General features: G+C 33.3%; 2 protein-coding genes and 1 long non-coding RNA gene across 3 annotated transcripts in view; 2 read left to right on the top strand and 1 right to left on the bottom strand.

Moving 5' to 3' along the window:
* The window catches only part of LOC133323627 (trafficking kinesin-binding protein milt), a 25476-nt gene extending 18038 nt beyond the window's left edge, over positions 1–7438 (bottom strand). Inside the window, exons 1-2 of the mRNA XM_061532541.1 lie at positions 7282–7438; positions 6997–7206 (exon numbers count right to left, since the gene is read on the bottom strand). Of these exons, the coding sequence (XP_061388525.1) occupies positions 6997–7206; positions 7282–7438 (367 nt within the window). The remainder of the gene's footprint in view (positions 1–6996; positions 7207–7281) is intronic.
* A 25324-nt stretch (positions 7439–32762) lies between these two features.
* LOC133323622 (uncharacterized) lies at positions 32763–40404 on the top strand. The gene is made up of 3 exons (XR_009754093.1): positions 32763–32820; positions 40038–40116; positions 40279–40404. It is a non-coding gene; the product is annotated as an uncharacterized LOC133323622 (long non-coding RNA).
* A 35-nt stretch (positions 40405–40439) lies between these two features.
* LOC133323625 (RNA-binding protein 39) lies at positions 40440–55250 on the top strand. The gene is made up of 5 exons (XM_061532540.1): positions 40440–40451; positions 40857–40987; positions 52433–52807; positions 52863–53415; positions 54578–55250. Exons 1-5 carry the CDS (start codon positions 40440–40442, stop codon positions 55211–55213), a joined length of 1707 nt encoding a protein of 568 aa, XP_061388524.1. The 3' UTR covers positions 55214–55250.
* The last annotated feature ends 16839 nt before the right edge of the window (positions 55251–72089 follow it).

Here is a 72089-nt window from a genome sequence, read left to right as displayed (position 1 = left end):
TACATGCCGACTATTGGAACTTGACATGCCGACAATTGGAAACTGGTGCCGACTATTGGCAAAAAAAGCACAATTTTACCTAATTGTCACTTTCCTCAATTATCAAAAAAATTAGTTTATGCTACCGGGAAGTAAACAAAATTTCGAAACAAATGAGCCGTAATACATTAGAATGGAAAAACTGCACCCAGAATGGCGGAAAATTTAAAATACTTAAAACCTTAAAGAGCCGGCGATTGGTACACTTACCCTATACGATGGAGCACATAATATTCAGGATGAAGACTCAAGACTCAAGGATGAAGACTCATAATAAGAAGATGAAGACTTTTATTCACACCAATCAAACATGTACGTTCGATCGGTGTGAATAAAAGAAATGGTTTACGGCTGTGGCCTAGTGTATGGATATTTTCTCATTTGTTGTGCAATTTTGTGAAGTGCGGAATAGCGGACAATTTCAAGCGCATGCCAAAAAATGTTTTCCCGAAGAATTTATTGACGTTTTTACACACAAACTGCAATGTGGGAAACAAAAATTGTTTTCCCGAAAAAAATAAAAATTAATAAAGTATTTTTTTTTTTTTTTTTTGTTTGGTTTGTTCCAGAACCTGCAAATTTTCCTTAATTATATCGACAAAAATAGTAAAAATTTGTACATTCTTGCAGTACGTTAAAAGACCATTTATGTATTTCCGCTCTTAGCCACACGATGTATACACTATTCACATATGTAAAGTTTGACAATACATGTGTAAAATGTTAAATTTGACATACAAATTCTGTAAAATTTAACATTAGCATTTAACTAAAGGATATTTATAACAATTTGTAACAAGATTATTAAAATGACAAATTCAGCATGATTACGAATATGAACCTTGATTGAGATTATAAAATTTATTTTTAAACCTGCTTTATATGCGCTTTTACTGTTTATTATTATAAGATGACCTAACGAATACTAGGTGTAGAACGTATTCCACTAAAGGGCTAAGCAGAATGCTCTCGTTGAGCCATCCGTCGCGTTATATGTTATCGAAAATACAACAACCACAAGGAAACGATATGCGTTTGTGTTATCGTTTCCTTGTGTTTCTTGTATTTTCGATAACATAGAACGCGACGGATGGCTCAACGCGAGCATTCTGCTTAGCCCTTAAAATACACACAATATCTTTTTACATGTGTACTGTCACTTTATTTACATATGAAAATTGAACCCATCCTGTGCAGCATACGAACATTTCTATTCGTCAAAACGATATGTAATACCTTTTTTCGAATAGAACAAACAATGGCAAATGGCGTCTATGCCAAAGAATTAAAGGCAATAACTAAAAGTCGTGCGTACTATGACAAATAATGACACACATAAGGAATATGCAAAAACTATAATGTAATAATGTAAAACTATATATATGTAATTGCATATGGTTTTGACACATTGAAATTTCCGTATGTTTCACATGACGAGTTCGAGTTGCATATGTAAATAAAGTGACAGCACGTATGTAAAATACATATAAGTGTAAAAACATCATTAACAGTTTTTATATACATTAAAAAATGAGGATTTCTTCGATGTAAATAAATCATAAGAAATTCATCTTATGACCTATATGACTATAACACAATTATAGGTTCCGATAAGACCAGATGACTTTAGCCGAGCTGTCAAAATGCTTTCAGTTTTGAATGAAAACGTAAACAAAAAAATGTTACAACCAAAATAGCCGATAAGACTGTTTCTACAGTGTAGAATCTACACGATCTATTTAATGAGGCTTTAATACTTATCAAAAGGCAAACGTCAGCTGAAGAGAAATTACAAAACGCACATCGATTAGGAGCCACTGAATAAAAAATTTTCAAAATATCAAAAACATCTGGCAACAACACACACTGATTACTTTCCTATTCACAATTACCAACACAAGTGTCGAGTTCACTGACAATTTATTCCATACATTTGGTAATTACCAATCACAAGAATATGACAGATAAAATTACACCACATATCGCATTTTGTCCCTACCTTATCATGCAAAAATATTAAATAAAACATTGCAAACAAAGGTTGTTACCAAATAAATTTCACACACGTCCGCATATCAAACACAAGGTACCTACGCACACATATAGATCCATACGTACATATTTATATCTGTCATATGGCAATTCTTATCAAATATAAGTTTATGAAGCTTCCGAATATTTATATAATACCGATAGTTATAAAAATAACATTAAATCTTTAGAATTAGCAATTAGAGCAGATATTTATTTATTTTAGACGATTGTTTCTCTTTTTCCAAATATAGACAATGATTTCACACTCGCCCAAAACACGGGTGCACAACACATTTACTCGGTCGATGGAATTATTGGATTCACTATTTTATAATCTGCGTACACAACACGTTCGGACAAATTTATAAAATATATTATGTTTTGTTTCGTATTTCCATTTAATATCGAAAAGTACAAAAAAATACACGGCCAACAAAATACGAAGATATTAGTTTAATTAATACGACGGTGCTAGCAAAATGGGCAATAATATTTTCACACAGTTCCAGCGCTGTAATTGACAGTTGAGTAAATAGCGTTGCCAGACTTTTCTACATTGTACAAAAAGTACTTGGTTGGAGAGCCATAATTTCTTGTCAGTATTGTCAACTATGTGACTTTTTTCTAAATATGATTTTTTGCAGACAGATTTCAACTCAGTGCTGAAAACAGCGTATGCAATTAAAGTGTGGGTCAGCAAATTGTATAAAATATTATAGTATAAATTTATCATATGAGAAAAGTATATAGTTTTTAATACGAAAAAATTGGTTGTTTACTCATATTTTCTTCAAATTATTATTTAATCAGCAGATTTATTCTGCAAATGTTCCCTTAAAATTTATTAAGAAGAAATCGAAATAAATTTCAATTAATAGAAGATTATTGTTGGCAAAGACATAGAAACCGTAAAGACTCGACAAAATGCATTTTGACAAAATAGTTATTAAAAAAATATCCAGGGGGAATCAGGTATAACAGAGGCATGTTAACAATAAAAACGCCAATACGCGATAATGTGTTTATAAAATGTAAATAAAATCAGAGATGTGCACTCAAAATATATTTTTTTATTTAATAAACTTAAGATATAGCATTAAAAACGTTTAATACTGTTCTCTCTGTTATGATATCGTAACAACAGAGGAAAAGCCATCTGTTGGAAATTGTTTACGTATCAATTTCGTATCTTTATACTTTCATGTCTTTGTTTGTTGTTGAACAGACCACTACCACTTCAGACACAACCAAAATATTTCAATATGGATCCTTGTTTTGTTTTTTACTTTTATAATAAAGCATTATTAAAACAAACTATATGTATTTATATGTTTTTGACAATATGTTCTAAAGGTATTTAGATTAGACATTTTCCCAGGCTTCTGGGGCATTTTTATGTACTATGATCAATAACCGTGTACATTTGTACCTATTTCACCTATAATTTATGAAAAGAGAATATAAATATTTTCCTTATACATATATAATTTTTCCTCAACTCAACTGGTCAGATTTCCAGAACGTGCAACAGTCTACTATTTATAGAAGTCTTTTTTTTTCAATTTTTCTTTGTAAAGGTTTTTTCAAACTTTGGTTTTGCCGTTATTTGTAAACGGGAGCAGACACATTGTCTGTGTTCCAGAACCTGTAAGAATCTTCTGTTAACCGAAAATTTTCTATATTTTTTCTGTTATAAATTTGAAAACTTGTACTACTTTTTGCCAATGTATGCAAATAGAAAATTGCGTGCTTATATTTGTCGTTTTACGAGAATGCCTAATATGTAGCTCGACGTTGGTCGACATTAAGGGAACCCCACCCATTCTCGATTTTACTTTTTCAAGATTTTCAATGGGCTGGTAAATCAATACCAATGCTTGTTAAGGTTTGTAACTTTGCACATATATATTTGAGTATTTAAAAGAGAAGAAAAATAATTTACAAACAAATTTTGTTATTGCTTTGTTGTTGTTTTTTGTAATTAAAGAAAATACCTTATTTTTGATGGCGGGCATGATAACTCCTCACTGGAACATCGGAATCCGAAAATTCCAACGGTGTTATATAGAGTACATGTATGGCTCTCGTATGAACTAGGATTATTGACTTTGCTCTAAAATTAACAAAATGGCGGACCATTGACAAAATATTTTTGGAAAATCGCCGATTTTTGACCAAAAACCAAGTTAAAAAATAAGGAAGATCTTCACCGATTGGCCTTATCCTAGTTCATACGATAGCTATACACTCACAGAATCGATTGGGTTATTAGTTTTTGAGTTATCGTGCCCGCCATTCGCAAAAGAGAAAAACGCGTTTAAAGTTTGAGAAGCCCTTTAGCCGTCACTTGATGCTGACACAATAAATCGGCTATATCTTCAAGAGTTCTTGAGATTTTCACTTGAAATTTTGTAGAGACATTCTTGAATTAGTGTAGAATCGAATTAAATCAAAAAAAATTTTTGACCCCGAAAATGGGGGGTCCCCTTAAACATTTTCACTTAGGTACAGATTTTTCTGAGAGGTAGCATACAAGGAAAGATAAGCCAGTGTGTTGGTTGCGTGGAATCGTGGAATTTCGAAATAATAAAACAATCATTTCTGTTTCCTTAGTTAGTAATTAGAACTTCTCGTGCAAATTGTATTTTCTTGCCTTAAGATTTACATTCACATTACCATAACATTGGGCAATTTTAATTGCCTCAATTAAAAAAAAAGAATTCAGTAATATGTTGGCGAGAGAGTTGATTGGTATGACAATCATTCACCAATCTCGCCAACAAACTGGCAATTGCCGCAAGTAAAATTGCCTAATGTAATAAACTTGACTAAATCATTGACTAAAGGATTTCGGGATCCTTTTTATCCTTTTGCTTGTTTATTTGGTTTTGTAAATTATAAAAGAATAAGGGAGAACGGCGAAAAATCTCAAATATGATAATGCTCTTACTTTATATTTTAATTGCAATTAATAATAGCAAACCTTAAAATTATTTCTTTTCATTTTCAATAAGCCAAATTTCACCCCTTTAAAACTAGGAAATTATTAATGTATACGAGAAAAATTTAATAGTTTTGGACTAATTGATCTGTTGTCTCAAACTTTTCATGATATTGACCTCCACAGTTTATTTGCGTGAAAGCTGTGTTTTCCTTAATGTAAAAAATGGGTAAAAACAAGTTGAGGCAAACCAGTCTTTTGTTTTTTGAAAGTCCAGCTAGTTTCTATACGCAATAAGGAATTTAAAAAAAAAAATCAATTGTATGATTTTGACTAAACTACTCATTTCACGGCCTTCGTAAAACTTTCGAAAATGTATCTGCATCTATCTTAAATTATTCTGACATTTTGAAGCTTGATTTTGAGTGTTTTTTGAAAGTCCATCTAGTTTTAATACGCAATAAGGAAAATCAATTGTAGGATCGATGTATTCGCGTATCTGATTAATTTCACAGCTTCAGATCAATATTTATCCAAACCTATTTGAACCTATTTTTTCGTCAAAATTTGTATATCTGTCATTTGATTGATATGGAGACCAGCAATCAGAGAGCTTTTTTACGTTCAGGATAAAGTAAAATCTTTGCGATTTTTGTGGATCATTTGAACATACAATTTATGATGTATATTTTATAATATAGTTTTAGATTGTAATTATTTCACATATATAGAACCCCTCGATTTATTTGAATGGTTTTGCTATTAGGGTGGTGTTTAGATCAGGCAGATATTTTTAAATTAACTTTTAGTTTGATATATGTTGCAAATATAATAAAAATGAAAATGGAATATTATATACAAAAGGGCTCAGAGGGGCGGAATTAGATTAGGGGAGGAATTAGATTAGATCTGAAAACGATATGTAATTATATATAGGACAACTAAATACTTCGTTATATTTAAATTCATTTTATAATGCATTTTTTATTTTGCCGTTGTCCACAGATATAACGTAACTACAACAAATAACGCAAATTTCTGTGGTCTAATGCAGCAAATGGAATAAAGTCAAAAAACGCATATGAATCGTATATGTTAGTGTTTAAATCCAAATGCGCGTTTAAACGCTATAGTTCTTAACGTGCATTTTCTGATTTAATTACCAAATCGACTCAATATGTTGATATATGTTGCAAATATAATAAAAATGAAAATGGAATATTATATACAAAATTGGCATTATTGCCCCGTATATTTCTTTGGATATCAATAGGGATGAGCCGTGGGAAAACACTCATTGGGGGTGCTTACCCGGTAAATTGGGAATATACAGGGTAAATTCCAATTTGTGTGTATTTATTTGGCTATATATAGTAAGTATCAAATGAATGGATACTAGAACATCTTACTCTCTATTTATGAGTTTCTGTCCTCAAATCGTTACAAAATGGCTAGTTTTATAATACTTTAAGTACGTGGGTATTTACACAAATATTGCCAAAATTTGGCTTCAATATTTTTTAAGACACAACTGGTATGGAAAATGGGTTTGATTTGCTTTGATATATCCCCATATAACCTTTAAGGTATTTTAATATACTACTCACATGTTTCAATCAAATTGGCTATAATTTGGCACAGTGTATTCCTATTTATAACTAAGGTCCACGTTCTTCGAGACCACATATAACGGTATCCGATTTCGGGTATTTACCAAAATGTTGGGTAAAATGTATTTAACTGCCGAACTACTTGACGTAGATACCAAAATTTTTCATACTACGTCAACTTAGTTACATAAGCCCATGTTTTGATATAGCCCCCATCAAAGCAATGGTACCACTTTGGATGGTTTACAATTATCTATACACATATGTATACATATTTGACATACTTCAGGATAATATAAAGGCTAATAAATTCTATTATTAGCGCGACCTACAGAAACAGGTTGTAATTTTTATATTGTAAAATGTACTTACGGAAATAATTGAGTGTCTCACGTGTTTGCTCTTTAGATAACCCGAGGCCCTCAGTTGGAATTTGAAGTGCTGGAGCTGGGACATACCAATCCTGATTTGAATACCCTGCAAAATCTGTCAGAAAATCTGAACGAACTTTATATTTGGGTATCTGTTCCTCTAGTAATGAAAATATTTCCACCTCTGGTATACAGTCGTTGCTACATAAATCTAAATTAGAAAAATATTTATTGGTTAAACAATTTTTTCTAAGTAATTAAATATTTTTGGATTGAAAATACATACCTGTTAGACATGCAGCATCAGCTGTTTGCACTTGGGTCTTTGTATTCGGATGATACTGTGCTAAACGTTTACTCGAAAACTTTGGTAGGTGTTTATTCAATGTAGCTTGAGCTAGAGGGCTCAGAGGGGCGGAAGCCCCTATGGATGAGGGCAACATTGGTTCCGATTAGATCTGAAAACGATATGTAATTATATATATGACAACTATTTTTTATTTTGCCGTTGTCCACATATATAATGGATGAGGGCAACATTGGTTCCGATTAGATCTGAAAACGATATGTAATTATATATATGACAACTAAATACTTCGTTATATTTAAATTCATTTTATAATGCATTTTTTATTTTGCCGTTGTCCACATATATAACGTAACTACAACAAATAACGCAAATTTCTGCGGTATAATGCAGCAAATTGAACAAAGTCAAAAAACGCATATGAATCATATATGTTAGTGTTTAAATCCAAATGCGCGTTTAAACGCTATAGCTCTTAACGTGCATTTTCTGATTTAATTACCAAATCGACTCAATATCTCGATTTACTCGAAATTCTTTGCTAAATAGTGTTAATGTAAATGTATTTAAATTTTATTGTATAAGCCTGAGTTTACCAAAGACATAGAAACCGTAAAGACTCGACAAAATGCATTTTAACAAAATAGTTTATGAAAAAATATCCAGGGGGAGTCAGGCATAACAAAGGCATGTTAACAATAAAAACGCAAATACGCGATAATGTGTGTATAAAATGTAAATAAAATTTGAGATCTGTACTCAAAAAATATGTTTTTATTTTATAAGCTTGCAATATAGCGTTTAAAACGTTTAATATTGTTTGCTCTGTTGTTATGATATCGTAACAACAGAGGAAAAGCCATCTGTTGGAAATTGTTTACGTATCAATTGTCGTCTCTTTATACTTTTATGTCTTTGAGTTTACAAAAGGCAGGGCGGTAAAGTTCATGCATTAATTGTGACGAAGACGTTACAAAGTTTTGCTAGGAAAATCTGCAAAATCAACTTTGAAAATGTCGGGTATATGATCGAATTTTCTTGGAATTGATTGTTCACATATACATGCTTGTATAAACCTATTCGTGAATCCGCAAAAAAAATATCACGATATTCAGCGATACGAGAATAATATAGATAATGGTGGCACATACCCGGTTCGTATGGAATCGTTTTATTCACAGGAAATTACTAAAATCGTCTGCGCATAAAAATCTTATGCACCTTATGTAATTTTTAGCCATTTTTACGGCTTTAGTTTTTTGAATTCCCATTGCTTTTAATTTAAGTTAAGTTAACGATCAACATAAAGTTAAGACCTACCGAAAAGTATACATAATTGAAATAAATATTATTTTTTTACATGAAAAATATATGTTTAAATTTTCCTGATATTTGTCGGTACCCAGTTGTTCAAAAAATATCAATTATCTTCTATTACATAGTTATATAGCTAGTTACTTAGTGATCTAGTTACTTTATATCCAAAAAATGGAACATAAAATATACAATTGACTTCATTTGTTGATTGAAAAAGCTATCTAATTCTGTAGTTACTGGTAATGTAAAAAGTAGTGAATCGACAAACAAGACAAAAAAAAGGAATTGTCATTTTCTTCAGGTTTTTTTTATAATTTTCAGAATTCTGAAAGCAAATTAAAAAAAAAAATATGTTTTTAAACAACATGTCGTATAAGACATATACATATATCCACGATATACAAGATGAAATGATGTTGAATTAAAAATCCGGGAAAAATTCATAAGATAAATCTGGGGTAAGTTTTATTATTGCAACACAATAAATATATATATATATATATATATATATATACGTAATATTTCAACATTATTATCTAACAGATTTTCAATAGATGTCACTTCAGAAGCATCTTACAGATTGAGAAATCAACTTTAATTTTTGAATAGGTAAATATTCTCCAAAATGACCCATATCTTTATTTATATTTTGTAATTTTCTGTTTCAGATGCTTTAATATTTCGTAGAGAACGGATGTTAAAACGGTCAAGAGACAAAAGAAATGCAAATGTCAATATGGCGGCGTAAAAATTCTGATAGAATGAAACATCAATTTTGAAATAAATAAAAAATACACATTCCGTATAACATTTATATATTTAATTTTCCAAACTGTTATTATAGCCAATTTGCTACATATTTGTAACTAGTAATAATAATTAACAATGGTATCAACCCAAATGACTGGTTACTTGTAATGCAGGCAGGGGACAATTGACTTCCCCAATGACATACACATGTTAAATTCACCAGTCTAGGGTATGATGTGGTAACTAGTGGTAGTTACAGGTAATTAGTAAAATTAGTTCATAACCAGTTACTCGAACTACTGGGTAACACAAATAAATAGTTACAGAATTACACTACTGAATTCATTATGTCTGTATTTTTCCATTAAAGGATATCAATAAAACTTTTTTTTTCATAAAAAATTATCATATTAAAAAATGTGCCTATAGAGGCTTGCTTAGGTTTTGGCCGATACTGAATATATGTAAATGTAGTAATTAAATTAAATAAAAATAGTTATTAAAAAAACAGTGAATTGTATAAAATTAAAAGACTACACCAAAACTTAATTTATACTTATTTTATTTATTAATAAAATATTTAAAATTCAACATTTTGAAGCAAACACTTTTTGTTTCATCTGGGTTAATACAATTGTCAAAATAAGAAACATTTACTTAACCCTTTGAGCCCCGAACACAGATTTAATGCAACTTTCTTAAATAGGATATGCACAAAATTTGGCATCGCTACATCCTTGCATTCGGGAGATACAGTACATTCTTCCGGAAAAATTAAAGTCCCATATTAAGAAAACATTAAATTATTCTCTTTATTCATTTTTACAAGGTTAAAAAAAAAATCAGATGACAGAATTCGTACAATTTGAATATGAAGCGGTTTAAAAATTTGGACTGTATACACAAATTAGTACTGTACACACATTTGCCTTCTTCTTTATATATTATAACTTTACCAAAATTTTTATTTTTTTATTTTATTTTTGATATGTGTCGTCCATAATCAGCTCTTGACATATGAAATCCAAATAATATATATCTACTAGCTGCCTATTAAATATAAACTCTAAAACATTTTGTTGCTTGTGGGCAACATTGGGCCACAAATGGTTAAAGGTGAGCACACTCTCTAATATAAGACTGTCAGCTTTTTATCTATTACTGACTGTCCAACAATTACCCTACACATCTTAAATGTAAATAAATGAAATATAAAATAATGATTAATAGCAATTCCCTAAAATACAGTCGATTTCGGATAAGCGAATACCGGTTTATCGAAAAAATCTGTTAATTGAAACAAAAAATTTTAAACTAATATTTCGGATGAATTTTCAAAAACTTTAGGTCGCTTAAAAGAAATACCGGTTAATTGAAAATCTGTATAAGAGAAAGACTTTTTTGTTTTGCAACAACACAAATATATATGAAACGAGCACCCTTTAAGAGTAAAATAAAATTTTTGTAAGGGCGACGAAATCCATTAAAATTTTTATGTGCAACCCAAAAATGATGTTGCACATTTTTCCAACCATCCAAGCAAATGTCTACGAAAAAAGAAGTTCTCACATAATTCCTTTTTTTAATATGATTTATAAGTTCCACGATTTTTCAGATATTGATTGAAAACTTCGTTTAAGCGCAACGAGTTTCGCTTATGCGAAGTTCTTTTAATTGAAAATCCTGCTTAAAAGAAAAAGATTTTCTGAAATTAGGCGTTTTCGCTTAACCGAATTCGACTGTAATCGAAATGATTTTCGAATAGTAGTAATTCGAATTCTAATCAGATTTGGTTTCTGTAACAAATACCCTATCGTTTGATACGAGTTACGCATATTATTGATTGTTTCATACCGGAATGCCATATTACAGAAACTAAAATAGAAAAATAAGCCTAAAATCTTCAAATAAATAAAAAACCGCAAATGGGTTGATGCCGTTATATGGGAGGTACACCAACACCGGGTACATTTTTCAATAATACGTGAGTAATTTTAGCACTTTTTTTTATTTATTAATTAAATCTTTATTGCATGACTTTTTTCCTTTTTTGATGAAAAATCTCAAGGTAATAGATTTCGTGCTCAGATTGAAGGATAAAATATTTTAAAACAATTTTAGTACAGATTTATACAATAAATAACAGAACATACATCAGAAATGTTTCTTACACTTGACCCGCCTATAAAAAATGTAATGCCGGCATATACGAATAGTCGGCATCTGTTGTATATAACTTTAAATAAGTAAAAAATGTTATAGCCAAATATGAAATAAACCTTGAATAATCTTCAATGATATTGCAACCTATCTCTGTGTGAAATATCGTCGAGCTAAGTACATTTATTTAGCCAAAATGTTGCATTCTGCCAACAAATTTTCAACATTAGCGATAATTCATGTTTCTTAAGAAAAAAAATTAGTGGGCATGTCGATTTTAAAAGGCTTGTAACTATATTAAATATATATTTTTCACAAGGATCTTTTTTGTAATTGTAAAGAACATACAGGATAACTCTTTAGAATTTAAAAGGATACAAAAATGTTAATGTTTCCAATAGTCGGCATATAAGTGAAAAATATGCACCTTTTCGATCATTTTGGCTCAAAATTGGGGAAAAAATTTTAGATAAGTGCTGTAATCGATTAATTTTGAAAAAATCATATTTCAGTGGTTTTGCATAATATAAGACATGGTTTTAATCTTAAATTATTTTAACCTCTGAAATGCCTAATTTAGCCATACTGAGAATTGGATAACAGTTCGTCAATATCGGAACCATGTTTTATAATTGAATATTTAAATAAATAAAATTATTTTATATTAGGTTGGGGAAAAATAAATACATTTTTTTGTGTAATCTTTATGGTCAATTGTTATCTCCTGGGTGATGTTCCGACTGCTAAGATGTCGATCAACTTTGACAATTTTATATTAGGTTGGGGAAAAATAAATACATTTTTTTGTGTAATCTTTATGGTCAATTGTTATCTCCTGGGTGATGTTCCGACTGCTAAGATGTCGATCAACTTTGACAATTTCTCCGATTTTATCGACATTTTCGATGACCGGGCTACCTGTGCGAGGTGCATCTTTAACATTAAAAATTCCGGAACGGAATCTACGAAACCAAAATTGCACATAATTGGCTGTTACAGTATCGGAACCATAAACTCCATTCACAATTTTAGCCGTTTGGCTTGCATTTTCGCCTTTGTCAAAGAGAAACTGTACCGAATTTTCTCTATGTTCACTTTCATTTTTAACACCCTGTAGTGGAAGTGATGCAAATGTGGTATAGGTTGGTAATGTGGTATAGTCACTTTTTTTGTAAACTGAAAATTTTAGAATAACTGAAACATGTTCTATAGTTTGCTGTTCTCAAAAAAATAAGATAGCAATGACCTGTTTAATTTATTTAAATCACGTTGAGAATCAGTACCAAAAATAAAATTTTTCATGAAATTTACTTTTTTTCGGTTGAAGTTTAAAAATAATTTTTTGTTTTACGGATGTACTTTAATCGTTATTACTAAAGCATTAAAATAATCAGTATAAACTAAAAATCAAATAATATGCGCGATTGCACCACATAATCACCAATTTGGAAAAAAACTAGACATTTCTTCAGTAAACACAAGTGTAGGTAATGTGGTATACCTTGGTTCTGCATGAAAAAAGGCCAGCACTAGACAAAATCTCATTACTATGTGAAACATTTGTACTCTACGAGAGTCTACCATGAATCACAAGGATGAAAAACAAAGGCTATGAGTTTTAACAACTTCTCCATACAAAAATTAAATATTGACATGTGTAGACATTATTATATAATAAAAATTTAAGTTCCACTCAACGTATCCGTTAAAAATCTTAACAGACATAAATCTCGAGCTAATTCGCATTCATTAAAAACAATAAATTATATAAGATATCAATTGGAAGTGAAAATTATACTATACCACATTAACATCATGTGGTATACAACATTACCTGCACTTTTTTTAAAATCACTTTTTATGGGATTTCAAATATTTTCTCAAATATCTCTTAAATTGTTAGAATAATATTATTTTCAAATTGATACGTGGAAAGACAACACATGTAGCATGTTAAGTGCAAAATTTCAATTTAATCGGATAAAAAATAAAAATTTGGCAATCTAAAAACAAATGGGTATACCACATTTGCATCACCTCCTATAATTTTCTACAGCAACAAGAGTCGGCCGTACACATAAAATTGTAGATATTCAGTACTGTAATGTTGTTACTCTATGTGTTCTTTGATTTGGAGCAAAGTGTTTCAAACGATCTATTATCGACATTCTGTTCCATTAGATAACGGTAATCTATTAAAGTAAGTCCATGTCCGTTAAATAAAGCTCATGAAAGGTTATTTAATTTATTTTTTATTCCAAAAAATGCTATTTGAAGTCATTAAGGCCGATTTCAATTATATTGCAAAATAAACTACTCCAGGTAACAAAGAATTCATAGTGATTTTGTCTTTTATAAAATTCTTATCAAAGCGGTTTCTCACCCAGGGTGCTTACTACAACTTATTTTCGCCGTACCAAACTTTCGATATAACGATCAAAATGGGTATGTGGGACGATGTATAAGGTTTATCCATATCAACAATTTTCATGGATCTTTCTTAGGCTTAAGTGCAATTTATGGCCCCCCTCGAGGATCGTTTTGACATTTTTACCACATCTAGTCCTTGGGATCCTGATTACAGCGGTATACTTTTTTCCTGCGGAAATCGGTATTTCCGGAGATATGGGCTCCAAAGTTCCGTAGGGACCCTTATATTTTCTCACGGTTTTTAAAATTTACTGAGGCAATTTTGGTATCAATTTAAAGTCCTTATTACAAAATACTATTCAATTAAAAGGAGATGCGATCGCGTAACCGGAGCTGTCTAATTAAAAGGAGATTCGGTCGCGTAGCCGTAGTTACCATCCGTCCATACGAAAAAGCCTTAAATCCCCGGGCAAAGGCCGGCTACACACAAAAACCCATACTGTTTTTCAAAATTACAGAAGGGTCCCGCGGAATTTTGAAGACCCATATCTCAGAAAGTATAAACTTTTTCATAAAAGTATTATATTTTTGTAATTAGGGCTTCCAACGGCCATATCCCCGGAAATACCAATTACCGCAAGAAAAAAATATACCATTGTAATCAGGGTCCCAAGGACTACATTTGGTAAAAACGATCCGCGAGGGGGCCCTAAATTAGACTTGTTCCCTTTCTTATCTACAAAAATTGTTTTTACAAGCATAATTAGAAATTCAAAAACAAATCTAAAATGTCGAAAATTATTCCCTAACAATATTGCTAGGCAAGACAACGTTTGCCGGGTCAGCTAGTACAATTTAATAGAACTAATAATGGACTTTCCCAAGGAACCATATAAAAACCTTTGTATTATACCTTTGTATTATACATTGGTTTGCACAATACATTTCATACGCACGAACGATGTAAAGATGAATAATTGTTATTGCACTATCTGAAATTACTTTGAGGATTTCATAGAAGTACAGACATAATAAACGTAGATGAGTACGAAGGAGATAATTGTTGACAAATCAAAAATTCGGTGCTTGTACACTTAAGTACACTGATAATTTCAAGTCAAACAAAAAATATGCTCTTCGCATTCTTAGTAGGGATTTCAAATATGTCAATTTGTTTTTTTGTCGACAACACACATAAACAAACACCTATTTTTCTGCACATAAAAACAATGCAAATATGTTTTACAAATAAATTTGTCACCAATCATGTGATAAAATAATGGAAAATCTATATAAAAAATATATTGAGGAAAATAGTAATAACGCAAAATTGAAGCAAGTGTTCGCATCAATTTGTTAAGCAATTCTACTAAAAATAAGTCAAAGCAAGCAGAATGGCATCGAATTGCGTAATGTTTATTGCCGATTTTGCTATCGCAAATAAAAGACAATGGATGTGGGAAATTTGGAGTAATCAGAATGTTAGTAACATGCCGATGTGCACGTATGCAGGTTTGTTATTGACTATCATATGTTTATTATCTCCAAATAACTATAAGCTATTGCGAGTTCAATTGGGTAGAATGCTCTATTTTCTACATGCTGACAGAACTCACATTTATGTTATGTTCAAAGCAACGGAATCTGAATGTCGAGCTAGATCGGCATAAAAATATGGAGCTGGCAGCTTAAAAAGTAAATATGCAATTATTATAGATCTTATATAAGCATCAAATACACTTTTTACACACTGTATATGTACCATGTTTTTGATCCGCTATTTAGTATGTCAAATATAACAACGACGAGGCCGTATAAACTAATTTTTGTGCACACAATAATGTGAATAACATAAGGATTTTATCATCAAGCAAATGCCTTCACAATTACCTTCAAAATATCCGCAGTTCGTAATAACTGTAAATATATATTTTTCGCTTTCTTCTACGTCATCGATAAAGAACGAGAACAAGAGAAAGGATAAATATATATATAGTATTAAAAGTTATCAGATTTTAATATTGTATAGCAATGCTTTCACGGAACTTCACTTCGAGTATAGCTGCCAAAATGACTTGTGGTTATGGGCTGAAATTATTGCTTCTATCCACTTTATATCTATTACAAAACCGAAAACTGAAAATTCTGTGCACTTAAATTATGAAGATAAACAAAAACAATCGCAAAAATTCACTTTTTAACATAATAAAATCCACGAACAAGTCTCATCTTATTCCAAAACTAATTTCCAGCGAGTACTAAATAGAAGAGTTTTTTTAATAAACTGTCAATATAATGAACACAGCTACTTTAATCAAACCTAAAAGCGTTCCACTTGGTATCACAGATTTTCAAGGGGAGTACACAATATCAGTTTTGAATGACAACTTTTTTTATCGATTTTAACTTTTTTAACTACTGCAACTCCCATATATCTCGTGTTGAAAGGATTCAAAGATGTTTTACAAAGTTTGCTTTAAAAAATCACTGCTGACACGCCCTCTTATAAATCTAGATGTTTATTACTGGGATTGCAAAGTTTAGAAACTCAAAGAAAGTTCCAATCTGTAGGGATACTGAATTCCATTGACTGAATAAATTAAATAACAAAATAAATTCTCAGCCGGATAACCTTATTGCTTTGTGAAAATATGCGTATTCAAGTGGAAGGAAATTCCAACACCTTGCCACACGAACTACAATAAACATTTTACTAAATCCTTGGAATAATAATTAGAGGGTTTCTCGAGGAATGCGAGAAAGTAAATATTCGCCGGAAGGTCTACAACTTTTTATCAATTTATAAAAGGAATGAATGCAGCGATATTTACATTTACATTTGGAGGAGATATGACTACCACGAGGGACATTGAAGTGAAACGTGTAATGGTATTTACAACTCTCTTTATTATGTCAGTATAGATGCCAGTTGTACCTGAATGCACCTCAAGGCCATATAACACTTGGGACAATAAAAGGGAATTTGCTAACATCAACTTCACTTGTTGAGGAAGATAAAGGTTTGAACCATAAATTGTAGGCAAGCTTCTCCAAACGTTACCCGCCAAAGTGTCTATATGACTTTTAAACGAAGCATTTATGTTGTTCTACAAAGACAATTTTATCGTGATCTAAATATAAAACAAATATTTAGGAAACACGTTAAAAATAACAACTAATGCAAGGTAGATATACAAGGTAGCCGCATCGGCGAACTTCTACAACAAACATCGGTTGTTGTATTTTGATATGTCAAAAATATTTTGCCAAAACAAACAGATTGACAAGATTTTTTTACACAAATTCTTGTAGAACATGTTAATAGAGGTATTGCCAAAAAAGCTCTTCGAAATTCGGAGATTTTCATTTATAATTTTGTTTTTTAATTTTTTGGTTCAACATTACAACAAAATTTTTGACATTTATTTGTCCAACAGCTGGGCCGATGCGGCTACCTTATTAAATATACCTTGAACTAATGCTTTAGTCTTTGAAGGATATACACAATTTACACCGCATAAGTGAAACTTCGCATAAATGAAAATATCGGATAACTGAAATAGCTTTTGAAGTCAAATATTGCAATTTCCTTTCAAATCACTCCGCATTACCGAAATTCGTGAGAATGAAGGATAATGACCGAATATTTTGCGTTAAGGAATACACATCTTCAAAGCCCACCCTAACAGATATTTTTCTGCAATCCATGATTTTTCCGACGTATGGAACGTGTGTGTAAAGTATATATAAATTTGACGTCGAACAACATTATGTTCGTTCGGCCAAACTTTTAAAACCATTTGGAAAATTCGAAAAAAAAACTCCGTTCTGCATTTCTATATTTTATATACAAGTAACAAAGATGTAAAAAAATATGTTACAGAATGTACCGTTCATAGGGGAAATGTCAAAACGAGGTCCCATATTCTCCAATGGTGTTTTTACACGATATGTATTTTACATATGTGCTGTCACTTTTTTGCATATGGAAATCGAACTCGTCGTGTGAAACATACGAAAATTTCAATGTGTCAAAACGATATGCAATTACATATGTATTTTTTCCGAATATGACGCGCTCTATTTTCGTATGCGAAACATAAGGAAATGAGCTGTTTGAATGAAACACATTGTTGGAAGAAAATATTTCAATTGCAAGTCAAAGAAAAGGATGAAAAGGCAACAATTACAAATTATTATTTCGTTTATAGGTGTTTAATAAAAAAATGATGTTGATTTATGAAAAAATAAAAGTGTTTTTTTTTTGTTTATAGGTTATGTCATATGTAAAAAACATATGCCGATTTGAACACAAAAATAAATGTTTTGTGTACGCCGCTAAAAAAAAAATAAATAAAATAAAAAATATGGATGAAATAAGTGACAGCACATGTGTAAAATACATATCGTGTAAAAACACCATAAGTTATTATTAGGCCTTCTAGATGATAACCAAATTTTAAAAAGAACGTGTCATGTCAACTAGTTTCAATTTCTATCGTCTATTTTCATAGAATTCGAGACCTACGAATTCGATATAAAATATAAATTATTGAAATTCATAAAAATGAAAAAAATTTATGAGAAGTTCGGAAAACTGAAATTATTTTCAGTTATAGTACGTTTACATTTAACCGGATTTCGTTAACCCAGTGGGTTTCAATTGTCAATATGTCTAATAAATCCTCATGAAGTAGATTAACCCAGTAAAAAGTTCTAATGTATATGCCGTTTTAATCGAACTCCTTTTAAGTGAAAACATCGGATAATTGAAACTAACATCCAGATTTTTTCCGTTTCAGTTAAGCGGAGTCGACTGTAAATTATTTATTTCCACAATACACATTCACTAGTTTTCTCTTAAATAAAATCAGCTGAAAATGCAAAATCATTTCAGTCGCTCAGTGCACTCACCACAAAATTATAAAATCAAATCATAAATTTCTTCTTACCAATGTTGTAAAATTCCACTTTAAACAAATGGATTTTAGAATATATTTTCTATATTTTTCAAAACCTCACATACACAGTCACAAATTTTGTATTTGTGGCAAACATTTTTGAATAATTTATATATATATTGTTACGTTCTTGGATTTTACTTAATCCCGTGTAGACGTTGTTTTATTTCCCAGCACAGTTCGTACTAAATAAAACGCGGGTTCTTTCTGATTACGATTATTACAATGATTTTATTCACACAACTTTACTTTGCACGTTACTTTACAGCTTTACGTTACTTGACGGTTTCAATTCGCGATCTGATTCACAACTGACTGACTGCCTTTCCATTTCCCCTATTTATATGAGCCTCGCCTGTCGCTACATAAGTTTCTAGACGATCTGGTAACACCTAGATTACGAACAATCTACAAATGCAACAAACACATACAACCTTACAGTGAGTAAACAATAACAATAACGCATATACAGGCGAGGGGGTAACAAAGAAAGAGGAATTAAGCGATCATCAATGATGACGTTTAACAAGAATTGTACGTCAACAAAAAAATAGACAATGAAAGAGGAAATGGAAGGATGTAGAAAAATCTATACAGTAGTTGTGAAGTTATTCAAATAAACTGCGTAGTAGAAATTTAGGTTACAATTCAAATTCTTAAATTAACGGAATTCATCTAAATTAACTTAAATCTAAAGTTATATTCGTAACATTGCCCCCCGCTTAAGCCTGTTCGTCCCGAATAGGCACAGTTCCCGTTCCGTAGGGGGTCAGCCGCTCCAAATGTACAACTTTCATCTTCGACCTGGGACTGTCGCTCCTCTGGATGCGATAAACGACGTCATTTATTTTCGTGACAACCTTGTAGGGACCTTCCCAGTGCGTTTGCAATTTGGGGCATAGTCCTTTCTTTCGTTGTGGGTTGAACAATAGTACCAGTTGCCCTTCTTGAAACCCATCGGTATTTTCCGCTCGATCGTACCTTGCCTTCATGCGGTTGCTAACCATTTTTATTCCATGTCGGACTGCATCGTGGATTTTACTAAAAGAGTTTTGACTGTCTTCATCTTGGTTCACATCGTCGTTTGGGGTAGCACTGAATATCAAATCGCCAGGTAGCTTTAATTCATTTCCGAACAGAACTTTGGCTGGGGTCCGGGATGTGGAATCATGAATGGCCGATCTATAAGCCAGTAAAAACTTGGGAATATGCTCATCCCAGTCTCGTTGGCCACTGTCCACCACTTTCCGTAGATGTTCTTCCACGGTGCGATTGAATCTTTCCACCATGCCATCTGATTGTGGATGTAGGGGCGTCGTTCTGGTTTTCTTGATTCCGTGGGAGTCACACATTTCCTTGAAGATCGCTGATTCAAAATTCCTACCTTGATCGGAATGAACCTCAGATGGAACACCATAGCGACAGATCCAATTTTTGCTGAACACATCCACAATTGTCCTGGCTTCTTGATTTGGGATAGCATAAACCTCTGGCCATTTACTGAAGTAATCCATGATCACTAAGACATACCGGTTTCCAGAGTCGCTTGTTGGGAACGGTCCAGCTACAACCATTGCGATTCTTTCAAAAGGGGCTCCTGAATTATACTGCTGCATGTAGCCTCGACTCTTCCGTGTTGGACGTTTAGCTCGTATGCACCTTTCACAATTGGCGATACAGTCGGCAATGGATTTTTGACAGCCGACCCAGAAGAATCTCTGCTTTACCTTTTCAGCGGTTTTTGCTATGCCAAGATGTCCTCCATTTGCCCATCGTGAAACTCCGAGAAGACATCTCTTATTTTGGAGTCTGGGACGACGATCAAGTTCCGGGGAGATTTACCGTCCTCACTTTCCCATTTGCGATATAGGCAACCATCTATTATAAGTAGACTGTCCCACTGGGCCCAATAAGATTTTAGAAGAGGGCTTTCGGAGGTAATTTCTTTGCGACTAGGTCGCTTGCCCGTTTCTATGGCCGAAATTACTTTGCCCAGAATGGGATCTCTTCGTTGTTCCGTCGACCAATCTTCACCCGACTCAAACTGCAATAGTCGGACATCAACGATATTCTCTTTATTCTCAGCCTTTGAGCAGTGCCTGCATTCTACTTTGCATGGCCGACGAGACAGGGCATCAGCATTACCGTGTTTTCCGCCTTTTCTGTGCTCGATTCTGAAGTCATAACTCTGGAGCCTCTCGATCAAACGGGCTAGTTGACCTTCCGGATTCTTAAACTGCAGCAACCATTGGAGAGCAGCGTGGTCGGTCCTCAGCAGGAAATGCTGGCCATATAGGTATTTGTGGAAGTGTTTAACGCACTCAAGGACAGCAAGCAGCTCTCTCCTCGTCACACAGTAATTCCTCTCAGGTTTCGACAATGTCCGGCAGTAGTACCCGATTACTTTTTCCTGTCCGTCGATTTCCTGGGAAAGGACGCCACCGATGCGGCACCCACTTGCGTCCGTGTCCAGAACAAACTTGCCGCCAGGTATAGGGTATGCCAAAATGGGGGCTCTGCATAGCATGTCTTTGAGCTTTCTGAATGCCTCCTCCTGGTCGTTGCCCCAATGAAACCTCTGGCCTTTTTGCGTCAAGCGGTGTAGACAGGCGGCGATGTTGGCAAAATTTTGGACAAATCGACGGTAGTATGTGCAGAGACCCAGAAAGCTTCGCAGCTCATGGAGATTTCGGGGCTGCGGCCAATCTCTGACGGCTTGAATTTTCTCCTTATCCGTCGATATGCCCTCCGGCGTCACGTGGTGCCCCAGGAACTTCACCTCTCGTTGGAAGAGACTGCACTTCTTTGGGTTCAGCTTGAGGCCTGAAGACGAAAGCTGCTGTAGAACATCCTTTAAGTTTTGATGTGTTCGTCGAAGTTGCGTCCCATGACTATGATGTCATCCAGGTATATGAGGCACGACTTCCACTGCAGCCCTTTTAACACACGCTCCATCAGCCTTTCAAATGTAGCCGGGGCGTTGCAGATTCCGAATGGCATGACATTGAACTGCCAGAGACCCCCATTAACGCCAAACGCTGTTTTCTCTTTATCTTTCTCGGCGATCTCTACTTGCCAGTACCCACTCTGCAGGTCGAGGGTGGAGAACCATGACGTCCCGGCTAATGTGTCCAATGTGTCGTCGATTCTTGGGAGCGGATAGCTGTCTTTCTTGGTGACATCATTCAACTTTCGGTAGTCCACACAAAATCGGGTGCTTCCGTCTTTCTTCTTGACCAATACCACTGGGGACCACCATGGACTTGACGATGGTTCTATTACACCACTCTTTTCCATTTCACTTATCAGCTTCTGGACCTCGTCTCTTTTCGACAGGGGAACACTTCTTGGAGGCTGTTTAATGGGTCTCGTGTTTGCTGTATGGATTTCATGCTTCACCACTGATGTTCTTCCCTGGTGCTCTTTTGTCAACGCAAAGGTAGAGGCATATTTCCATAATAGCTGCTTAGCCTTGTTCCTCTCGGAAGGTGATAATTGGTGTGTCCACTCTTTTATGTAGCCGTCGAGGTGCTTCTTCTCCAACATCGGAAAATTGGCAAATTTGTTCAAAACTCTAACAGGAATCAATCCGTCCTTGTTGCTTTTCACCAGGGCATTCGCTATTAGGATGTTACTGTTTATGTTTTCTGCTGGTTCCACCACCCACAACTTCTCGGCTCCACAATCTCCATTCATTGGCGGTATTATCTCTGGATGGTCCGTAGTCAGACGTCTAATGGGTGTACTTTCATCGTAGCCCACGTTTAACGGAATTTCGACGTTAGACCAGGTCATCACACGCTCTTTCATATCCAGATTGATACCAAAGGCAATCATAAAATCTGCGCCTATTATCACTTCGTCTACGATATCGGCAACTATAAACTCGTAATTCTCCGATTTATTGGCAATAGTTAGTCTCAGGGTAATCTTGCCTTGTACTGCCGCGGGCACCCCCGTTGCTGTGCGCAGTCTGACTCCATTAAGTTGCGTTATTTTTCCCTTTACCAGATCCTATCTTATGATGGACTTTGATGCGCCATTATCTAACGTCAGAACTCGCTTGTCACCATTGATGTACCCAGTTGTTGTTAGGTTGTGACTTTTCTGTTGTACTATTGCTATGGAGATTGTGGGGCCATCGTCGATGGGAGCCAGTTCATACCCCGCTGGACTGGCTAGATTTAGTTTAACGGTGACTCCTTGGTGGACTGTTGAGCCATTCTTCTACCATCTTTCGTTGGAGGTGGTGACAATGACCTGGATCGTTTGCGCTTAGCTCTGCATTCGCGCGCAATATGACCTGCTTTATCGCAGTTGAAGCATCTAATCCTGGGTTTAGTCATCCCTACTGACTTTGTTTCTTCTATTACCTGCCTCATGGCGTCCTTGATCGAGTTAACGAGAGCTTTGGGTTCGCAACATTCGGTCTCCAGTTGACGAATCTTGTGGGTCTGGGGCTTAACAATTATTCTTGCCGTCTCTTGGGCAAGAGCAAACGAAACGGTTTCGGCAAATGACGCTTGTGGTGACGCATATGTTGCACATTTAATCTCAGGGTCACGTATGCCATTCACAAAGGTTTCGATTTTCATACGGTCCACCAATGGGTGATTCTCTCTCTTCCCCTTAATTCCATAAGGTAGATGTTTTGTTTATGTTCGCCACCGTACTTACGTTCCAGTGCCGCAATAACATCTTCATAGTTGCTTCTAGAAGCGACAGGAATACTCTGTATAACATCAGCAGCACTGCCCTTCAATGCCAGAAGTAGTGCAACTGCTTTGTCGCTGTCGTTCCACGAATTGTAACTTTGTCTCGAACTGTAACTTGAAAACATTGAATGACGTAGAGCCGTCGAATACAGGAGGTTTGATTTTTAGTGTGTTATCAGGAGCTCGCACCGGACCACCTTTTATGTCCAGTTCCGAAATTTTCTTTTCCAGATTCGTAAATCTGTGGTCGTGGACCAGAAATTTCTCATCCACAGACAAAATCTTCTCGTCAACCGACTGCACTTTCTTATCCAAATCTTTAATTTGGACCTCCACGGTTTCCACTCTCCTTCCAATAACTTCTGTAATGTTCTCGAGTTTCTCGTTCATTATTCTCGAATTTTCATCTAACTTTCTGGAATTTTCTTCGAACATTCGTCTCGTGTTTTCTTCTGACTTTCTGGAATTCTCTTCGAACCTTCTGAAATTTTCCTCAAACATTTTGGCCAGCATTTCTCTGAAATCGTCACCCCTGGCAGCTACTGACGAGACTTCCCCACCGTTGGATTCGCCCATTTCCGATAAATCCACTTCATCCTTACTGTCAAACTCATATGTATCGATGTTCATACCACGGCGCTCGAACTCATCCAACAGACGTTTTTGTAGTTCAGCCTTGTTGCCAGTAGAGGACAATTCCAATTTATTAAGTTCCTTCTTCAAGTCTTCCACTCGTAGATCCTTAAACTTCATCGTAGTAATATCGTAATCTCACTTCCGACACCAATTGTTACGTTCTTGGATTTTACTTAATCCCGTGTAGACGTTGTTTTATTTCCCAGCACAGTTCGTACTAAATAAAACGCGGGTTCTTTCTGATTACGATTATTACAATGATTTTATTCACACAACTTTACTTTGCACGTTACTTTACAGCTTTACGTTACTTGACGGTTTCAATTCGCGATCTGATTCACAACTGACTGACTGCCTTTCCATTTCCCCTATTTATATGAGCCTCGCCTGTCGCTACAGAAGTTTCCAGACGATCTGGTAACACCTAGATTACGAACAATCTACAAATGCAACAAACACATACAACCTTACAATGAGTAAACAATAACAACAACGCATATACAGGCGAGGGGGTAACAAAGAAAGAGGAATTAAGCGATCATCAATGATGACGTTTAACAAGAATTGTACGTCAACAAAAAAATAGACAATGAAAGAGGAAATGGAAGGATGTAGAAAAATCTATACAGTAGTTGTTGTTGTGAAGTTATTCAAATAAACTGCGTAGTAGAAATTTAGGTTACAATTCAAATTCTTAAATTAACGGAATTCATCTAAATTAACTTAAATCTAAAGTTATATTCGTAACAATATATTAATATTTTTAAGTTTCCTGCCTATAAAACCTATAAATATAAATTGCAATATTCTTAGTTAAATCTTGAAAACAATGTGGAGCTTTAGAAAAAATATTTGTTTTAATTTGTTGAAAATTTTGCCCATTGCCATGCGTAACATTTTATAGAATTTATTTTTCAGTTTTATATTTTAAATACTGAAAGCGGGTCCTCCTCCAGCTGGTCAATTTTCTATTAAAATAGAAGGTATAGGACCATCCACCATATGTAGACACCGTCTAAAAATATCTATGAATCCTTTTTGGATGGATGTTGTATAAAAACGAGATCTTCTTATAAACAATTTTCGCTCAAATTTGTATTCGATGATAAATTATTTTTCGTTTAGTTTGGTAGATAAATCACGGCAAGTTAAGTGAAAGCTTAACATAGCGCCATTTTGTAATTTGTTAAGTCCGTAGGCGTGATTAACTCTTTAAAATGCGTCTTTCTTGTGTCCGAAGGCGAACTGTTTCATTTTATTTGAACTTGATATATGAATTCCATATTAAGAAGGATTGTCATTATCAAATTCTCAAATGAGATTACATTGTATAGTTATGCCATGGTATACGACGTTGGCATAATAAGCCACAATATGAAAAAACTATTGTTAAGTTAATATTTACTTAAGGTGACCATACGTCCTCTTTTTTGGAGGACAATCATCTATTTTAACTGGCTGTCATCTATAAAATGTATGTCCTATCTATTTCTATAATCTGTCATCTTTGTCATCTATATTTTTGAAACCTTGATCAATATTAATTTTGTGTAAATTAAAGCAAATTAATAAATTTTATGAAATTTCAGTGAAATATTTAGAAAAGGTATATTCGGTATCTTTAGGATTTTAGACATATTTTAATTGGTTAAAAAATTACAATAAAAAAGTATTAATTGTAAAATGTTGGTATTTTTAGAGTTGCTGAGCACGTAATTTGTAGGGGAGACTGGGGCACTTTCGGCACTTTTTTTAGAGCTATATATCTCAGTACTTATTCAACATATATAACAACTTTATGGCTGATTATTGTCCTCTGACACTTAATTATAAAAATTAGTTCCAAAAAGATATAAAAAATAGTATTAGTTAAAAAATTCTACAGTTTTGTAAAAAAGTCAAATTCGCCGAATGTGCACCAACCCGGGGTAGCTTCGGCATTTGATGGGACACATTCGGCACATTAGCCATAGCCGGGTAATTGTCATCGCTATCAGTCTGGTTGAAGTTCTGATTCTCTAAAGGCTATATTTGGTTTTAATACGCCACACAATGTTTGAATTATAGGGCTTTATTTTCTAGCGGCGGACGTTTACATCTCAAGGTCGCACACACCATCAGAAATAGGGGTTTTCTATTTCGCATTTTCGTCAATACAAGCACGTTTGATCTTATATATGCAATTTCAAACCATATTAAAGGATACGTTTTAAATACAAACTCAAAAATATTTTAAGGAAATAATATTGCACAATCTGTATATGGCCGAATGTGCCCCACTTTAAAATGCCGAATGTACCCCGAATGTACTTTTTATACTTTTTTTCATTTTTTTCGATCAGTTTTGTAAAAACATTATATTTTTAAATATTTCTATAATAATACACATCGTAGTTAACCACTTTTTAATAATATTGTCTTAAACATTTAAAAAGTTTTATAAACGATATACTTACGAAATGGAAATGAAATATTACTGAAACATCTATAAAAATACAAAAACCCATGTATCTAAATAAGCTTATTAGCTAGAAATTTCAAACTTTGTGTCAGTTATTTATTTCGATATTCGATACCAATGTATCGAAACTAGTGATGTACGGTGAGAGCTTCATATTGAAAACTCGATTGCCGAAGGTGCCCGATGTCGAAGGTGCCCCAGTCTCCCCTATTTGATATTTTGGGTTGTATGTTTCTAGGTCCCCAATATAAAAACACATTTTCAATATCTGTATTCTGTAACATTTAACAACATTCGATATTGTTTAAATTTCTTTTGTTATTGTAAAAACAATAAAACAAACAAATGAAATTGTTGTAAAATAAACAATATCGAATGTTGTTAAAAAGTTACAGAATATGCCTACTTGTCGCCTTAGTTTACTCGATATTTAACAATTGTTACTTTTTGTTTACTCCAAAGTTCAGTAAAAGAGAGCGAAAGAAAGAGCCAGTTTGCGAACTTACTGAATTTTATTGGGTAAATGTCTTCTAGTAGTTCTTCTAGGTTTATCAAATGTTACTGGAAAAGTAACCAGACATAGCTAAAGCCACTATATAATCAAAACGGACTTGCCAATTTTTGTAAATTTGTGTTCAGAAGAAACTCAAAGCATACGCATTATATTTTCGTTTAAAAATAAAATTAAAAAAAAAATAATACAATATTTAGAAATGGTTTGTTCTTGCGAATAGTTTAATATTTATGTAGATGTATCACTTGTTGGTTTTGCCTTAAACGGCATTTACATTAGAAAATTTTGTCGGGCTTACCTCCTCTATGAGGATTTATTTGACATAAATGTAATGGAATTGACTACTGGATTTTATAAATCCGTTACAATGCAAACGTACTATTAATCAATGGCATGTTACATGTGTTCGAATTAATGCAAATGTCCTGGCATGGTACAATTATAAAAGGTAACAGCAAAACCCAGCTGATTTGATTCCAACCACGATGCAATAATAAAATGATGTATCAAAAAAACCGTTGTTTTTATATTATATTATATTATTACGTATATGAATTAACCCGTTCATACAACACTATTCTTAATTCATGTCATCAGAGTTTTTTTATTTCAAACTTTTTGTTTCTTGTTTCACACCAAAATTTTAACATATTTGCGTGAATCACATATGGATCTAAATAGAAAAAATAATTCTCTTTCTCTTGACTATAATATCAACCCCTATCTCTTTACTTTTAATTCATGTTTTCCATTTTTTCTGAAAATATTGTTGTTTTCAATACATTTTTATATTTTCTCAACTCAAATGTCACATTTAAAAAATGGGAGAATTTTTGTTTGGGTTTCCCCACTTTTGTTTCTCGTTTTGTGCGCTAATTAGAACAAAGGGGAAAGAAATGCACATTGCATTATGTAGACAACAAAATTTACATCCTTCTGCATATATAAAAACTAGAATTGTGGTTACTTTTCATTCATCATTTTCAATTTTACTGAAAAAGTTTGAAAAATTTAAAAATTTTTTCATGCTGTCAAAATTAATTTATTTTCGATAAATTCTCTCAATTGTTAGAGATGGGACAAAATTCTTGGTGATTCAGAGAGTGATTCGAATTGAACAACGTACAAAAGTCGGTGTTCGCTCAGACAATTTTGTATGGGGAACTAAGTAATTACTTCATAATCTAGGTTCGAACTACGAATGAGAGAGCGAACAACGCTCGTCTGTACATGGCATAAGATTCATTGAAATACATGTATTTAACTTTTGAGGTGAATAAATTCGTACGCATACGCATGAATTTAGGTACGACCCTTAAGAACTAAATATTACAGTATTTTTTCGGTTAATTGCACATGTAAATTTGCACAAATATTTGTTCAATTAACCGAGGAACCAATTATCCGAACCCGCTTAATTGAATAGTTTGTTCAATTACAGTAATCACGTATAATTGGAACTACTAATGATTTAAATAAATCCAATGTCAAATACAAATTACGCTTCCTCGCAGTTTTTCCTTAAGGCGGGATCACATGATTGCCGCAATGCGCCAATTATTGGTGCATTTTATATGCCAATCGTGTGATTGCACAATTTATTGTCCAATGCGACAATCAAAAATAAATTGTGCTGATTTGCGGCAATCAAATACAACTCTGGTACGACAATCGTGTGAACTGTTAATAGACAACCTTGCGCAAATTTAAAGTTGAAAAATGCGTCAATATTTATTGTTTTCTAGTGCGTCAATCAAAGAAGACAAGTCAATAACCTGATTTTTTTTAAATAATATTTTTTCTTGTGTTTGTACCGTCAACATTTCTTTGTCGTAAGTAAAGTTAATTTAAATTGTTGTATTTGCTATAATTATGTTCATATTATGTATTTGCAGCTTTAATATGGAATTCGGTGATTGCATTGTATACGAAAATTCAGCTGAGCTTGATTTTTTATGTGAAACATAAACACCTGTGCCGAAATCCAAGTGTAATTTGTTCCTGAATGAAACACACATTGCGTGGATGGTATCTACATACATATCAAAAGAAATAATTTCATAAATATGTGTGTATTTAATTTTTCATCAAAAAAAAATAGCATCACAAACAATTGGTACGAAAAGTGATACAATTACAAATTATTATTGTCACAGCTAAGCGTATTTGTAGGTGTTTTGTGTCTTGTTTTTTAATATATGGTGAAAAACAATTCGATAAACGTTTCGTCATCCATTAAAATTTTTAAACAAAAACTTTTGGTTTTCGATTTTTTTTGTTTTGTCATATGCAATCAGTGCTTCTTTTTGTGAGCCACTCTCTGATGTACTTCTATTTACTTTTTTTTTCTTTTCTTTCCTTTCATTTTTCTCAAAATGCACACACCATAATTATAGCTGCTGCAATTTTCTTTTTTTTTAAAGAACACAAAAAAACAAATTTTTAAATGCTTTAACATTTTTAATAAACAAACTTTGACACATAGCATGCTTCTGATATTTGCACAATCGTGTGACTGAAGTTGGACAATAATTGTCACTTGATGGTTTTGAGACAATATGCGGCAATCAAATTTATGAAAAGTTGGACAATCATGTGACCGCACAATTTATTTATTGTAGTAAAACTTTGGACAATAAAAATTGGTTTAAATTGGCGCATTGCGACAATCATGTGATCCCACCTTTAGCAATAAACATATGTTTTGAATTAATAGAGATGCCACCTAGTCTTTTTCACAAATTATGTCAAATATGTATTAAAAAATGGCATTATTATTAAACAATTAATCGGTGAAAAGTAAAAGGAAATTTATTTTTGATGGCATGAATTTTGAACCAATTAAGCGGGAAAATCAATCTTGGTCCAAAGGTCACAGATAAGGCTGAGTTTTTGTACTAAAAAGTACTAAATATGGTATCATTTGTATTTGGCGAACCAGTAGATATCTGAAATTTGGATTGAGGGTCACTGATGGCGTGTAGAATAGATGTAGCAAAGGACTTTTTGGAAATTCGAACTATAAGTATCGGAAAAGTAGTGAAATGTACTACATTTGGTACAATTTCGTAGCATTTGAATGGATTGAGCTAAAAACTTGAAATTTTGAATGCAAATTAATGTTGAGAATTAGGGTCGATATGAGGAGAGTGTGTACTCATGTGGAAAGTGTGTACTCATGTGTACGAAATGTACTATATTTGGTGCAAATTTGATTTGAAGGTACAAATCGAGCTGGAATTTGTTTGGAAATTTGTCACTTATGTGTACGAAAAGTACTAAATCGTACTATAATCGGTACAGTTCGGATTTGGGTGATCGTATAAAGCGGGAACAATGAAATTTGGAGTCAAGATCACTGTAGGGGTGTTGGAATGGGGTCAGGATTCAGTATACGAAAATAATACTTATGGGTACTAAATGGTACTAAATTTGGTACAATTTGAATTTTAGGTGAACCAATAGAGCTAGAATCATGAAATTTGGAGCCAGGATCACTGTTGAGGTGTAAGATTGAGATATGAAATTTGTCACTTATGTGTACGAAAAGTACTAAATCGTACTATAATCGGTACAGTTTGGATTTGGGTGATCCTATAAAGCGGGAACAATGAAATTTGGAGTCAAGATCACTGTAGGGGTGTTGGAATGGGGTCAGGATTCAGTATACGAAAATAATACTTATGGGTACTAAATGGTACTAAATTTGGTACAATTTGAATTTTAGGTGAACCAATAGAGCTAGAATCATGAAATTTGGAGCCAGGATCACTGTTGAGGTGTAAGATTGAGATATGATTTAGGATCACTGTGGAGGTGTAGGATTGGGGTATGTAGGAGGGTTTGGAAATTGGTACTACTATGTACTAAATTTAGTACGATTTGATTTATTGGGTGAACCGAAAGAGTTGGAATCTTGAACTTTTGATTTATGAGCACTGTGAAGGAGTAGGATTGGGGTATGTAGGAAGATTTGGAAATTGGTACTACTATGTACTAAATTTAGTACAACTTGAATTGTGGGTGAACCGATAGAGTTGGAACTGTGTACTAAATTTGGTACAATTTTAATTGTGAGTGAAACTATATAGTTGGAATCCTGAAACTTGGATTTAGGATCACTATGGGGGTGTAGGTTTGTGGTAAGAAGGGGGTTTTAGAAATTCGTACTACTGTGTACTAAATTTGGTACAATTTAAATTGTGGGTGAACCGATAGAGTTGGAATCCTGAAACTTGAATTTAGGATCAGTGTGGGGGGTATGATTGGGCTATGTAGAATGTTTTGGAAATTGGTACTACTGTGTACTAAATTTGGCACAATTTGAATTGTGAGTGAACTGATAGAGTTTGAATCCTGAAAATGGATTTAGGATCACTGTGGGGGTGTTGGTTTGGGTTAAGTTGGAAGTTTTTGAAATTCGTACTACTGTGTACTAAATTTGGTACAATTTGTATTGTGGGTGAACCGATAGAGTTTGAATCCTGAAACTTCGATTTAGGATCATTGTGGGGGTGTAGGATTGGGGTATGTAGGGAGTTTTGGAAATTTGAACTAATGTGTACCAAATTTGGTACAATTTGAATTGTGGGTGAACCGGTAAAGTTTGAATCCTGAAACTTAAATTTAGGATCACTGTGGGGTGTTGGTTTGGGTTAAGCAGGAAATTTTGGAAATTCTTAGTGATCACTGTGGGGGGGGGTGTAGGATTGGGGTATGTAGGAAGTTTTGGAAATTGGTACAACTATGTACTAAATTTGGTAGAATTTGAATTGTGGGTGAACCAATAGCGGGTGGGTGAATTTTGGCACTGCTCTGTACAAAATTTGGTATAATTTGAATTATGGATGGACCGATAGAATTGGAATCCTGAAACTTATATTTTGGAAATTCATACTACTGTGTACTAAACTTACTAACTTGGATTTGAGTGAATCTTTAGAGCTCGAACCATTAAAATTGATACTAAATGGTACTCAAATTTAATTTATGGTCGATATTAATGTGTGGATTGTTTTTTCAGACATATGCAGTTTTATCTAAAAATAAAATAATATGTTAATTCATTATTAAATATTTCTTACATTCGCTAACGAAGTTGCGGGCATATGGTAATAATAAATAAAAATACAATTTTTTGTTGGTACGTTACTGTAAAACCGTACGTTTTGTGGTTTTACAAAATATTAAATGTCACATCTCTATTTCCACTGAGAGGCAATAAAATGCTCGACCGGCCTTTGTCGCAATGTGTAAACAACCGCTTATAGTCGATTTAGAAAACCTTGTCTAAAGGCGCTTACAGGCAATGGTTCTGCTACCTCATTCAATATTGTTCAGTGAGTTCATCATTATCGGCCATTTTGTCTTCTCCTCCCATTCGTTAGCAGGTGGAACGTTTTTCAATTTTTTTTCAGTCCAGAACAAAATCACGTTTGTTGCACTAATTTTTAATGAGTAAATTGGAAAATTGGTGGTAGAAAGAAATATTTATAAAATCTAGCAAGAAGGTTGTGTTCATCGAACAGTGTATAGAATATTATTCAAATTTGGACTCTTCTGTAGGTCTGGACATTAAAGATGGCTGAGGAATTTGATGTGGAAGCCATGCTGGAAGCGCCGTACGTGAAAAACGTAAGTCTAAGGGATATTTTATAAGCCAAAAGGGTTCTCTTTCAAACATTTCTTCTACGTTGTATTTTTTTTTTTTGTTATATATGGTGGGGTTTAATATGTATTTATTTAGAGTCGATGATATCGCAATAACCGATTAGCACATAAAATAACATATTTATCATGAAAAAAAGGTTTAGTTTAAGAAATATTTGATATCGTTCTTCTCACAATCATTGTGGTCGAGATATCTGACGCTAGTCACTGTACAGTGACGTCGAATTCGATGTTCGAATTTTATGGTATTAAAATATTTATGGAAATGATTCCCATCACCCAAATAAGTGTAGTTATTGTATTTTTGGCTTGCGGATACATATAGCTTTAATATTGCCGTAGGTCTGTTTGTGTAACAATACATGTCTCTTTACCCGTGTTCGAAAATTTTAAAGTAATTAGGATGTATGGGTACAACACTGTGAGGTATCGCGCCGGTACACAAACACTGAAAAATATTTTAGTGTTGTTGTACCAGTGTTGCGTTCCTCATGCTGGTACACTAAAGGCGTTGGGTATCGCAGTTTGAGCTAAAAATCCTAATGTTGCGCTATGTGGGAACAAGTCAAGTTTAGAGGCCCCACTGGGATCGGTATGAAATCTGAAAGGTATACGCATTTTACGTGGGGGAAATGTATACTTTCCGATATAGGGTAAGTGTACCGTTTCACCATCCCGAGTGCATTTTTCCACTATATTGTGTTTCGGTTCATCTGTTGATGCAATAAAAATTTGTTAAATTAATTCGTATTAAAGTAGATAAAAATGATAATCAGGTAAAATAGTGCCCTTGTGCCAATATTCGATACTTTCTTCCAATTGTCGGCCTGTCATGTCCCAATAGCCGACATTTCGCATTTTAGTTAAACAAAAATTATATATTTAATCGATTTTTCTGCTATTTTCCATTTTGAGTCAAAATGATAGTTTATCCTTTTTTAGGTTAAGCTCTTTATATGCATTTTGGAATTTATCTTTGAATTACAAGTTAAATAAATTTGAATTGAAATTGAAAACGTGCTTAATTCATTAATATGCCGACTATAGGAAAACCTTAAAAATGTTTGTTCCCAAGGGCGGCATCGATAAAAACATCATAATTACAAAAAAATGGTAATCATTTTAAAATGATATTTGGTATCATTTTTAAACTTATGGAGAGTACTTTAAATCTCGAAAAGCAGTTCTGCGTAAAAACCTATATAATATAAACAATTATATTAAATTTTGACGAAATGCTATTGTTCATCTGCGACAGCGTGGAGTGTATTGGAAAAAGTATTTCATTGGTCTATCGCGTAGACGGATCACTGTGATCAGCTGCTTACTGTAAAAATTTCAATTGTTGACAAAATGTATATAGTGCTCCGGCTGCTGTACTTATCTTTTCTTAGTGTACCAACTACGGTTTGCGATTTCCCGTCGTCAGTCACTTATTTCTTTTTGTAATATCAGTGAAATTGAATGGTCGATGGACGTTTGTTGATCTTACAATGTTTTCAAGATAACATCAACAATACTTTAAATGTATGGCATAATTCCAGCAAAATAACCCTTCAAAAGGAAATTCAGAATAAAGTTTCTCGTGACATTCGCCATATCCGGAACAGTTGCTACAACGTGGGTTTCAAAATATAATTCCATCAGTTTTTCTTTAAGGGGACCCCCCCCCCATTCTCGGGGTCAAAAATTTTGTTGATATAATTCGAATCTACACTAATTAAAGAATGTCCCTACAAAATTTCAAATGAAAATCTCAAGAACTCTTGAAGATATAGCCGATTTATTGTGTCAGCATCAAGTGACGGCTGAAGGGCTTCACAAACTTTAAACTCGTTTTTCTCTAAACATTTTTTTGCGAATGGCGGGCACGATTACTCAAAAACTAATAACCCAATCGATTTCAAATTTTTACACGTTTCTCTGTGAGTGTATAGCTATCGTATGAACTAGGATAAAGCCAATTGGTGAAAATCTTCCTTATTTTTTGACTTGGGCTTTGGTAAAAAATCGCCGATTTTCAAAAATATTTTTTCAAATGTCCAACATTTTTTTAATTTTAGAGCGAAGTCAATAATCCTAGTTCATACGAGAGCCAGACATGTACTCTTTCTAACACTGTTGGAATTTTCGCATTCCGATGTTCCAGTGAGGAGTTATCATGCCCGCCATCAAAAATAAGGACTTTTCTTTAATTACAAAAAACAATAACAAAATTTTTTTGTAAATTATTTTTCTTCTATTTTAAATCTTCAATTATATATGTGTAAAGTTACAAACCGTAACAAGCATTGGTATTGATTTATCAGCCCATTGAAAATCTTGAAAAATTAAAATCGAGAATGGGTGGGGTTCCCTTAATCATTTTCCGAATTTCGAACCTGTCTATTATATAAGTCGGGTTTAAAATAAGCACTTCCACTTATACACACATTAAAATCTCCCCTTGTAGTTGTTGTTATCGATAACAAACAATACGACGGATGGATCAACTGAGACATTCTGTTTATGTCTTAAGCATTGAAATTATTAATTCCGTATTAATATTTATTTAGAAATACAATTATTCGTTTTCGCGGGAAATACTATCGGGAAATCCCGGGAATATCGATGTCAAAAAGTCGGGAAATCCCGGAAGTATCCGGGACGGGAATTCCCGACCCCAAACCCTAGTACCAACACATGGAACACTAGGATTGTCGTTGTGCTCTGGTTGAGAAGCACTACAATATTTTTTTATCTTTCAACTCATTAATGCTTTTTTAATATTTTTTAAAGTTCATGAAAGAGAATAAATTTAGAGAGCAGCTTTGACTTGTATAAAAATTGGCTGTGAAAAATGTACTCACTAAATTATAGAATAAGGAAATGATTATAAAATAAGGAAATGATTACCAATTATATAAATATTGGCCTTTAAAAATGTACGCAGTAAATTATGAAATAAGGACATGATTACCAATGCATGCATTTGCTTGATAAAATAGAAGTCTAGAAGTCTAATGAAGAAAATTGTTGATTTACTTACATTGAATTTTGTAATAATTTTTTATAAATTGTTAATATAATTAAACAAAATGCATTGTTTATTGATAACAGAGGAGACGACCTTTACTTAAAGTATAATTTTGGGTCATAACTATGTAGTTAAATTGTAATTCACCTTTGTTACGGTTGGTGCAGTCATGTCGAAAATGGTGCACAGTCGTATTTATACGACAAATCGGTGTTATGAAAGTCCTTACAATACATCAAATTATTCTTCAAAGATTCTGCTGACGACAGCATACAAAAAACTATCAAATATTTTTTAATTTAACAATATTTACTGAATAATTGTTACAATAATATTTGTTTTATTGAATTTCTCAGTATTCATAAGAATTTAACATATCATGTCAAAAGTTTGGTCGGACGAACATGTCGTTTCAAATGTCTTGAGAATACCTCGTAAGTAATAATTAGCCAAAATCTCTTAGGATGGGGTGTGAAGATGTGTATTTTTCGATGTTATATACATCATCTTTCATCCTCATGACTTTCACTAAAGCGGAGTGATTTCCAAGGAAATTACAATATTTGTCACCAAAAGTAATTTCGGATATCAGATATATCACATTTAAGCGACAACAGTAAAACGGAGTCGACTTTATAGTTGCATTCCTCCTTTTTAGATTCACCAGAGGTAATCCTATTTCTATTCAGGTATTGTTGGTATAATTACTTGTATGTTGTGAAAGATGAAATAGGCAATGTTTTAGTGGTTTCTAAAGAACATTATAACTACAAAAATATTGTGTCCAATTGATTTCTAGGCCCGAATACGAACAATATGTATATGGATGTTTTTGAATAATTTAGGAACAATATGCTCTTTGTACATATCGTTCCATTAAAACTAATACGATATAAATGTTAATTCTGTGCATTTACGATATCAATGTCTGTAAAAATATCTCAACTAACAAACGTTTTTTGGAGTTTTTATTGCAATTACAAATAAATGATTAAGAATTCATAATTGTTGGGAAACTCATAATTTCATTCATGTAATTCATGTCTACAGTTATTCAAACCTGTAGTACTTAGTTCATCAAATTTGTAAAGCAAATGCTTAAATTCGCGGAGTAGAAAAAAAGTTTCGTTGATTTGAACTGTGAAGAATCGAATATGTTATGTCTACCATAAAAGAAATTATTGGAAGACAAATATGAAGGAGAAAGACGAATCCAGAATATAGTAATCATACAATATTTTACATAACATTTGCAATTACTTGATAATAATGTTATTGTCAACGAAGATATGGTAGAATTGGTTTCTAAATGTTGCCTTAACATCGTTGCATTTGAATTAGATTTGGTAAATTTGAAGATAATACTCATTATTTAGGCCTTCAAAATTATAATCTAAATTTAGATGACGCACACATATTATTTTTGTGGAAAATTGAAACAGGAAAAGTTTAGTCCATGGCATTGGATATATAAAGTGCAGTACATTACCTTTGGATGCTATCACAGAATAATTAATAAGAATTATAATTATTTTTTTTTATTACAATCTGATCCTGTTAAATTATTAAACATAAATCATTTGCATAAATCAAAAATCGTGATGATTATATCATACATATTCTAATTGAGAAGCTGTAGAAATACCACTGTCCCATATAAAGTGTAAGTAAATTGACAACTTAAAACTCATTTTCTGCAAAATCGATTTTTTTGATTTATGCCGGTCTTGGAGAAAATGAGCTTTATGTTTAGACCTGATAATGGACGACACATCAAAGAAATAAAAACTAAAAATTAAATTTTTTTGTCAAGTTATGCGCTTTGCAGTCGCTTTGTATTCGAATTGTACCAAAGGTACCTTCTGAAATATTTTTGATTTTTATTAAAATAAGCCTAAAGGACAATTTAAAATGACTTTTTCGTTTATATTGCGTTCGCTTTTTTTCGGAAAAAAATGTACAGTGTCTCACGAATGAAAGGATTTAGCGAAGACAAATTTTGTGCATATCCTATTTAGCGAGCGCAAAAGTCTGACTAAAAACACGATTTTTAAACATTTCGATTTTTGCATTTTACTAAAAAGTCGACTTTTCGATCTTTCGACTTTTCCAATCTGTTTAAAAATCAATTTTCGACTTTAAACGACTAAAGCATGGTATAATAATAAAAGGTAACAGCAAGTGTTGTTGTACAAAAAACGATACAACAACCACATGGAAATTTGTTGTTATAAGTTCTACTAGTGTCAACTCATTTGACAGAAAAATGTAAACAAACAAACAAATTATCATCAAATTATTTTTATTTTGAAAATGGAATATTTTCGAATCCTCAAAATAAAAATTGAAAAACATGAATGAAAATCTATCAAATTTATATTTCTATCGCTTCCACATCTTTCCTTTAATTGAGCCATTGCCATATATATGTGTAACACATATGACAATGCTGGGAATAGCGAGTTATTCCTTCAAGAAAGATTTGCTTCCTCAAACTTTCCCAGCAGGCAGATTGAGTAAATTGAATACGGGAGCACATTAATAAAGAACAATTTCAAATTGTATGCGTTCCCAATTTTCCTGTTGGGTGATTTTTTAAAAACATAATTTGTCAAATTCATATTGACACTAGTATTACGTTGGAATCAAATCAGCTGGAATTTGCTGTTACCTTTTATAATTGTACCATGCGACTAAAGCAAAATCGAATTAAAATTTATTACGAAAATCGAAAGTCGATCTTGAAAAGTCGACTTTGCGTTATCATAAAAGATCAAAAGTCGACTTCAACTTTTAGACTTTTCAAAAAAAAAAAAATCGGTTAATCGATTAGTCAATTTATTTATCCCTAATTTAACATAGTTGCATTAAAACTGTGCACAGAAAATAGATCTATGGTCACGGAAAAAAATTCGGGGCTCAAAGGGTTAATACTAATGTATGGAACTATACAGCAAACAATAAGATTTTCATAATATATTACATACATATTTGTATAAACTCTCAAATAAATAAAATAAATGTAACTACGTATAAAGGTTATGTTTTTGTATTAAACATTATAAAGCCGCTCTATACTTGCTTTGTTTGAATTAATTTTTACAAAAAAAGGTCAAATCACGAATCCGTGTTGTGCAACTTCTATAAAAGTAAAGAATGCTAAATAACGGTGTTTTCTAAGAGTAAAGTGAAAGCCAGTAACAATCTCAATACTACACTGCAAAGAAAATCAACACAACAACCAACCAAAAGTTATCGTTCTTTGTTATGGGATCAGCTGACGTTACTTAGCTGCGACGGCATAAGACTAGTCTCCGTGGGCGGTATTCTCTCTGTGTTCACTTGTAGATTTTGCAAATGATTTTCCATAATGTTAGTGAATAAAACTTGCAACATCACTCATCGTAAACTGTGATAGTACCTCCTAGGCGGGAGAGATTAGAGATACGACATTACATTACGGTAAAAATTACTGGAGCATACACTATGATGTGATCAGTCATCTTTGCATTTATTAAACCTGAGGTCCTATGATCCTTATTTCCTGGATTCGAGAATAACTTAACCGTAGAACACTATTTCCTTGTACCGGTATAAATGCTGTAACATATTTGTAATTTTGTTGTCGGTTTCTGATCTGGGAGTGGAAATGGGAAAATTCGTTATGGGTCAAGTTTAGAGTTATTGTGTGATAAACAACGTATGTATTTGCAGCTAGTGCTAGTTGTTCTCTCTCTCTCGCCATGGCATGTCTCACATACAATTGTTAAAACCCAATTCGCATCATATATTCATTCATTTCATTCAGCTGTGTTCTTTTCTCGTCCAAAGGTATTTATTTTTATTATACACACTCTATTATTACACACTACTATTTCTAATTTAATCGAGAACGGCTTTCCTAAGCACATCAAGAGGTATATATCAGTTTTTTATAAGGTTATTTTTGAATTTAGGTATCCCCGAAAATTGTCAATTTTCAAGCAAAAATTATTATTTTTCCATTAGTCGCTTCGCTGGGATATTTATGTGCATCACTTTGTTTTGAATGTGATAATCCCCTTTGATAATTTTATGCGTTCAAATGTTGGATCTATTTTTATGAACATTTAACATTGAAATACGTTAAAATAGAATAATTTTCAAGGGTGAAATGTCTTTGCAGAAAACCTTTATACTCAATTTGTTGCTAGAGATTGATTCATTTTGGTCATTCTTAAATATGTAGAGCTGGAGACCATTTGGTAAGTTTTGAATGTGCCAACAAAAAAATCGACTAATATTTTTAAAAATACATTGTATCAAAGAAATTTATTATTCGATGAATATTAATTTTTATGATACTTAAATCGCTATAATATAATTATCTATTGAACAATCAAACTGAACCTGGACTAAATTTTCAGATGATTGCACATACATACACATTTGGGTCTGGGCAGCACATGTCATATGCAGGAGTTAAAGGCAAACCTATTCACATAAATTACTGCTACCCCAATATGACTATACCAATCAACTATTCGTCAACAGATTGTTTGTATGAAACTAAAAGTAAAGAGTAATAATGCATATAAATGTACAAATGTGAAATATCGCCAAAATTGTGGCGACCCACCGACATACTAATGCTATTATATTCATATAGGTAGATACGTAGATCCATTGAAGGAACCATTCAACAAAGTCAATAAAAATGAAATACCATCGAGAACGGTGCAAAGTTGTTCAAAAGTTACTAAGATTGGGCAATTAAGCACTATTACTGATTTTGTAATTAAGACAATAAAATGAATTATTAGAAATAAACAAATTAACACAGAGATATCTAATTAATTTGATTTACTTTCTCTTGTTTAACCAACTTTTGTTATTACAATCATCAACCACCACAAAAATATCACAAAATTATTACTTCCATTTACAATGTGTGGCGGCGGTAAATGTTTCTCCCAAATTGTAACTTCTTGCGATAACGTAATAGATATCTAACGCTGGCAGTGGCTCGAGGGAAGACGAAGCAAACAGCAGGGGTGCTGGACGAGATGAGTCTGAAGACAAACGAAAAAGCAGAAAATGTTCGTCTCCTCATAATGGTAGAAAAAATACATCTAGGTGAGTATATATTTTTAAAATCCATGTATATTTTACTAATTTATTTATATACAGTATCAAAGAAATATAAACAAATTATATTTAATTTGTTAAAATTACCTTTTAAAGCGATAAATAAAACATTAACAAAAAATTAATTTTATACTAAAAAAACATTACTTAAAAATATGTTTATACTAGAAGAGCTCCCTCAGTATTGAGTGGATCTATATTTATTTTGAATCACTGCCCATATAATTCACTAGGTTTTCACACACTTCCGGTGGTACTGAATACCACTCTTCCTTGATCTTCTCCCTCAGATATTGTTTTATTATGTGACCGAAAGTTACGAAGGATTTTTAATGGGGTTTGGATCGTTAGACTGACTGGCCAATCCATTGAACTATATGTAATTTGCTCAGTTTTTGAAGCAAACATTAATTTAAAAAATCGGCCTCTCCAGTAGATTTTCAATGGAATTACTATTACAATTTTGTATGTTTTTGGAGAGTGCGTTAATACAGACAGATTTAATATCCCTTTAAAACCTTTTTTTTTGTTCGTTCCCACGCCTCTTACACCTGCCCCTGCCGACCGAGGGGGCTATCTCCCTATACGCAGGGAGCACGTACACACCAACGACCGGACTAAGGCGGCTTAGTAGTGATTTAACAATACCTGCTACAGATAGATCATCAGCCGGCAATTAGTAATAATACAACAAATATAAATTAGAATTAGATACATTAAACAGACATTACATTAACAAAAGCTACAATAAAACATTTGACAACTGCTGCTCAAATTTCAGGGTCTACTGTTTCCAAGCCCAGTATAGAATTCTTGATAGCATGCAATGGTCTACTTAGGCATATTACATTACTTATGCTATTATATATTAAACATAAGGACCTCATTGGGTTGCTTAGTTCGTAATTAGTTCTCGCGATGGACAATTTCAACGGTTCAAGATTACGTGTTCTTCGAGAGGGAACACAAAAAATTATTTCTCCCGTAAGAAAAGGTGAATCAATCAGACCACATGTTTATTTAATAATAAATAATGCTCTTAACATGAAACGTCCTTTTTCTAGTGTTGGAAGATTAATTAACAATAAGCGACTTTTATAAGGTGGAAGAAATTCCGATGGGTTCCAAATTAGGCCACGCAAGGCAAAGTTTAAAAACTGAACTTGAACTGACCCAATTTTATCACAGTGACATTTATAAAACGGACTCCAAAGAATGCAACCACATTCTAGGACAATACTAACAAATAATCTTTTTGTGACATAAGGGTCATCAAACTCTTTAGACCAGCGTTTAATGAATCCTAATAAAGAATTGGCTTTATTAACACAAGAATCGATATGAAGATGAAACCTTAGTTTAGGATCTAAGATCAGAGAAAGAATCAACATTGTCCAGTTTGTATGACCCTATAAAGTAGTCGGATTGTATTGGATGTGATCTGAATAAGGAACATTTCTTACATTTTTTTTTAAATTAAGAGACATTCCATTTGCACTGCACCAGTTACAGAGTGAGTGTAAATCGTACTGCAAATAAACTGAATTACGTGTGTATGCGAAAACAGCTTGACATCATCTGCATACATTAGTATTTTGGAATAAAGAATGGAATTCGGAAGATCATTTAGATAAAGAAGAAACAATAACGGACTCAAATGACTTCCTTGCGGAACTCCAGAGGAAACAACAATATCTTTTGAAAAGGAATCACTGGACAAAATTTTTTGGGTACAATCCTCTAAATAGGATGAAATCCAGCTTAAAAGAATTGACGGGAACCCTATAACATCATTAAGTTTATGGAGCAATAGCTTATGAACTCTTGGAATTTACGAATTTAAAAAAGCAATTAGGATTATTCAATATGTTTAATCGTATCTGTGTTAAATGCTGAGAATAACATCTAGAATAATATCGGCTCCTCGCCAATGAATACTTTGCATAATTAAGACCAGTATTTGAATTTTTAAATTTTTGAAATAATCTACTTTGTATATTGTGTAACCGTTTAAGAGTCGGTGTAAACCAGGAAGGACTCTGATCATTCAATTTGTTTACAGTAGGAACATAATGATTTAGAGAAGTATTTAGTAGTTCGTAAAATCTTGATACACACGAATCGATGTCACCACTTAGATCCCATATAGTTGAAAACAAGAACGTAGTTGCACAATATTAGTTTTAGCAAAGTTACGTCTGTTAATTGAATTTTTTGCGGGCGTAGTATTAGAAGAATTATTCTTTTTTTTCGACGTTCCCACGCCTCTCATTCCCACCCCTGCCGACCGAGGGGCGACCTCCCCTTACGTAGGGATCGCGTACACACCATGATCCGAATCATGATGGGATGTGAGAGTGGAATAGAAAAACCAGCTACAGAATCTACTTCAAGTTTTACTACTCATTTAAAAATACAATAATATTAGATTTTATTTGTTCTACGCTCAAGCAAAAATCTACATTAGAGTATACAGAGTTAAAGTCAATACACATTTTACTAAGAGGATCTCCCATAGAGTAATTCGTGCGGTGGAAGTCTACATATAACAGTTGATAGTGTCTACTAGATCGGAAAGGAACATTTATTCTAATGGAAGAAATTAGGAAATCCGAAGGTATATTACCATTTAATATTTTTAGTACCATCATAGTATTCAACATAATACGTCTACTTTTCAATGTAGGCAAACGAATTAATTTTAACCTGCTAGTATAAGATGACAACACAAAACTACTATTCCAATGTAATCTACTCAGTGCAAAAAGTAAAAATTGTTTCTGCACGGATTCGATTTTATCGGGATATATTGCATATTGGGGATCCCATACAACAGAACCGTATTCTAAAATAGGTCTAGAAGAGACGTAAATAGTTGTTTCGTTATATATGGATCCGAGAATTCTTTGGCCCACCGTTTTATAAATCCTAAGACACCATAGGCTTTATTTACCATAGATATAACATGATTGTTAAAATTTAATTTTGGATCCATTAGAATACCAAGATCAACGAAAGAATCTACAGCTGATAAAACCGAACTATTAATATAGTAATGTCTTATCGAGAAAGAATTTCTAGAAAAACACATATGTTTACATTTATTTAAATTCAAGTCCATACAATTTAGGCTGCACCATTGAAATAGGCTATTTAAATCATGGTGGAGTAAATCAGCTTGCTTTTCAGAATGATGGGAAATGAACAACTTGACATCGTCTGCATACATTAACAATTTGGAATGCGATACAGAATTTGTACAAATCATTTACAAATTTCTTCAATTCTAAATTCACAGTGAGCGTAGGATGATAAATGTCTTCAGGAATTACATATGGAGAGCCTCTAGATTGAGATATTTAAGGTAGACGAAAATACTAAATCTAATAGTTTCTCTTTAACATTCAATACGTCATTTACCTGGTAAAGGCAGAGTTCAAAAATTTTATCACTTTTTTTTATTAATATGTAAAAGAGAGATAATAAACCGATGGTTATTACAGGCGACATTCTTCTCTAAACAACATTCTTTCATATGCCACTTTTATTTAGGTTAGGTTTGGGGATGTGCAGTCACTTATGTGGCTGCAGCACTCTGGGACCGTCAGGTCCATTGTGATCATCCACGAGAAGAAAAGAGATAAGGAGTGATCTATAGGGGAGAGAAGATTGGGGGAAATAAAGAGATATGTGAAGCTTACAAGAAAATTTAAGAAGGTAAGTTTGGAATAATGTCGATGGCTATGGAGATCGGACAGAAGATATATTACGTGTCGAGGTTGCACTTTTCCAACCACTTTAGGTTTCTAATTATGCTGTAGATTAGAGCAGGTTCAGTTGCTGAGAGGAAGCTAAGACTCGTTGGAAAATGAGACCTCACTAGTCTGTGCCGCCTGTAAACCAGGGCTGGACAGTGACACAGAAGATGCTCAATTGTCTCCGTCTCCTCCTCGTCAACACAGAGTCTACAGTAACCAATTGCATCATGATCCCATTTACTAGTTAGTAAAGATTTGATATAACGAGATTTGATGGCTTTAATAGCCGCTTGACTATCCACGAAAATAGTCACCGGTTCAACGACCTCTGCTGTTGACTGTTCATCCTAGCTTATTTCTGTTAACCACCTTGCCAATGAGATCAAAATCTAGAGTCACAGGAGGCTGAGTGTCACCACGTTCATGGTATCCATATCTTTGCAACCTGGGAAATGAGTCTCAGCTAGGAGATTAAGAGTCTCAGAACCAGAGTCCGTCCACGCTTCATTCTGTTTCTTGATACTTTCGATGGACTTCGGATCCTTGGATAGTAATCTTCGAAACCTAGCAGCGTCGTTGACTCCTTCTATCGACGCACAGAAATTTATCCAAGACTTTTTCTTTGCAAGATTGATCACATTCTTGTATTTGTTGAAGCTAGCTCTATAGGAGTTCCAGTCAATATCGAGTTTTGATTTATGCGGCCTGTTGTACAGTTGTCTTGTCACTTTCCTGAGCTCACCAAGTTCCCTGTTCCACCACACTGGCTGAGATTTGTCCAGAGGGTATGTAAGCGGACAGGATTCCTTATGGCATCTGAGAAGAACGTCCGTTAGATTGTCCACGGCCCCATTAAGTTCCACAGCTGTTCCTAAGTTTGTATTAAGAGTCAGATGGGAGTTCGTTAGATCCGTGAATATCTCCCAGTTTGTTCTCCTTGGATTCCTATAAGGCTGTTGTTTACCTCCGTCAAAAGAGATCTCGAAGAAAATCTTCAAATGATCCAATTTGTGTGGTGTAAATATTGATTACAAGGAAGTGCACCATTGCTGCTACATATACAATGGGAAATCGGTTCTAGTTAAATTTAATTCTGTGCATACAAGGGACATGATAATGGCTAAATATTCTCGGCTTCCTTCCTTGTCCTTGTGTGATGTTGTGAACACTGATTGTAATTCACGTCTATACTTGAATGATCATCTAACTTCTCCGGCCGCGATTTTGGTCTATAAGTGTCGTAAACTTCGCCAGCAAGGTCGAATTTCTAAGTTTGTTTTAAGGAATGGTGACGTACCAACTGTGCTCCTGTCTTTTCCTGATGCTCCTTCCAAGGTTCTGGATGCCGTCGAATGTGCTGAACTGTTCTCCAATTAAGTGATGTCTTGTTGATAAATCATGGTTTTAATTTCATTTTTCGATATTTAATCTGTTTGTTATGAATTATTCAAATCTAGGTAATATTGTTAGCAACAACTCTTTTTTGCGTTCTATGTTAAGTGCACTTTCTAACTGTAATTTGAACATCGCGCATTTTAATTGTAGGAGCTTTAATTTGTCTGCACGTTCTTCAAAGCTCTCTGAAATACGAAATCTATTTGAATCCAGTTTGTTAAATGTTATAGGTGTTACAGAGACTTGGCTTAAACCTGAAGTGTCGTCTAAGAAAATTTCAATTCCTGGCTATTGTTGTGTAAGGAATGACCGCCTCAATCAAAGTGGTGGGGGTGTTGCGTTGTATATTTCTAAGTCTTTGGTATACAAGGTTGTCTATACAAGTGGGGAGGGTAGTCCGGTCGAATGTCTTTTTGTTGAGCTGCAGATTGCTTCTTGTAAGGTACTTGTCGGCGTCGTTTATCTTCCTCGTAGAATCGGATATTTCTGATATGTTGATTAAGTATTCTAATGTTGTGATCATGGGTGATTTTAACATTGATCTTTTTAATATTTCTGCGGCGGCCCGGTGCAGGGAATTTTGCTCGAGGCAAAATGTATCTATTGTGCATAATTGTTTGCCAACACACTTTTGTGCTTCGCACAATTCGATGTCTTTGTTAGACTATTTTTTAGTTTCAGATCATATGGATGTGCAGATTTCTAAACAATTTTTTGTCCAGGTATTTCAGATCATTCTGTGATTTTTTTATCTATTGGTATGGTGTTGGAAAAAGTTGAACGATATGTTGAGTTTACTGATTATGATTCTGTGAGTTCTGATTGCTTGTTGGATGGGATATGGCTGTGTTATACTCTTCTAGTGATGTTAATGTTCAGTGGGATTATTTTTTACAGTGTCTGGTCTTCATTTTGATGACTGGTTTCAGAATCCTCAAATTACGTTCTTGGTTTCCGTTAGGGATTTAGCCTTCAAAGTTTATTTGATGGACAAATCTGCTTCAAATTGGAAAATTTTTTGTAGGGCGAGGAATAGGGCTAAAGGTATGATTCGGAAGGTTAGAAAAGAGGCGCATGCAAACTTGTTTACTAATATTTCTTCTTCTAGAGATTTCTGGGATGTTGTCAAATCTAGAGGGTTGTTGGATACTGATTCCTATGATTGTAATCTAGATGTTGATGAATTGAATCAAACGTTCGTTCGTAATCAACTGCCTTCGTCTCACATTGATACTCAATTTTTGAATATTGATCGAGGTTTCTCGTTTCGTTGCATTGATTTAGGGGAATTAGAAAAAGCTTTTTTTATGATCAAGTCAAATGCTTCTGGATTGGATGGTTTTTCTTTGAAATTCCTTAGAAAAGTGTTCCCGCTTCTTTCTCGTGATTTTATGCACATTGTTAACACTATTTTATCTACTTCGGTCTTTCCTGATGAGTGGAAAATTTCTAGGATAATTCCCATAAGGAAAAAGGGTTCAAGTGATTTCCGACCTATTTCAATGCTTCCAATCCTATCGAAAGTTGTTGAACATATTATAAAAGCACAAATTCAGTCACATTTTGAAACTAATATGTTTTTGGATGATGCACAGTGTGGGTTTCGTAAAGGTAGGAACACGTCGTCTTTGTTATTAGGCTTGGCCGATGCTATTCGTAGTAACTGCAATTATAGCAAATTCGCTGTTTTACTTTCGTTGGACCTCGAGAACGCATTTGACAGAGTTGATCACAATTTGTTGTTGAACAAGCTTTGTGCTTTTTACAAATTTTCTGGTACTGCATGTTCCTTGCTTCACTCCTATTTGTCAAATAGAAAACAACTTGTTTGTATTGGCAATAGGTATAGCAACGTGTTGCCTGTTTCAAGTGGTGTACCCCAGGGTTCGGTTTTGGGGCCGCTCCTCTTTATAATTTTTATAAATTATCTTTTCCCTCAACTGGGTGCCTGGTGTAGTCAGTTTGCTTATGCTGATGACATCCAGTTGTTGTTTAGAGGTGATGTTCGATCTTCTCTGGTTGCCCAGTCGAAAATAGATCTGGTAATGGGTATTTTGTTATCTTGGATGGTGGATAATAATCTTAGGATAAACCCTTTAAAAACAAAGGCAATCTGTTTTTCCCGCAATAGAAATTTTAATATTAGTGTGTCGTATGATGATACAAGCATTCAGGTACTTCGCATTTTATTTTACATTTTGTTCAGTTGGCGGTAAACAGGACTTTATTAAAATACGTTTAATTTTGTTCTTTTTCAAAATGATGAAAGCTCAATCGCCTATGTTTCTATTTCAATCGTTTTGTTTTTTGCACTCTACGCGACTTAATCTATTGTCTGTTCCTAATGCTTCTCTTCTTATGACAAATTCTTTTGTGGTTAGAACAGCCAGAATATTTAACATGTTTCCTATTTATTTGAGAAATTTTAGCGTCTCTGTAAATATTTTTTCAAAATTGTTGTTTCAGAAATTTTCTGGTGTTATTAATTATACCTATTGGTGTTGACCTTTGGAAAATAATAGATTTATATTTTGGTGGTTTCACCTGTTTGTTCTTGCGCTTTGTGCCTATTATTTTAATTTGTGAAAGTTTTTGAAAGTGCACTTAATATTTTTTTATTATGTATTATATATATATTGTTAATATATTTATATTGTTAGTTTTAATGTTAATTTAATTATGTTAACTTAATTTAATTATGTTAGATTGTGTAGGAGTAGTTTTTATTATGGTATTTATGATTGTATGAATTTGTTTTAATTTTTTGAATTTTTATTGCTATTTTTTTGGGGTAGTTTATCCTTTGTTAGGTTAAGCACATCATATGCATTTTGTAATTTATCTTTAATGGGCCTGAAGGCTTTGAATTACATGTTAAATAAAATTGAATTGAAATTGAATTGAATGACGGAGTCATCTAAATTTGAGAGAGTTAAGTCTCTATCCCTAATTTTAATGGTCGGATCGCTACCCTATTACATATACGTAAATTATGGGATAGAATAAAATCGAAAATAGACTCACCTCGTTTGTTGGAAAGATTAGATTTCAACTCTTTTTACCTACTACACAGGCCCTCACCTTGTCCCTCATGGACGCGGCGAATATGTCAAAGTTGGCATTTCTTAATCCAAAAACCATCCTTTTATAAATAAATGGCTCCTGAACCAAGGCGATGTCCACTTTTATTTTTAATCAATGCTGGAAAAAGTAAATTTTTTATAGTATATATCCTAAAGAGAACCCAGGTCCGATATCTCGTATTATCTTCTTTCGAGATTTCTTCTCCCTTTCCTTGGAAAACCTACTTGTGGTTACGAGCAACTTTATTTGTTTTGTAGTCAAAATTCGAGTTTGCAAGTTTCGTATTTTTCGTCCAAATTGTTATTGTAGGTAACAATATGTTTCTTTGCCTTTTTATTGTTGTTTTATACTAAAGTTCCCTACAAAAAAGATAAATCATAAAATACGCAAACAAACGCAATTTAAGATAAATTGGAATCAATTTAGAAGACTTTCATTAATATATTTCAGTTTCCAAAAAATCGAACAAATTCAGACTTAAGTGTAAAAAAAACTAAATAATATCAAAATTCGAGTTTACCCTGTTTCGTAGTTTTCTTCTAAATTATTGTTGTTGTAAATAACAATATGTTTCTTTGCTTATTTATTGTGGTTTTATCCTAAAGTTCCCTAAAATACGCAAACAATCGTAATTTAAGACTAATTGGAATCAACTTAGAAGATTCTCAATAATATATTTCAGTTTCCAAAAGATCGGACAAATTCAGACTTAAACGACATTTACATTAGAACTTTTTACCAGGTTAACCTTCTTTGTGAGGATTAATTTGACATAAATACAATGGAAAGACATTTGAAACCCACTGTGTTAACAAAATCCCATATAATGTAAACGTACTATTAAGTGTAAAAAACTAACACAGTTCTTTTTTGCATCGATATACAAAAAATATTATCAGCCTTATTCTGGATGTCAATTCCACGTGAATTTACTCGCTCTTCCCCTTCGACTTATTCTGAACAACATTTTCCTGTGAATTTTTTCGCATTCTCGATTCCGCCTTATTCTGAATGAAGTTCGAAAGCGAAAAAATCCTCTTTGGGGAAAAATTAGGTATTCTGGATGACAGGGAGTAGGAGAATGAGATGAAATTTTGTGCGAAATTTTTCGCTAATAAATTCAAGGGGAGCTGACTACAAAAACATACGTATTAAATATTTGTATGAAAAACATTTACATAATACTTATTCTATGACGATTTAGAATATTATAAATGATAGTAAGCAAATTTTTAACTGGAAAACAACAAATAAAATGTCATTGGAAATCCTATTGATAACGATGCATGCTTAACCAAATATTGCCAAGGAATGTATAAAGGTAATAAAGAGTATTTAAGTCGAGTTTGATGCATTTTGGATGCGAAATATACAGACATTTTGGGTGAGGAAAAACTTAAAAAAAATTATGAAAAACAAAAATAAATTTTCAAAAAAAAAGAAATAAATAAATTAAAAAAAAAAAAAATATCGTGTGCATGATTTGAAGTAAGAAATAAAGGAGTAGGAGCAAATCATAACTGGCCACTTTAAGAATATGGGGAGATAAAATATAGAAATTAAATCAAGAGGTACACAATTATGTAGTGAAATAATAAACTGTGAATTAATTAATTCAATCGCAGATTTCTTCCCATTATTCGTTGTGTTATTGTCATCATAAAAAATGTTTTTTTTTTTATTTGTAATCTATTGTAGTTGTTGCACCAAATTGCATCAAAACAATGAACAGCTGTTTCACATGCCATATTTTAGGTTGCCATATTTTTAAACTTTAATTTATTTTCTTTTAATTACAAAGCCTTTATACAACGGATTATTTATATATCACATTTGTATTGTTATAATTTTTAATAAAAAAATCAATAAATAAAATATTGAAAAATATTACACAATTAAATTACAATGGGGCAACACACATTGCAACTTAAATTACAATATGGCAACACACATTACAACTTAAATTACAATATGGCAACACTAATCTTTTTTTCAACCACCATTTCCGCATCTCGCATTTTTTGCGTCTCCCTATTCATTTTTTTAATAAGGCGAGAATGTGAAAACGAAATTTTTTTTACATGCGAGATATCTCCCAGCGAATATCCAGAATAAGGCTGTATCTATTAAATAAAAAGGACACATGTTTTATATGTTTTCATTTTTTAAACTTTTCTTAGTTTATTTAATTTAATTATCGAATTTTGGAATTTGACTGCGATTTACAGCTTTTTATGCAATAAATCTTATAGAATCTTATAGAATAAGGCGAGAATGTGAAAACGAAATTTTTTTACATGCGAGATATCTCCCAGCTAATATCCAGAATAAGGCTGTATATATTAAATAAATAGGACACATGTTTTATATGTTTTCATTTTTTAAACTTTTCTTAGTTTATTTAATTTAATTATCGAAATTTGGAATTTGACTGCGATTTACAGCTTTTTATGCAATAAATCTTATAGAATCATATTTTTTGAAGAGTTTCTTTTAAACGACATAAAATAATCTTATTCACCACTATACCGTATGTCGTCTTCGTTGTGATACATTCCATCCGAATGGTATGCAAATTTATTTGGCACATTTTGCGTAAAAAATCGTTTGTTTTTTCCATGATTTGAAAAATATTTCACACACACAATTATAAAAGAGAAACATTTGAAAATGAAAAAAAAAATATTTTCAAAATTATCATACATTCCCGTTTTGTTTTCATACACAAAGATAACAAAATAACAAAACAATACTTAACAAAATTTATATATTGTTCCGCATATATAAAAACTAGACAATTTTTTTATTTTCATTTATGATTTTCAATTTTACTGCAAAATTTTGAAAATTCTATAAATATAATAAAAATTTAATTTATTTTCGATAATCACTCAATTGTTAGGGATGGGACAAATTTCTTGGATATTCAAAGAACAAATAAGAGAGCGGTCTTCGATCCCAAACGACCCGAGTCTTATTCGACCAACGTCTGTCTCTTCAGCCCATTGTGTGAAAGCAATAGGGTTGCTATAACAACAACTTCAACTGGTCTTAACCATAGTTAATCTTATAAATAAAACTTCCGTAGTAAGAAATATAAAACTATTTAAGTACAATATTAAATATATGTGAAAATTAAATATACAACTCACATAGTTTTTCACTTCATTTAAATATTAAGTTCTGTTCTTTTCAGGAGCCGATCAACATCACGCGATGTTGAAGACAGCAAACACCAGCGTTATTCGGATCGTGATAGAGGTAAAGATAGGGATCATTATCGATCTAAAGAGTGTGATAGGGAACGAAAGAGATCTTCAAGGGAAAGAGATCGCGATCGCCACAGTAGTCGCACCAAAGATGGCAGGGTTAGAAGCCGATCCCGCGAAAGACGACGTACTCGATCTAGGGATAGAAAAAGTTCTCGATCGCGATCAGAACGAAAGAGTAGTCGATCGCATGATCACAGACGAAGTCGATCCAGGGATCGTCGACATAAAGACCATCTCAGCCCTATAAGAGAGCGAGGACGCAGTCGTTCTTACCGGCGGTCTAGATCGCGTGAGAGAAGGTATTCATGAAATAATTACAATATTTACATTATCTAATAAAATTTATTCTTTAAGTTATCGCCACCACAGTGGATCTCCGCGTCCATTTCGACGGGGGCGCACTCCTTCCAATGGCTTGGGACCGGATCGTTCCCCACAAGCAGAACTCAGTCCTGAAGAACGTGATGCACGTACCATTTTCTGTATGCAGTTATCACAGAGAGTCCGTGCCCGTGATCTGGAAGAATTCTTTTCCAGTGTTGGTAAAGTACGCGATGTTCGTCTAATAACGTGCAACAAAACAAAGCGATTTAAAGGAATAGCATATATTGAGTTCAAAGATCCAGAATCCGTTGCTCTTGCTTTAGGTTTATCGGGTCAACGACTGTTAGGGGTACCAATTGTCGTGCAACATACACAGGCTGAGAAAAATCGTATAGCAAATGCTGTACCTACGTTTACACCCAAAAATCATACTGGACCAATGCGATTGTATGTGGGATCTTTACATTTTAATATTACGGAAGATATGTTACGTGGAATATTTGAACCTTTTGGAAAAATTGATTCAATTCAATTAATAATGGATACGGAAACGGGGCGCTCAAAAGGATACGGATTTATTACGGTAAGCATTTTTATGTTACTAATATGTATAACAATGTCGAATGAAATTTATGAAATGTACATTCCAAAGCATATTTTTAAAGAATTCAAGAAAAATGTGAGTTTAAAAATTTTCAATTTAGTTTTACGGTTTATAAAAATTTAAATAAATACGAAATACTGCCATTCATGATACAGTAACTCTGCAGACAGAGCAAGCAAGTTGTAGTGTGTATTTGATATTGTGAACATCTGTAGAAGCAGCAGTGGATTATGTATATCGTCATCATAAATGCAAACGGACGTAACTACAGAAAAAACCGAAATGGAGGGCTACCGTAAAAAATTGGCCGATATATCTTATTTTCAATACAAACATCCCAGAAGTAACATTAATATAAATTCCGAATTTATATCTTCTATACTGCGAGGTGTAGTTTCTTACATAAAACATACTATTGTAGTTATGTCCATTTGAATTTCTTTAATAAGATCGCTGTTTTTGACGTTAGATGTCTAAATTTTTGTGTGAACATGTAGTTTGATTAAACGAACATTAATCAAACAAAAAGTCAATTTCGAATTTTTCTGTAGTTACGTCCGTTTGCATTTATGATGACGATATGGGAGCTATATCTAAATCTGAACCGATTTTCACGAGAAATATAGGGACTTTAATGCACCATTTACACAAAATCGGATGAAAATGTGTGTGGTAGCTATGTCTAAATCTGAACCGATTTCAACAAAACTTAACACTCGTCACTCCGGACTCAATTTGGTATGCTGTACAAATTTTAGTCTCAATCGGATAATTATTTGTCACTTTGTTGTACTACAATTGTTTCAGAAAATATCAAGTTAAAAGGACGTAACTGACATAAAACCTTAAAAAAATACTTTTTTCAAAAAATAAATACGGCTCTATAGTGCTCTATAGTTAAACTATGAAAAATTTCGAGCAATGGTCAATTTTTATAGATTTTATAACGTTTTTTCCTTCTCCTGTAAAATTAGTAGTAATAGTAGTAGTTAAGTCCGTTTGAATTTATGATGACGATATGTACCTTGGTACTTACATACATTTTAAGGAAACATGTTTACGAAGTCTTTCTTTCATTCGACATTGTGTATAACGCCATAAATTAAGTGCATTATGTATTATTAACCATTTTTATTTTCAGTATCACAATGCAGAGGATGCAAAAAAAGCATTGGAACAACTGAATGGGTTCGAACTTGCAGGACGTCCAATGAAAGTTGGCAATGTAACGGAGAGACTTGACATGAACACATCTTCTCTAGATACAGATGAAATGGATCGGAGTGGCATTGATTTGGGCGCTACTGGAAGATTACAATTGATGTTTAAATTGGCAGAAGGCGCCGGTCTTGCCGTTCCTCAGGCAGCTGCTAACGCACTGTTAGCGACCGCTCCACAACCAGTACCCATAAACACACAGGCTCAAAATCCTCCGATAGCAACGCAATGCTTTCTCTTATCCAATATGTTCGATCCACGCACAGAAACTAATCCCAACTGGGATTCCGAAATACGTGATGATGTTATTGAGGAATGTTCTAAACATGGAGGCGTCTTGCATATATTTGTCGATAAAGTCACTCCAACTGGCAATGTATATGTAAAATGCCCGAGCATAACAACAGCCGTATTAGCTGTTAATGCATTACATGGACGTTGGTTTGCAGGGCGTGTAATTGGTGCAACATATGTACCACTTCTCAATTACCACTCAATGTTCCCCGATGCTATTACAGCCGTTAATCTACTTACCACAAATAGGAAATCCAATGATTAAATGACTGTAAGATAAATATTTTGATCTGTCATGAGTTCAGCTCTCCTCGATCATACTTTATGGGACATTGGGGTTGAAATGGTGGTTTTTATTCCATTGGTAGATATGCATGCGCATTCCTGTCCTTTAGATTAAGACTTTTTATCGATATTTTTAATATTCATTGGAGAGTATAAATAAATGTTACGTTGAAGCATTATTAATAAAATAAACATCTAAATACAGTACTTCTCAATTTTTCTTTTAACAAAAATTTAAAGGTATTTTTCATTTCATTGTCGAGTGTGAGAGTTACACACCAGTGATACGCTTGCGGTAGCGTTTTTGTGACTTGCGTTATTCATAAAAGTTACCAATTTAATCCAAACTCTGCATATTGAAATATGTCTTCCAGGCCTATATCAATCTCGAAGATAATGAATATCAGACAACCCTTTTTGATACGCCCATTCAAATTAATAAAATTTGGTTAAAAACTAAATTTGTTTATTTATTTAGTAAAAAGAAAGCTTCTATGCCAATTTAAAAAAGTTTCAAATTCTGTTATGAACACATGTTAACAGGTGTTCAAAAAAGACGCATCCGCAATTTTTTTACAATAAAAGCACGCATTTCTATTTTTTCCATGGTAAAAAATTGCGGATGAGTCTTTTTTGAACAACAGTTTCTATATGATCATTTGTCCGTTTAAAGCAATCCTTGAAAAAAGAGTCTCCTGATGACGTGTGTGAAAATAAATGGCTTTTGTCTTGACAGCATTTATTTCCAATTTATTCAAATTCTGGCAAAAATGTTCCGAGAGTTTTTGAATTCCCATACTTTTTTAAATTCCCATGTTGTGCAAAATGGTGTGCTCAATTTCGAGCGAAAGTGCGGCTCGAAAGCATAGCTGTGTTCAATATGTTACGGAATGTGTTCAATAAAAAACATATGTTTCATTGGAATTTGCAATTTGTTTAACAACAAAAGTAAGAAAAAATATGCCTGCTGGCTTATTAATTGGCCTGGTTTCTACCAGAAAAAGTCTAATGATACTGGAACGTGTTAAAATAAGCATTTATGAATATTTTGAGAGGAGTTGGTCCTTTCATACACAAGGGTACCATTCCCGAAAGCCTGCAGTTAGCAGCTACCTTAAGATTCCTGGCTGTTGGTGGATTTCAGAGGGTAGTGGCAAATGATTTAAAAACCAGTGTTCGAACAACAATGTGCAAAATATTGTGGAGAGTAATGAAAGTCCGGGAAGACAAAGTATGTGCAAGCTGTGGACAGCTGCAGACCAGGAGGAGCCCTTTTTTATTTTCTTTAATTTTACTATAAAAACTAATGTAAATACTGTATTTTTTAAATAAATATTGTAAAAACACGTTAAATATTACTTCAGCGTTCTTTTCCAACTACGTGCTCAGAAAAACACGTACGATCTCATTTCGTTTTCAATCCACAAGGCTATATGTGCTCGAATTATATTCCCAATATTTTTTTGGGAATTCGGAATGGAGCACACCAAATTTGGGAAAATGTTTCAAATTCAAGCAAACTCGAAATGCAGCACATGGGCGAATATCATTTATATATGACAGAAAGAGAATCGGGCCTAGGATAGATTTCAGAGCATGAATAAGTTTATAATCAGTTATTGAATGGAACGAACAAGAATCTGTACGATCGACAATCATTAAAGTCTAAAGAAACATCTTCAACAGGACCCATATTACAAAAAAAAAACTAGCTTGCAATAGAATCTAAATCAAATTGCTCAGTTTCTGTGCTTGTTATTTGATTCTAATTCTATTATTTGATTCTAACTGTAGGAAAATAAGAATGAACCAAGTTGTTTGTATTATTTAGCATAAGTCAGATTCATCAATAATACCTGAATAATCAGAAACGTTAAAACGGTTATAGTTCTTAAACTCGAAACAACTGTATTTTCTGTGTTTTAAAAAGAAAAACATAGGATGGTTGGCTAGCCAGAAAATAATCCAATAACGAAGTACTGCTAGTGCGTAGATTTAGGTGCGTAGGAAAAGAGTTGTGGAGACAACGAAGACCACAACAAGAAATGACAGAGCGAAAACTATATATATCACGAATTCCACAAAAAGGTCAACCACATGGTGAAAAATCAATTCGTTAAGACAGATATCGTTAGTGTGAACGCTGTTAGCTAAATCAATATCAGTATAAATATTAAGTTCGAATAAAGTAATATCTTACTAAGAATTACATATATGGGCAATATTGCCAATTTTTTAATACTCCATTTTCAAAAAATTGGCTTTTTGTTTTCGTGGTATATCAAAGATTTTTGGTATACATATTGACAAAAATGTTCTGACTCCTAAAACATTCGCGATCAAATTTTTGGTTGATGCACGCAAAAATTATCGAGGTTTTAATTTTGGGCATAAGAAAAAAATCTTAAAATTACGCGGTTTATTATATTGACCAAAAGCGTTGCTATACGACTTCCTTCGTAAAATATGAATATGCAGATATTTTAATAATCGCACAAAAGTTGCACATCTTCGCGAAATATGAGAAAAGTAATAAAAACGTAGGAGATTACGTCAATATTTTCATTGTATCAATGACATGTGTGAACCTTAAAATTAATTTAAAAATATCTTCATAATTTAAACACCATGATGAAACAAATGATGTCAAAATCCCACATGTCTGTGTAGCGGTTTGTAAATTACAGCGACAACAAAATACGATATTGATGAAAAATATTTGTTTTTGGTTCGAAGAAATAATGTCATCATATTTATTTTTTAGTTTTTTATAAGAAATTCAGTTGGCCGATCTAAAAATTTGGCCCGAAAAATAGGTTTTTTAGAAATTTGATCGCACAAAATTTTCACCATTGGATGAGTATTACTCTGATGCTGTACATACTACATACACAAAATATGTAGCATTTCCAGATTAAATGAAACCTTTTCCAAATTAAATGAAACCTTTTCCAAATTAAATGAAACCTTTTCCAAATTAAATGAAACCTTTTCCAAATTAAATGAAACCTTTTCCAAATTAAATGAAACCTTTTCCAAATTAAATGAAACCTTTTCCAAATTAAATGAAACCTTTTCCAATTGAAATGAAACCTTTTCCAAATTAAATGAAACCTTTTCCAATTGAAATGAAACCTTTTACAAATAGAATGAAACTTTTTCCAAATTAAATGAAACCTTTATTCTTATCCAAGGAAATATAATATTTCCAGTAATTTTAAATCAATATTTGAAAATTAAATCAAAGAATATTAACAACTATAGTTGTATGGCTATGTAATTAACATAAATATTCTTTAATTCGGTGTGATTTTATATCTTTACTAAATAAAACTAAAAAAATTGTAATACAAACTGGGGTATTTCTTGACATTTATTGGCAAGGTAACTGTTTATCTTAATGAATAGATTCCCGACTTGCATGTCCATAACGTAGTTAGAATTATCTTGCCGAGTAAGCTGTTGAATACTTCGCTCGATTACATCAACAATGTTATGTTCCATTGAAACGTCACACAGCTCAGCTCTTGTACATAATTTTATTGTTAAAAATGCTTTTTCGATTGGATTTACCATTGGAGAATAAGGCGGTAAGAATTTAAGGTTGCATCTTTTGGATTCGATCAAATTTTGTATGTCATGTCGCTTGTGTATTTGGCGTTATCCATTATCAAGAACGAATTTTCCAACTCTGGATTGATTTCCTCCAAAGGACTTTGTATAAATAATTTAAATCTGTCTGCATTGACACTGGAATTAGAAATGATTGTGTGATTGGGATATCCCCAATATTCATTGATCGTTGTTGGGGTATCGATTTTGTAAAGTCTTGAGCATATTTTTGTCTCAATCCTAATGTTCTAGAGTCATTCATTTAGTAGTGTTTTGTATAGGTAGCCATACACAATTAAATAATTATGAGCTAACCTGATTTAGCTCGGGAACCTCTGATAATTGGGAATCTGAAGAAAAATCTATAACCTCGCCAAGTATTGCAAATGGAAATGCTTACCGAAGCAAAATCGTTGGGTCAGTATAACAAAATAATAAAAGACATGAAATTTTTATTATGTAAATTGTATGAAGAGTGTAGAACAATTTCCGATTTTAACCTGCATAAAAATAATTTCAGCACAAGCATTAATAAGAAGATACAAAAAGAAATTCTGGAAGGAAAATAAGCGTGGAGGAAATAGAACTAAATTTTTGACACCACAAGTTTTAAGTCTGATCGAGTTATATCTATTACCCTCAAAGCCATAAAAACTAAACTGTTGAGACAAAATGATATAAATATTTCCACAAGCTCCGTAGAAAATGGATTACGGAAATTACAAATTACGTTGAAGATGGCCTCTATTGAAATAGAACTAATGAATGACTCCAGAACATTAGGCTTGAGACAAAAATATGCTCAAGACTTTACAAAATGGATACCCCAACAACGATCAATGAATATTGGGGATATCCCAATCACACAATCATTTCTAATTCCAGTGCCAATGTGGACAGATTTAAATTATTTATAGAAAGTCTTTTGGAGGAAATCAATCCAGAGTTGGAAAATAACGCTCAAATACACAAGCGACATGACATACAAAATTTGATCGAATCCAAAAGATGCAACCTTAAATTCTTACCGCCTTATTCTCCAATGGCAAATCCAATCGAAAAAGCATTTTTAAAAATAAAAGTTACCTTGTCAATAAATGTCAAGAAATACCCCAGTTTGTATTACTATTTTTTTAGTTTTATTTAGTAAAGATATAAAATAAAATCACACCGAATTAAAGAATATTTATGTTAATTACATAGCCATTGATTTGATTTAATTTTCAAATATTGATTTAAAATTGCTGGAAATAATATATTTTCTTGGATAAGAATAAAGGTTTCATTTAATTTGGAAAAAGTTTCATTCTATTTGTAAAAGGTTTCATTTCAATTGGAAAAGGTTTCATTTCAATTGGAAAAGGTTTCATTTAATTTGGAAAAGGTTTCATTTAATTTGGAAAAGGTTTCATTTAATTTGGAAAAGGTTTCATTTAATTTGTAAAAGGTTTCATTTAATCTGGAAATGCTATACATCAAAATACTCAGACTCGCGACTACAATAATCTTATAATCGATTTTTAGAAATTCCTGTTTGCGTATTAAAGAAGTAAAATTAAAAACACTAAAAATCAAGCTTCAAAATGTCAGCATAATTTAAAGTTGAAAAATTAGGATGCAGTTAAAATTTTGAAAAAGTATACACCAGAGACGTAGTCCCCATTTTCTAGTTTTACTTTGACAAGAAGACCGTGAAATGAGAAGCTTAGTCACAGATCGATAGAGAACATAAAAAAACTGGTTCGCCTCATAAAGGAAGAGCTAATGTTGATGTTAAATGACTTGTACTAGTAAAAATATAAGGGAATAGTCCTATAAAATTATTAAATAAAATTATAGAAAATAGAGAAATAAATATAGATCCATTAGCTCCTATAGGACCAAGTAATGCCTTGAATTCCTTATGAAGAGTTAATAAAATATTATTTCAAAAAATGTGATATCGAGATGATATTAATCAGTATATAGGTCGAATTATTAAAATTCCTAAAAAAGTACTTAATCAATTAAGAGATAAATTAAAAATACTTGATGAAGGGTCGAATACAGAGAATAAATATATTATCATTTTCAGTTTAATGACTTTGTTGAATTTTTTTCTCAAAAAAATTAAATGTCAATAAAATCTTAAATAACCCATTATAGCTGTAAAAAATCCGCAATTTTATCTCCAGCAGAAATTCGCAGAAATTTCATATCGAAACTGCTATCCAATTTTTAAAGGGAAAATTTTGTAGCGCGTGCGTACGCTAAATTATTCTTAATATCTCCGAAATTTACAAACATATTCATAAAAAAATAGCAAGTAATGTAAAAAGCGTAAAACTATTTAATAAAAATTGGAAAAGAAATTTCGGAAACAAATTTTTCTTAACTAAACAAACGATTATATTTCGCACGCTGTAACAGTGCGTGACATGGAATTTATTTAGTCTATGCCTAAAGTCGGGCGAAATAAATTTGCATCAGAACTAATTTTACTGTGTCTTTGATAACTTTGGGTCTGGGCTGAACTTCATGTTGTCAGATTTTCGAATTTCGAGTATCGAATTTTATTTTGTCTATTTAAGGTTTTGCTCCTGGGTGATATTTGGCTTAGCTAATTCAATTTTCCTACCATTTTATCTTTGGTTTCAGCTTATCGCACTAGTTCATAGATGGCGATATAATCCCAATGAACAAGGTTTCGATTTTTTAACACCAAGATTTACAAAAGGACACGATTTGACTCAATTAACGGTTGTCAAATGCAAACACGAAAAATCAAAGGAAAACAACAATTTTTTATAGAATTTTTGTGCTTGTGCATTGCTGAAACATTTTCATATTTTGGAAGCCAATTAATAATTTTGTATGTATATTAACCAATATCAGCATTTTAACATGCCGCATGTGTAAAAACTTAGGGTGTATACCTGTATTTAGTTCATCAAGTCAATTTAAAATCGTATATGTAAATGTTCATTAATATGAATGTACGTGTACGTTAATTTTTATAAAAACAACACCACCAATATTAAATATTAAAATATTAATTAATTAGTTTCATGACTGCCATCTATATATTAAAATAAGTAAAATTCACCACAGTTGCAAACAATCGATTTACGTATAAAATTTTTTTACCTATAAAATTCACGGTACAGTCGCTACTCAACATATGTTGATGCTAGACTGCTTTTTCAACCCGTCTTTCGCTATTCCGTCGTTTCTGTTTATAAACAACAAATACACTGTTCTGCACGCTTTTTGTTATTGCTTAAAACATTTTTCATTCTTTTTGGAACTGGAAATATTTCTTTTCCTTCGACGAATAAAATCAATTTGTAATTGATTTTGTTTTCAAATTAAAAATGGATGCGGATGGGGAACCGCCCCCACAACCACCTCAAAAGCCACTTTGGGATCCCAATAAAAGACGAGCCAATCTTATTGCTAATCAAAATAAAAAATTTATTAACAACGAAGGCCTTCCAATAAAAAATCAAAATGGCAATGACAGCTCAATTAGCAAGTCGGATGAGTCTGGAAATTCTGGCGGCAAAGAAAATACAACAAATCCAACAATGTTATACCCAAGCAATCATCCTGGGCCCTTTTATGTCATTGTGATCACAAAAGAGCCAATTGCCACCAGAAGGAAAAATTGTGAACTGCGGTTGTATGTTCTCCTGCAAAAAATAAACATAAAAAATAATTATGTATGCAAGAACATTGGATATAACATCTTTCGACTTACCTTTAATAATTTTGCTGCAGCAAATGAGTTTGCCCAAAACCAAAAACTCCAAGATATTGGTTTAAATGCCATGATCCCTGATTGGTTCATTCAACGCTTCTTTGTAATTAGAAATGTCCCAAAAGAAATGATACATCTACAATTAAGATATCCATTATGCAGAACAATCCCATGGAGGTCATTTCTGTTCAACGTTTTACAAGGAAAAACTTGGAAAATGAGATCGAAGAAACGGAAACCGTAAAAATTGGAATTATTTTTGATGGAATCCCGAAATTTATTTTTATATGTGGAACAAGAGTTACACCCGAGCTTTATGTTCTTCCCACGCGCCAGTGTAAAAAATGTGGACGTTTAGGTCATATTGCAATTCGCTGTAAAACCAAAAAAAGGTGCCTCGAATGTGGAAAATTAATCGTTTGCCTAAATGATTGTGAAGAACAAAAGTGTGAAACATGTCTCAAAACAACAAAATGTGTGGACAATTGTGGTCCTCGTACATACATTCTCTGTAACAATACCGATCATGTGTCAACAGATGAAAATAAGTGCCCGACATGGAAATTCGAAAAACATGTTAGATCAATTATGACTCTTACCAATTTGAGTAGAAGGGAAGTCTTAGAGACATATCCCGTGTTACAGAATTATTATAGCATTCTGGAAAATGATGGTTACAACAAAGAGTTCCCGACACTGAGTAAAAATACTACTGCAAAAATCAACGTCAATGACGAAATAAATCGCAGGGTCACAAAAGTGAAGTACAGCAAAATTGCAGCCCCACCAATAATAATTAAACATCCAGTAGCGAGTCCATCCATAGTTATTCCTTCCAAACCTATGTTTGAGCAACCGTCCTTCTCCAAAGTTTCCGACATGGAAAAAGTTTTAGCAGCTTTCACAAAACAAAAGTATGATTTGCTCACATCTTTAAATTGTGACGAAGGTCTCAACATCCTTGATAGTTTCAAACCTCGAAGTGAGACTCCAGCGAAATTCTCATGCAGTTTATGTCGTTGGTCAGCTAAGTACTTCGCTTTGTTACAAGAGACATTTGGGTATGAAAGGTTTTTTGTATAGAAGCAATAGCTTCTGGGGAGAATATCCCAACAAAAAACTAAGGGAACTGATGAGGATCAGTGGCGTGATCCGAAACTATAGTCTTCCCTGCCTTACCCCTCGGCAAACAATGCCATACATTCCCCACTAATAAATAGTTGTTTTTTATAAAAACAACAAACTGGGATTCAGCCTGACTATTTTGCAAAAACAAAATACAAATGGTATCCCAAATAAACCGCCAACACTACTGAAGTTGTAGACGCAGGCACGGTTGAACTGTTTGGTTTGTTGCTGTATACTAGCAACACCAACAAAGTCGTTGTGTGCATTTGTCGCGATGTGACAACACACAACAGTGGGAAAGGTGTGGTATTGTTTGTAAATGCCTTGTTAACCTCGAAGTGAGGCTCCAGCGAAATTCTCATGCAGTTTATGTCGTTGGTCAGCTAAGTACTTCGCTTTGTTACAAGAGACATTTGGGTATGAAAGGTTTTTTGTATAGAAGCAATAGCTTCTGGGGAGAATATCCCAACAAAAAACTAAGGGAACTGATGAGGATCAGTGGCGTGATCCGAAACTATAGTCTTCCCTGCCTTACCCCTCGGCAAACAATGCCATACATTCCCCACTAATAAATAGTTGTTTTTTATAAAAACAACAAACTGGGATTCAGCCTGACTATTTTGCAAAAACAAAATACAAATGGTATCCCAAATAAACCGCCAACACTACTGAAGTTGTAGACGCAGGCACGGTTGAACTGTTTGGTTTGTTGCTGTATACTAGCAACACCAACAAAGTCGTTGTGTGCATTTGTCGCGATGTGACAACACACAACAGTGGGAAAGGTGTGGTATTGTTTGTAAATGCCTTGTTAACCTCGAAGTGAGGCTCCAGCGAAATTCTCATGCAGTTTATGTCGTTGGTCAGCTAAGTACTTCGCTTTGTTACAAGAGACATTTGGGTATGAAAGGTTTTTTGTATAGAAGCAATAGCTTCTGGGGAGAATATCCCAACAAAAAACTAAGGGAACTGATGAGGATCAGTGGCGTGATCCGAAACTATAGTCTTCCCTGCCTTACCCCTCGGCAAACAATGCCATACATTCCCCACTAATAAATAGTTGTTTTTTATAAAAACAACAAACTGGGATTCAGCCTGACTATTTTGCAAAAACAAAATACAAATGGTATCCCAAATAAACCGCCAACACTACTGAAGTTGTAGACGCAGGCACGGTTGAACTGTTTGGTTTGTTGCTGTATACTAGCAACACCAACAAAGTCGTTGTGTGCATTTGTCGCGATGTGACAACACACAACAGTGGGAAAGGTGTGGTATTGTTTGTAAATGCCTTGTTAACCTCGAAGTGAGGCTCCAGCGAAATTCTCATGCAGTTTATGTCGTTGGTCAGCTAAGTACTTCGCTTTGTTACAAGAGACATTTGGGTATGAAAGGTTTTTTGTATAGAAGCAATAGCTTCTGGGGAGAATATCCCAACAAAAAACTAAGGGAACTGATGAGGATCAGTGGCGTGATCCGAAACTATAGTCTTCCCTGCCTTACCCCTCGGCAAACAATGCCATACATTCCCCACTAATAAATAGTTGTTTTTTATAAAAACAACAAACTGGGATTCAGCCTGACTATTTTGCAAAAACAAAATACAAATGGTATCCCAAATAAACCGCCAACACTACTGAAGTTGTAGACGCAGGCACGGTTGAACTGTTTGGTTTGTTGCTGTATACTAGCAACACCAACAAAGTCGTTGTGTGCATTTGTCGCGATGTGACAACACACAACAGTGGGAAAGGTGTGGTATTGTTTGTAAATGCCTTGTTAACCTCGAAGTGAGGCTCCAGCGAAATTCTCATGCAGTTTATGTCGTTGGTCAGCTAAGTACTTCGCTTTGTTACAAGAGACATTTGGGTATGAAAGGTTTTTTGTATAGAAGCAATAGCTTCTGGGGAGAATATCCCAACAAAAAACTAAGGGAACTGATGAGGATCAGTGGCGTGATCCGAAACTATAGTCTTCCCTGCCTTACCCCTCGGCAAACAATGCCATACATTCCCCACTAATAAATAGTTGTTTTTTATAAAAACAACAAACTGGGATTCAGCCTGACTATTTTGCAAAAACAAAATACAAATGGTATCGCAAATAAACCGCCAACACTACTGAAGTTTCAAAAAATCTTTGTCGAATTCGGTCACCACATCTAAAAATAAAGAAAATGAACAAGATAATTCTCCAACATCAAATAAAAAATTATAACAAGTGCTTAAATTTTTAATTTTATTTCAATAAATTGCCTATTTAAAATCCATTGACTTTTTAATTTATCTAATAAAACGTTATGAACATTTTACAATATAATATCCAAAGCCTTAAAAAAAATAAGCACTTCCTTGAATTTTACTTAAACAAATATAGAAATTTGCATACTAAGTGAAATCTTTAATATCGATGAAAATCAAAATGCTTCTTCTTTTATAAACTATAATATGATCTCGAAAAAAAGAAATGACAACTACGGTGGCGTTGCCATTCTATTCAAAAGAGACATTAAATTCAAAAGAATTAAATTTGAAACCAATTTCGACATAGTTATATGCCAAACGACAAACCTATCGTCAAACTTCACAATCGTTTCAACATATTTTCCTCACTCAGTTAAGGCACATGAAATCAAAACAGAACTTGAAAAACTATTTTGTTTCCTCAACACAACGGCAAATGTATTGATTTGCGGAGATTTCAATGCGAGACATTGTTCATATGGCGACGTCTTTGTCTCTCATAGAGGCAACATCATAAAATCCTTATTCGACTCCTCGGACTACTACTGTCTAAATAATGGACACTTCACATTTAAAAAGCGTGTCAATGACACAACTGGATCTGTACTTGATCTTTCATTTACCAATACTACCATGGATACCTCCTGGAAAGTTCTCAATATTTCAATCGGAGGAAGCCACCATTTGCCTATACTCATAACAATAGGCAATCTCAACAAGAAAAATCAGAAATTTCTGGCAAAGAAAAAGTTATTATCTAGTCTCAATCAAACAGCTTTTCCTCCTTCTTTTGATGCGATTCAGTCGACATTTAATAACCAAATTAAGAATTCAACATTTGTTTTAAAAGGAAAACATAAACCCAAGGCCTGGTGGGATCAAGTAGTGGAAAAACTTTTAGATTACAGTTAGCAGCGCAAAAGTCCTATGATCTATGTAGCAACAGTTTTACCGCCAATAAATTGATTGAGGCCACAAAAGCTTTTAGAAATGCTGTAAAATTTGCAAAAATAAAGTCTTTCAATTCGAAAGTTAATGAACTGAGTGAAGAACCGAACTCTAAATCTCTTTTTAAATTCGTTCGTGGTTGCAAAAACTCACTATCTGCGCAACAACAAACCAAATGGTGCTCTGAAAACGATAAAGAATTCTTAACACACCTTAAAAACCAGGTTCCAGACAACAATCCTCTTGATTTACCCTCAGCGACAGCGAACTCATCTACCGAATTCGCCCACGAAGAACTCACACTAATATTAAATAAGAAGAAAAAACCATCTGCTGCTGGAGTCGATGGCATTACATATGAAATGGTCAACAATCTGCCTCAATCTGCAAAAAAAAAACCTTCTCAAAGCCATTAACAATGACTGGAAAAACTGTCATTTCAGGGATGAGTGGAGGAAAATAAAAATTGTTCCCATTCCAAAAAGAGGAAAAGATTTAGAGGTATTTACAAATTACAGGCCAATTGCGCTAATTCCAGTTTTTGCAAAAATTATAAATTTGATGGTTAAAGAGAGGCTTCAAATTTTTCTCGATCAGCACAACATTTTACCACAGAGTACATATGCTTACAGGAAAAACTTATCCGCGTCAATGTGCATAAATGACCTGCTATATTCAATTAATTTTCACAAAGAAAGAGGCGAAAAAGTTATATTATTGTCACTCGACATCAACAAAGCTTATGATTGTGTTAACATCGAAATTTTATATAATATTTTAAACGAAATTCAATGTCCAAGGGAATTATCCACTTGGATGATAAATTTTCTCAAGCACAGAATCTTAGTATTGGGTAATGAAAGCCTTCCAATTTACAACGGTCTCCCACAAGGCAGCTGCCTTAGTCCCACACTATTCAACATTTACACTCTTGGCCTGCATGGTATTTGCGATCAATATACAAAAACGTTTCAATTTGCTGATGATTTCATCATTCTAACCGCACACAAAGAGTTTGAATCTGCCAACAACTTACTTCAAAACAAGGTAAATCAGTTTTGCAATCTAATGAAATCCTTAAATCTTTCCCATAACTCGGAAAAAACTGTCGTTATGTATGTGGCAAAGGGAGCCAGGAAAGTTCCTAAAATCTTAATACAGAGTACTGCAATCAACGCACTCAACAAGATCAAGTTTCTGGGAAGGCATATAAAAAACAGCCTTTCCATAAGCAATCACTATGAAGAGGTAATTTACTCATGCGGCACAACTTTAAATGCTCTTAAAATGATAAACTCGCATAAACTTGGTCTGAATCCTAAGATATCTTTAAACTTGGCCAAATCAGTACTTTTTTCTAAAATCGACAGCAGGAATGCCTGTCTTGTAATTCAAAACAGCACTTCTCTTAACTATCTAGCCAATGAATAAAAAAGGAAAATAAATAATTCCAAAATAAGTTCACTTACCTTTATATGGGTACCATCACATATTGGCATATCCGCCAACGAGCAAGTTGATTATTTCGCCAAACAAGCTGCAATCACTGGATGTATCATACCAAACCACCTGTCTGTGAAAGATGCCCACTCCATGATATATGACGTCCTGTGGAAAGAATGGGCCGATCAATACAAAACTACATCTACACGTAAAGAAACATACTTCACCAATTTCTTTTCAACACCTCCAAAAAATTATTGGTTCTCCGGGACACCTTTGTCTCCTGGTGAAATTAAACTTGTTAACAGACTACTGTCCGGCCACACATATGCGAAGACGTACCTACACCAAATTAACATTGAAGGTAGTAACCTCTGCGACTTGTGCAACATCCCCGAAACGGAAGATCACCTGATTTTTAATCGTCCGAAATATTTAGCAATTAGAAGGAATTTTGAGTTTTTTAATCACTACACCAATTTATGTGACCTCCTAAAACAACGTCCCAGTGCTTCTCTTAAGGAATTATGCTAATTTATTTCCACCGCCAACATCAAGTTATATGGGCAAAAAACGCGTCACTCAACACACAATCAATGAATGGAAATCTTCACTCAAACTACTACATAACACTTAAAAAATAGTCTACATGATAATACTCAGCAGTGGTTATGAGTACTCGGGTACTCGTCCAAAAACAACACAAAGCCCAAAAAAAAAAATTCACGGTAAATATTCAGTTTTTCATACTCATGTATAGAGGTCACCAGACGTTTAAATATATAATTAAAGAAGGTGAAATTTGAGTGTGGTAAAAACGGATATTATTTCGTTTAGATTGATTATTCACGTCAGTAGTCATTACTGTTATAACAGCCATGGAAATTTGAAATGCGAATCAGTTAATTTTGAAAGCATATACTCATGTATACGAAAAGTACTAAATTTGGTACAATTTGAATTTAGAGAAGCGGATGAAGTTCGTATCCTAAAATTTTAAAATTAACATTTCATCGGAGTGTAGGATTGCGATATGTAAGTAGTTTTGGAAATATGTACTTATGTGTAGAAAAGTACTAAATGGTACTATATTTGTTACAATTTGGATAATTTTTTTTATTTTGTAAATTTTGTTTTTTTACAAATTTTACAAATTTTAACTAATAGGTTACATACCTTTACATATGACATATATTAAGTTCAATTAAAATATTTTATTACTGTTTTACCGGACCAAGTAATTATTTTCGAAAGAGCACCCCCTTCTCCCCTACCAAACGTGTATTTGGGTGAACCGATAGAGCTAGAACACTGAAATTTGGAAATAAAGTTAAACGGGGTTTACATTAGAACTTTTTATCGGGTTAATCTACATTATGAGGATTTATTTATATATACAATGGAATTGGCAATTATAACCCACAGGGTTAACGAAATCCCGTAAAATGTAAATGTACTACTACTGTTGCCGTGTACGAATAGAGTATGTATATTGTTTTGGAAATTCATACTTATGGGTACTAAACGAGATTAATTTTGGTACAATTTCAATTTTGGGTGAACCGATAGTACTGAGATCCTGAAATTTTGATTTAGGATCACTGTTGGGGTGTTGGATTTGGATATGTAGGAAGTCTGTAATTTTGAGTTAGGGTCATTGTTGGAATGTAGGATTGGGATGTGTAGGACGTTTTGGAAATACATACTAATGTCTATTAAATTTGGTACAATTTAAATTGTGGGTGGACAGCAGGGATGGTCCGTGTGACGAATTTTTAGTTTTTCGACTGTCAAAAAGGTGTAAACGTCGAAAACGTCATATACCTGTATAAAATGTAATAAACGTAGTAAACGTCATTTATATCAATATGTTACGTTCTAGACCTAATGCGGCGTTATGGCGGGGTTCGCACTAGCTCAGTTGGGAACACTTTTCGATCAAGGGAGTTCTCAACCCTTGCCCCCATCAACCCTAGGGAACGAACAACTAGAAATTTTTGGATCATACAAAACACAAAAACATAAACAAACACAACATACACCTATGACGAAGGAGCTTGGTTTAGTGCTCCTCCACTATACCCGCCCATCCATGACCCTTTAGTCCAATTAATTAAGTTCTCTATTTAAAAGGGCCCCAAATTCCACACACACTTACCTCACGAAAAATTACACCTAATTCCCACTCTCACAAAGAAAACTTAACACAACATAATTTCTAATAACATAAAATCAAACATAAAAATCATTTATTGACATTTTTGGAACTTAATCTAACACAAAACATGAAAAAATTATGTCAATTTATGAACTCCTAACTCCTTTTTCTCTCAGTGTGAATACTTCGATTACCAACACTTTGACTAGGGCATTTTACACTGCCAATTTAGGCTATTTTAGACAACTACACCTACCTAAGAGAGCTCTGTTAGTGGTGACGTGGGCGGTTAAATCGCATCCACAAAATATTCAAATTCTTGCTCCACGTAGCTATGTGGTAATCTAGCTCACCAGTTATAAAAGGGGTTAAAAATCCTCACAAAATATAAATCATTTAAACTCTTAATACTAAACTAACTACTAACATTCACAACTTATACTAACATATATTCTGGTTTTAATTATATTCTTTTGTCTTTTTTATAGTTTTCTGTGTCTTTTCGTAAAAATTGAATTTAACGTTTTCTTTCTTTTATATCATTTCAGTTTTTTCATTTGCATAGGGAAACTGGCAATTTTATCATTCCAGCATTATCTTCAATCGGCATGTATTATATTAATATTCTTTTACCTGGTTTCCAACGATTTAATATATACTTTTCTGGTTTCTTTATTTTAGGTGTTAATTACCAGCGGCAGAGCAAATCATCAAGGATTACCAGGATTTTCATCTTCCCTTCCATACGGATTTAAAGGGGTTCTTGGCAGGACTTTGGCAATGTATAAAGGCTGTTTTATGGCTGTTTCCCAATTATCTTCAAAAATCTTCAAAATTTTATCTGACCTCCTCCTCGCAGATATTTGGGAGGGGTCAGTTTCTTCGGCGGTGTGCAGTTTTTTATAGGCGTTCAACTTTAATCAAACAAAAAAAAAAAAATACAAGATATTGAAGCGACAAAAAACAAACACATTAAAAAACATGCTTAAGTTTTGGTATACGCACAACATGCACCAACAACACCACAATAAACTTTGAAGAAAAAATATATAAATTTTGTTTATTTCCAATTAGGTTTTTTTTTTTTGTTGATTTTGATTTTTTTATTTTGGGCAAAAAATCCAATTGGATTTTAAGTGGACACAAATAACTATGGCGATTTTTTTCTCATTCGCTCCTTTTATATGCCCGAAACCCAAGCAAGATTTTCCCTCCTTTTCATTTTTTCGCACAATTTTCCGACATTTATTTATGTCTGTTTTATGCTACATCCAAACCTATTACGTTCACGCAGTGTTGCATTTCATGCACGTTACGTGACCGCATCCACTAACTACAATTCATGATTCACTTCATTATTCCATCTTAGCAACACTGTTTAGAATTGCTGCCGGTTTTTTATTAAATAAAAAAAATAATACAGTCACATGCAACAAATATTATCAGCATACACAGTTATTTTCAAGAATATATATTATTTTTACATATATCTGACTATTCCTTACTAGAACTGATAAAAAATTTTTAAATTTTTCGAGAAAAAAATTTTGAAATTTTATATGGATTTGAGTAAATCATGCGTAAT

The sequence above is a fragment of the Musca vetustissima genome, unplaced genomic scaffold, assembly GCF_032173495.1.
Source record: "Musca vetustissima isolate MV318-11 ecotype Yass unplaced genomic scaffold, APGP_CSIRO_Mvet_v1 utg701, whole genome shotgun sequence".
Taxonomy (NCBI): Eukaryota; Metazoa; Arthropoda; class Insecta; order Diptera; family Muscidae; genus Musca; species Musca vetustissima.
The sequence above is the reverse complement of the archived record's forward strand: the minus strand, read 5'-3'. Positions and strand labels throughout refer to the sequence as shown.

Excerpts from the sequence above, each read along its gene's own strand:
- LOC133323625 (XM_061532540.1), top strand. Across the intron at positions 40,988-52,432 it reads GGTAGAAAAAATACATCTAG|GAGCCGATCAACATCACGCG; the intron begins GTGAGTATATAT and ends TGTTCTTTTCAG. Across the intron at positions 52,808-52,862 it reads TCTAGATCGCGTGAGAGAAG|TTATCGCCACCACAGTGGAT; the intron begins GTATTCATGAAA and ends TTATTCTTTAAG.